Source organism: Cupressus sempervirens, chromosome 3 (genome assembly GCF_028749045.1).
Source record: "Cupressus sempervirens isolate cs-2001-9-10 chromosome 3, ASM2874904v1, whole genome shotgun sequence".
NCBI classification, from domain to species: Eukaryota; Viridiplantae; Streptophyta; class Pinopsida; order Cupressales; family Cupressaceae; genus Cupressus; species Cupressus sempervirens.
The window spans coordinates 171,006,597-171,078,685 of NC_143120.1; the positions used below are offsets into that span (position 1 = coordinate 171,006,597).

The 72,089-nt window shown below is 35.8% G+C and overlaps 2 protein-coding genes and 1 pseudogene across 2 annotated transcripts; all 3 read right to left on the minus strand.

Annotated features, from left to right (window-relative positions):
- Window positions 1-8,842: 8,842 nt before the first annotated feature.
- PRPL28 (Ribosomal L28 family) lies at window positions 8,843-59,847 on the minus strand. The gene is made up of 2 exons (XM_089818842.1): window positions 59,525-59,847; window positions 8,843-9,174 (listed from the first exon to the last, which is right to left on the minus strand). The coding sequence occupies exons 1-2, from the start codon at window positions 59,715-59,717 to the stop codon at window positions 8,942-8,944; spliced, it is 426 nt and encodes a 141-aa protein (XP_089674968.1). The 5' UTR covers window positions 59,718-59,847; the 3' UTR covers window positions 8,843-8,941.
- On the minus strand, window positions 38,641-39,270 carry LOC149565319 (UBP1-associated protein 2C-like; annotated as a pseudogene).
- Window positions 43,912-44,671, minus strand: LOC149565320 (UBP1-associated protein 2C-like). The gene is made up of 3 exons (XM_089823343.1): window positions 44,654-44,671; window positions 44,388-44,566; window positions 43,912-44,302 (listed from the first exon to the last, which is right to left on the minus strand). The coding sequence occupies exons 1-3, from the start codon at window positions 44,669-44,671 to the stop codon at window positions 43,912-43,914; spliced, it is 588 nt and encodes a 195-aa protein (XP_089679469.1).
- Window positions 59,848-72,089: the final 12,242 nt, after the last annotated feature.

Genomic DNA, 72,089 nt, shown 5'->3' on the forward strand with positions numbered 1-72,089 from the left:
CCTCAATATCCTCTCCTTAGTTTTTGACCCTGGCACTAAGAAGATCATGTTCTTGTAATAAATCAATTCATCAACAACCTTGTACCTGTTATCATCCACTAACTTATCCAAAATCTTGGTGGCAAATGAATCTTTAGCATACTCTAAAATTATGGAGACTTTCCAATCAATAGAGATAGATGATAAGGAACACAAAGTGGGCTTTCGTGAGAGAGCATCAGCAACCACATTATTCTTTCCTTTCATGTATTCAATATCAAAATCATAAGCTTGCAATTTGCTTACCCATTTTTGTTGACGATCATTCAAATCCCTTTGGTTCAAGAAGAACCTGAGGCTATTATGGTCTGTCTTTACAATGAATCTCCCACATACCAAATATTGTCTAAACTTATGAAGTGCATGCATGATTGCCAACATTTCCTTATCATAGATGGAGTACCCTTTCTCTGATTGATTTAATTTTCGACTCTCAAATGCTATTGGATGTCCCCTTTGAGTTAGGACAGCCCCTATACCTTCTCCCGAAGCATCACATTCAACAACAAAAGGTAAAGAGAAATCTGGAATTGCAAGCACAGGGCATGAACTCATTACCTCCTTAAGCTTATCAAATGTTTTTTGTGCCTCTTCTGTCCAAACAAAAGCTCCTTTCTTTGTCAAATCAGTCAAGGGGGCAGCAAGCTGAGAAAATCCCTTGGAAAATCTCCTATAGTAGCTACACAACCCGAAGAAACCTCTCAACTGTGTAAGATTAGTGGGTGGAGGCCAATCCAAAATTGCCTGGATTTTTTGTTGATCAACCTGTACTCCTTTAAAGCTTATAATATGTCCCAAATATAGGATCTCTGTCAAACCAAACTCACATTTAGATAGCTTAGCATAGAAGGATTGCTGCTCCAAGATTCCCAAAACAGTGTCTATGTGCTTTAGATGCTCTTCCCATGTTTTACTGTATATCAAGATATCATCAAAAAATACCAAAACAAATTTTCGAAGATGCTGACTGAATACCTTATTCATACAAGATTGGAATGTTGCAGGTGCATTAATGAGTCCAAATGGCATAACAAGAAATTCAAAGTGCCCATAGTGACATCTGAAAGGAGTCTTTTCCACATCTTCACTCCTCATTCGGATTTGATGGTAGCCTGATATTAAGTCAATTTTTGAGAAGTATACAGCACCATGCAACTCATCAATGAGTTCATCTATGCGTGGTATGGGATACCTATTTTTTATGGTCTTCTTGTTTAGAGCCCTGTAGTCTATACACATTCTCATTGTACCATCCTTTTTCTTGACAAGTACCACAGATGATGCAAATGGACTAGAGCTAGGCCTTATGAATCCCATGTCCAGGAGTTCTTTAATAGTTTTTTCAATTTCTTCCTTATAACCTCTTGGATGGTGGTATGGGGTTGTTATAACTGGTTTGGCACCCTGTTCTAACTCTATAACATGCTCAAAACCTCTATCTGGTGGTAATCCTGGAGGCAAATCATTGAAAACTATACTATGCTTATCAAGAATATTTTGAATTTCAAAATGGAAATTACCTTGATTCTTTGGAGAGCTTGTTGGTTGGATTATGACTCCTGCTGCCCATGTTACTTGTCCTCTTCGAAAAGTCCTCTCCATCCTCTTTGCAGAGACCGCCTTAGGTGCTCCATTCGATAACCCTCTCAATATGACTTATTTCCCATTGGAATGAAATTTAAACTCCATAGTTTGATGGTTCATGTAATAGCCTCCAATTGAGTGCAACCATTGAACACCCAATACAAGATCTGTCTCCCCAATACCAACCACATAGAAGTCATCACATAACTCATAATCTCCTAAGGTCATCTTGAGTTGTTTCACCACCCGTGTGCAAGGCATAGTGAATCCATCAGCTACAGTAACATTGAATCCCTCAAAATCTTATGCTTTAAGCCCTCTTTTCATGACAAATCCCTCATCAATAAAATTGTGAGTTGCCCCACTATCAAGAAGAACAGTCAACCTTTGCCCTGCTAGTACCCCTCAAATTCGGAAGGGATGGTATCTTGGGACTCCTGATAATGCTGCTAAAGTGCCATCCTTGCTGATTTCTTTTACTTTCTCTTCTTCTACCTCCTCCTTAGTATCATGAAATTCCTCATGCTCATCTGAATCAGATTCTGAAGCAACTTCAATATAGTGCACTTGACCTTTCCCCAAACATCTGTGTCCTGGAACCCATGGTTCTCTACAAGTAAAACAAAGCTTTTTCCTTCGTAATTCACTTCTAGTCTCTTCATCTACCTTCTTTTTTGCCACATTTGTCACATCTTTTGGTGGTAGTGTTGGGAAAATATTTTTCTGAAAATTTCCCTTATGTTGCCAAAGATTTGGGGGTTTTTGATTAGTGATTGATTTCATAGGCACGCAAGTTTCAAGTTGCAAGCTTCTTTTGATAGCTTCCTGTAAGGTTGAGGGTGAGAAAGCCTTAACCAAACCCTTAACAGAATCTTCTAAACCATCAAGAAAAAGATAAACGATCCCCTTTTCACTCATATCAGGTACCATAACAGCCACTTTTTGAAATTCTTCTATATACTCATTAACTGATTTGGTTTGCTTCAACTTTGACAATTCTTTAAAGTACTCTTCATCATCCTTGAGGTCAAATCTATCTATCACCCTTTGACTGAAATCTTCAAATGTAGTTACCTGATCGTGACCTTGAGTAGTCATTCCATGATACCACCAATCATAGGCTGCATCTTCCAAGTGTAGACTTGCAAATTGAATAGCATCACTTCTTTCATGGGGTTAAGTGTGAAGAAAGTTTTTAATTTTTGTAGCCATGCTCTAGCTGAAATTTTATTTGTTCCATCAAAAGTAGGTGCTGTAAACTTGCTTATTTTATTTTTGAGCTCTCTTCCACTTGTGTCATGCCCCCTCCTGTTCTCTTTCTTGGGCATCAAAGCGTTCATCATATCCACATATTCTCTAAAAGGAACTGAACTACGAAAGTCATCATCTAAGCCATTGTAAGTAGCTCTTAATGTAATCAAATTACCTGTAACCTCTTCCACTGGATTAATGGCTGGATTTGGTACTGGTGGCTCATCTGCAGGCAAGAAAATAGATTTGGTCGATTTAGATGGTGTGGATCTCCCATTTCTCGGCTCCTCTGAAGTGCTCCCTTTCTCATTAATAGATGCAATTCCTTGTAATTTTTCTGTCAATATTCGCAAAGCCTCTCTAGTTTCCGCCAAACCATCCACTGTTTGCTTCTAAGTATTTTGGATGTCTTGGAAGAATTTCTTTGCCATCTCATCTGGATCAGCCATACTTTTTTCTTCCTTGGATTTTGTACTTTTGCTTTCAACTGGGGGTTTGATCAAAAAAATTTTATTCTTTTCTCGCTGCAAATATCGTTTTTCTCTTTCACTTAGTTGCATGCAATCATAAAATATGACATGCAAGATCTGGGTAGTTATCAAAACTTGACATGCAAGATCTGGGTAGTTGTTAAAACTGACATGCAACTTCTACAAACCCTCAGGCTGGCAAGATCACGGCTCTGATACCACTGAAATGTCTCTTTACCGATTTTTATTAATATTTCCAGCCTCAAATCAGAACTTTAAAATCAAACAACCAATATTACAAAGATCTGCCAATTTCCCAATAAACCCAAATCGGGTATGTCCAAATTAGTGCCAAAAACTTCACAACTTCACAAATTATTAATAAATCTGAAAATGGACATTTTTACAGAAATTTCAGCAGCATAACAGCCTAAAAAATGATATTTCCAGATTTGTATAGCCTTTACACAACAGCTCACAAATGTAGGGCAAAACTATGCTCAATCAGGCTCCCGAAATTAACACAAAAATGCCCGAAAACACCACAAAACACTCATAAACTATCTCAGAAGTTTAATCACGACCCAATACATATATTCAGCTCTATTTTAACATCATAAAGTCTAAAATACAGCAGCAAACCAAACTGATATGAAACACTCAACTGAAAACCCAAACTCAAACCAAAAACAACCCCGAAAACACCCAAATCGGCACTATCAAGCACAAAGGCAAACTCTATATGAGCATGCACATGGAATGGCTTCAAACTCCCGTCCTTAGCCTTCCTGGAAACCTGCAAACTCCCGTTCTTGGGTCTCTTTCTCCACAGGTTTGGCAGCCTCTGAAGAACAAGAAGAAAATTAGCAAGAATCAAGTGTAGAATGGGCCCAAAATGCCTCCAAACCCCTTTTAAAGAGGGCATAACCCTAACTCACGTCCAAGAGGGGTTAATAAAATATAATTTAATAATAATTTTTATTTATTAGTCCATTGGTTTCCAAAGATCAACCCCTTTTTCCGAAATTTCACCTTTTTGGAGCCTGCCTGCCTTAACAAAGTTTTTTTTTTTTAATTATTTGAATAGGGGACATGACAACAAGAAAGATATAACAATGAGAATCTTAAAACAACTGTGAAAAACCACCTGACAAACTAGAGGGACACACTAATGTTCCCAGCATGAGGGCAAACAACCCAAGTCAAACATAGACCATCAAGATTTACATTTTAGTCCCTTCTTTTGAGACCGTAAAGCCATATCAAATGAAGGTTTGGAGGACTTTCATTTTTTCCCTTTAACTGCAGTCCAATCATCCTCTACCTTCCCCGCAACTTTCTGCCAATCCCCACTAACCCCCAGCTAAAGAGTCAGCAACAATGTTCTGGAAAGAGTCAACGGCAAAAGGGACAACAACAAAATTTTGTCTCAAAGCAGGCAAAGGGTCTGAAACCGCAAAGTCAGCAGGGGACAGAACATCAACAACACTTTGAGTCAAAACCGTGGAAGGTACAACATGTGCAACATCAAAGACATTCACAAAATCCTCATCCAAAGTTAGATCAGTTTGCAAAGAACTATCCAACCCATCCACAACCAAAGAAACTTTCTAAACTGTATAATGATCATCTGAAACCCCCAACCACCAAGAAGGTGATTTCTTCGATCTGACTTTATCAAAGGAGCATCGAGCAGGAAGATGACCAGTATTATGACACTTCCTACATATGAAGGGAATACCTTCATAATCAAAAAACTGAATCTAGGAACCACTTGAAGAAGCCAACTTAATCATAGCAAGGAGCCCTTTAGAGATATCCATCTCCACAAGGATGCAAGCATACATTGTCCTAAAGATATTGGAGGAAACCAAATCAACCATTAAGAAATCCCCAAGGCCATCCCCCACAGCCTCCAAGACTGAGTCCTGCCATAGGTGAGGGAGAAGATTCGGCAATCTAACCCAGAGAGGAATCTTATCAAAGGACTCCATAGTTGGGTTAAATGCCAGATACCAAGGTTTGGCAATTAAGGGGAACCATTCCTCCCAAGAGAAACCACGGCATAGGATTGAATCACTATCATCACCATTAGCAAATTTTACAATAAAAAAACCCCTTGCCACAGGGTAGATTTGAACTAAATCTGAAATGATCGATTCCCAAAATTTAGAGATCCAAGCATGAAGATTTGAGAAAGGGGGCCAAAAACCCCTAAAACGAAAGATAGCAACAATAGCGAAGAAATCATCCACATATGTATTAATCTCATCAACAATGTCAAATTCAAGCTTAAGCAAAAGCGGCTTACATATGAGAATAGGCACAGCTTCACGGCTAGCCACAGCCAAATGAGACCCTTTCCTCAAAGCCGAAGCAATACCTGCTTCAAAAGTTGCCACATCTGGATAAGAGATAGCAGGTCAACCTCCAACCACGCGAGAAACAGTAGGAGAGGTGACCACAGTAGGAACAGCAACATCAAATCCAGCAGCAACCATAGCAAGAGGGGGCCCAAGAACCCTGACAAAGGAAGCCGTAACAACATTTGTTACAAGGAGCCTAGCCACAACAAAGGAAGCCACCACGCCACGCACACCATCACAAGAACAGCGAGCAAGAGTTGAAGCATCATAGGCGGGAGGCAAATTTTCAAAAACGTCACGAGCGAGAGCCATTTTGTCAAATTATCATTTGTTGTTAATAGAATATTGTATAACTATATGAAATGTAACATATATATGTAAATTAAATGGACCAAATAGTTATTATTAATCATAAATATTTGTTATATATAACTTTTACATATAACAAAAAAGGACAAATACTTCAACAACAACAAAATTATTTGTTATATTGCTATTAGGATAGCAAAATCCTCATAGCAATATCACAATTTGACTTGTGGAAATTATCTCCTACTTATCAAAATTATTTGTTGTTATAAAAATAAAACATTATTATATAAAATACAACCTATAACCAACAGAAAGATACCATTAGTTGAACACTTGAAGTTTTTGACAATCTCACACATTTCATAAGAAAATACAAGACATTTATTAATATTCACCTTTTATATTTGTGATGAGACATATATTATTGATATGATTTACTCTGCATATACATTGTTACCCCAATAGTTGTGCACATAAGAGTAGTATTTGTACACTAAGATATCAATGTTTATTTAATTGAGCATATTATGTTTTGAGTGACACACATATATGAAATAGCTATGATATTTTATTTGAGACAAAAAGTTATTTATTTCACTCATTAATGAATTCATATATTTATTTTTTCTATAACATTTATAAGTTTTCATGTGTTCAAGTATTGGTATTTTTTTTTATCAATGTTTAAATTTTTTTTCATTTACAAATAGATCAATTAATTGCAATATATAGTAAAAATGTGTTGGAAGATTGGACTCTATGTTCACGATAGGGTGATCAACTATTGGAACCTTCTCAATTGTTGGGTCCTCTCCCCTAACTCCATAGGATTACTTAATTTATAAACATGAGTTCCATGGGATTATTTAATTGGAAAACCTTCATTTTATGATCAATTTATATATACATATGGGAAGAGTTAGGTTTCGTGGTTGTAAGGTTGAAGCACGTGTGAAATTTCATTTGAAGAAAAGGAGTGTAAGCTCCATTGAAGCTCCAATCAGCACAAAATGTGTTGTAATAGTAGTAAAGATGCTTGAGATAATGAATTAATGAAAAGTCTTCTAACATAATCACTGCTAGAGTGGTTCACCTTATTAGAGTTTTCTCGAAAGCAAACTTGCCTCCGCATAATTTTTAGTATATTAAATCCCTATTTTTCATTAATCCACATTGTCGCTAGTTGTTGAAAATGTTAAAAACTATATTTTGCCTATCACCAAGATGTCAAATAGAAGATTGCAATAAGGGTTGACATGGGAGTTATTTTGCAAGCACTAAGGCATGTATTCTATGTCATCTACATTAAATAGACTATCATGAGCATGTTGCATTTTATACATGGGATGCAGTCATGACAGAGAACACAAGTTGAAGTATATTGACAATGTCTGGTCTCACAGTTTTGAGCCCACATGTTATTGGAAGCCACTTGTTTTCAGTTTGCCTTGTTTCTATAAATCAAGTGCTTGGGTTAGTGTTTGGACATTGTTTGCATGATAAGCCTAGATTAAGAAAATTGGAACAAATACAGAGAATTTAAGAGACCTCAACATAAATAAAATCCTCATTATATGGTAATCACTTTTGTTGGTACTATACTCAATGATGCTCTGCTCTTGCTGGATTATTTTTTAGGATGGTTTTTCAAGATAAATTGGTGTAGTTTGTCTGAATGTATTGTCTATTTTGTTGTTATTTTGGATTTGAACTATTTAGCACATCCCACTCTTGGATTATCAATACTCTATTTCCCTTCAGTTACCCGATTAACTCACTTAGTCCCTAGCTTAGACATAGTTTACATATTTTACCTTCTATTTAATCCCAGAACTGTCCCTTAATTACTAATCTTCATTTTGGTCTATTAATTTAGCTACATCCCTCTATTGTCATTTTCCTGTGTCCAATTTAGCCTATTTAGTTGAGTAGATTGTGGTTGTTGGTTGTCCACTGAAAGAGGTCTCCTACCTTTTATCCCTTGTGATTACAGCTCCCAAGTTTGATCACCATTCCCATTTCCTCTCTATTTCCATGTTCAGGTAGTTAACACAAAACTCCATGCCGCATCCATCTCTTGCATAGATTTGTATCTGTCAAAAAAAATTCTGTATTTTATTTTTATTTAAAATGTTTTTTAAAGTATGTTTCCTAATTTTATGTCAAATCTCTCAATTGCTGTTTCTAAACTCGAGACATTTGAGCTTGTAGTTAACATAAGGCAACAACGTGTCTAAGTTTGATGATGACGTCCAAAAAAGAAGATGGAAATCACTAAATCCAAAATCCTTGAAGCGATCATACAACTTGTAGAAAACCCTACAATCCAATGCATTCATTTACAAGTTACAACATGGGGTACACATGCTTAAAAAAAACATTAATTGATGTGCATATCAACCATTGATGACAAATGTAAATGCATTCAAGTTTGCAACAATAAATTAAGCATGCCAACAAAAATAGACGGAAAAATTAAAACTTTACTAATGACAAATTTGCAATAGCAGAGAATTAAATGCACCTATTAATATAGCATCTAAATCTAATGGAACAAGACTAATGCTAAATCTATAATACATTTTCATCAGACAGCCTAATGTATCACCAAATGATAATTCTTGGAACATCGTATATTCCAACCATGCTGAGATTGGAAAAGAGTTAAGGTGCTTCAGACAATCATGAATGCACTAATAATTTAAAGAATTGCATCAACTGTCACACCTGATAAAAGTGCCATGAATATCCAGACAACTAGAAAGAATATGTTAAGATAAGGTATTAATTCACAGAAACATAGATCTTCAAGAACTGAAATTCCTCAAAATCTGAGTCTATATTTTAATAAGCTTCTCTCTTTCTCAAAAAATACATGCATGAAGCATTACTTCGAAGTTTGATGCAGCAGCACAAAAATCACATTTTATTCAAGTTTATACCAGCCTTCTTGGCTGTGGCATCCAGCCCATTCTTTTCAATTGTCCTGATTGCCTTGGTTGATAATCTCAATTTAACAAATCGTTTACCTGTTTCCCACCAGTATCTCTTGTACTGTAGATTGACTTTCTGTAGTTTTTTAGTCTTCTTATTAGAAAAGGATACCTTGTTTGCGTTATTTGACCTCTTGCCAGTAACAGGGCAGACTCGACCTGAAAGAACAAACACACAACTCATATCATATCAATCAACATCCAAAAGAATGTCAATAAAATGCCATAAAACCAACCAAATACAATAAAAAAATGAGTACTATATTTGTCCACAATGGACACATAACCTCACCAAATATTGGCCTTGATCAAACCCACTAATATAACATTACCAAGCATAAACAATGGTTGCAGTTGAGATTCTCTCCCCACTATGGAACACACATTCCTATACATGATTTCTGCAAAAACAGATCCTGGTGATCTCCTCAAGAAACATGATGAGTAATTATCAGATGCCTACACTGGCTAGTTATGTCAGAAAACCAATAAAAAGACCAAACAGATCACTCTGGAATTGTCTGAAGTTGAAACTTAACCAGAACCTCAATTTCCCAGAAGACGGAGGAGACTGCATTTTGATAATCCAAGCTAAGCAAAAGAAAAATATTTCTAGCTGGAAGTTGCAGTGCAGTATCTTTCTGTCTTTCACTTTCTTCAAAGACTCCGCAGTCTTTATTTAAAGCCCTGCTTTAGAGAATCAGTGCATCAGCAGACCTCTCATCAAACTTGCATTAGCTCCTGAGGACCAGTTATACGATCTAATGTTTGAATGTAGGTCCCTTCTAACAATCTAACTATACAATAGGAGAATATTTCTAAGCTGGAAGTTACACAGCATTATTGTTGACTTGTTCCACTTTCTTGCTGGCCTAACAGTACTTGTTTAAAGCATTGCTTCAGACAAATTAATGCATCAGTAGGCTTCCTATCAAACTTGCATTAGTCCTTAAGGGTAGTTATATGATCGCATGTGAGAAGGTGACTCCCTATGATGTTCCAAGCTGCATGAAAGGAGAAAACTTTTCTTGCTGGAACTTACACAGCATTATTCCTGAGGTCTTTCACTTTCTTCCTGGCACACATCAGTAGATTTTTTATGTTACTTTGAACTTGAATTATCCCATATGAAAAGTTATATGATCATATGTGAGCTTTGCAATAACTGGGAAGGGCTTGGAGCATGTAATTATTGAAGATCTCACACTCAACAAGTATATATTGGTAAAAATTTTGACAAAGTGTTTGCAAACTATACAAAATAAGGCAAAAGAAGGCAACACTGATGTTCGTTTTCTACCTTCCAAGCCAGTTGACAAACAAACGACACTTGCCCATCTATTATGCAGTACTTCCACTTAGAGGTGTTAGAAGAATCATTGAAGAATGAAATAGCTCACTTTTTGCATTGCTTGCATCATGAACTTGAAATTCGGTGAGGTTCTCTATTGTGTTCATCAAAGGTTTCTGTCCATAAAAGACTTTTGGTACTTAATACAATAGCATACGCAGAACAAGACCATCGGAGATTAGGATAGGCCAAGTACCAGATATAGAAAGGGCATTTGCTTATTTGAATATGGCAGTAACCCATGGTACTTCCTAATAGCATAGAACTACCACGAAGTGATCCATGAGGAAGAGTTTTAAATTAAGTATTGAAATTATTGTTGCTATGCAAGAGCTTCCATAAGTACCTCAAAATTAAAAATTGATAAACCTAGGAAGATTTGACCACCATTCCACATGCATAAGAGCAAAGCAACTGTTAAGTATGATACCTGGTCAACAAACTGACTCCCTCTTAATGTCTGGCCTTCACTCTTGCAGTCATAAACAGATACTGTGAGGAAAGGCAACACGTAAGTCTTCTTTGAAACTAAAATCAAATAGGCTTGGCGAGTGCATGTGATGTTTTATCTTCACAGAGAGAATGTGTGTGATCAGCAGAGAACTATTGCTAGTTAGTATTTATAACAAAGACAAAATGCTGTTTGGTTTTCAAACAAGATGTGAATGTTTTAGATGGATGATATAGTCCCGAGTCCTGACACATTGTAAAGTGACTTGCAGAATTCACTCATCAGGATATACAACATCCACGTCAAAGGATGCCAAGCACACCGAGGAAGCGCCCACAAATTTGCAGTTCCCATTCTTTCCAGTCAGTGACACTGAGTCCGTTTGGTTCGTGGAATTTAAAAAACCCAGATTTCTACAAACCTTGGTTTAGCCAAAACAAGGTTTTGTATATCTTCATTCCGATTTTTGGGATTTTACTGAAACTGTTTGTTTCACTCGGAAGATGCGTGTGAAGACACATTTTTATGCGTAAGCTTGGAGTTGAAGGCAAATTTCAAAAAGTAGCCCAATCTATTGTTTTTACACTCTTTAAAAAACAAAACCAGGTTTTGATTTTCAATTCCTACTTTTTTTAGGAAGTTGGAAAACATGGTTTTGAGGCAAAATTGGAAGTCCTGTATGCTAATTCCATTTTGCAAATTTTGAAACAAATGCACAAATTTTCAAATCCAGGTTTTGAAAAAGCCAATTCCTGTCATCTTCCAAGAACCAAACGGACCCTGAATGTATCTATGGTCCATAGCATCTGGGACAATGACAGCAGTCGACAGTACTTCAAGCAAGCATATATATATATATATAGAGAGAGAGAGAGAGAGCAGTTCGAGGACAAGAGAAGTAGCGGTGATGGAGCCCTCATTTTTTGCAAGAATTAGGGCCTCCAGTCATAAAAGATTATGAGTGGGCCAATTTTACCAATGCACTTTTCAGAGGGTGCGCTATTTGTCCATCTGAATTTATAGATGATGATTTAGCAATGCAATATTGGTAACATTACTCTACCTCGATAGAGTTGAGTTTGGGGAGGACACAAAGCTTTTGATCCTCAGATCAGGATATATTCTAGCAGCGTGTGGCAATGCTGAAGCAAATGAACTTCTAGTTGGATTATTTGGCAAACCACTAGATCCTAGCATCATCCATTGTGACAAACCAGAGTTGCATAGAACTCTCCTTGAATACAGTATTTCATAACAGATCTAAACACGTTGAGATACATGGTGGAGAAGAACATAGTCAAGCTGCAGTAATGCCAGTCCAGATAACCAGACAGGAGACATTCTCACCAAACCTCTTGCAAAAAAAAAGGTAGAACACTTCAGAGATAAACTTGGTATGGTTGTAATTATTGAGATTGAGTCTCAGCATCTTTAATTATTGTACTAATACTATTTATCATGAGTGTTATTTCATGATTCCTTGGGCCCTATGTACATCATGAAGAAGTGACAACTTCTAAATGATTATCACTTGTATTTCTAGTAGTTATTGCAAGGTGACGATCTATAATAACTTGATCTTCTATCATGATAGTTACCATATGATTGATATCTATATAGATCATGATAGATTATATCTTGTAAATCAATATCAACTGAGAGATAGATATCTATGAGTTGTATTGTATAGATACATCATGGGGGATTAATATCCATTAACAAACCATGATTATAATGTTCCTATGGTAAGTATAATATGGGTGCTACGTGTGCACATACCTATGGACATCTTGAGTAATTGGTAAATATCATGAGACTTGATATTTGTAGGCCATTAGTCCTAATATCATGAGATGATATCATTATGGTGGATATCTTCTAAACTGAGATGATATCATTATGGTGGATATCTTCTAAACTAAGTTACCACATTTGCCTCTATAACTCCAAAGTCGAGATGCAGTTGGCTCTAAATTCGAAGTCGGTTTGAATTCGATGCAAAGTCGATATTTAATGGAGACATTCATAACTAATTCTGCTAACAGAACCCTGCACGAATTTCCAGCACATTTGGACAACTTAATGCCCGCATAAGCCCAAAGAGAATTTGTAGTGACTTTGGACGAATACGAGGAATGTCTTATGTCCACGATAATAAAGTTTTTAACATTTGTTATATGCAAAATTGAAACCTAAAAGACTACTGTGGTACACAACATTTACTTGTGTTGCACTCACCCTTGCCTCTATCGTGTTTGGCCTCCATTGTCTGTCAGAGATACGTCATTCTTTTCCTTGTTTTTAAGTGACTCAGGCCGCAAGCCCGCTATTCATAATTTGTTGACCAAACAACTTCCGGCAATGGACAGGACAACTCACATATATAAGCTTGCTCCGTGTATTTCCGGCTCAACATCTCTATCAATAGATGCATTACCGTCTAGGATTTTTTTGTGTAATTCGAGAAGAAACAGGATGCTGAAATAATGAGATAAGGATCCGGGCTACTGCACTTAGACCAATAATTCCATTGGTTAAAGCACTCTACGTCAGTTGCAGTTCTGAAAGATAGAATTTACAGACCAAAATAGAATTTTCCTGATGATCCATTTCCTTCTCACTGCGGTCAATATAAACTTGTTCCTTCTTGTATATAATAATGTCCTCCCACCTGTTAAGGTTGTAGCTTTTGTCGGATTGATTTTATCATGAGATATCTTGTTGATGGTAAATCATCTTTAAGATAAATATCTTACTATATTACGATACAATAATATAATAATATAGTACATATATGGTTATTTATATTACTATTAAATATGTTAACTAGTGATGATTAATCATAGAGACATGTCTCCTCTCATATTTATATGAGATCCAAATCTACATTTGGAAATCATCAATCAAATTGGCAATGTTAGTACATTTGCAGAAAATGATCCATGTTGCTTAACATGGTATTAGAGCCAAGCTGCAAATCGAGACTACAAAGACCAATATTCACGTAAAGACCATTATATATGAGGTTGGGACACAAATGACTCTAGCTCCAGATCGAGCATTTATAGTTTTGTTGCTTGAAAGTAAAATAAGAGTGATCGAAGATTGTACCTTGAGGTTTGTAGATGTTGCATGGAGAAAAGGATGGAATTCAACTCGTGAATCTTATAAAATATTATTACCACATACACCACCATAGTGAAAAGGTTTGCGTGAGAGACAAGGTTAAAAGCAACTTAGGAAGACACACGGAGTGATACCTACATGGATTGGTCCATAATACACTAAAAATAATACTACGTCGTGGAGTTAAAAGCCAGTGATAGGGTTCTATGTTATCAAAGCTGGCAAACCCATTTATTATTTTCCTTTAGGGTCCGTTTGGTTGCTGGAATATAAATTAAGCATTGGCATTCGGAATGCTGGCTTTGGGATTCTAGAATTTCGAATCCAAATTATGATTAGGGAACTCAATTTGGGACTGTTTGGTTGACGAATAATTCATTGTGAGAATACAGATTTCCTCCTTTTGGTTGCACATTATGGAATTGGAATACTAGCCAAATAAGCATTATCTTTTTTAATTCAGTTTTTTAACATGAATACTAGCCAAAGCAATCACAAAAACGTGATGAAGTTACTGGACTACTGCCTCGAAACCAATTTTATGCATTTTAAGCTTCACAAGAAAGAAAGAGCATCATTGCTACGATTCATATTAGAGAAGCTAATAGGTAAAAGTTTAGAAGTTAAAAATGAGAAGATATACATTCAGATTCTTCAAAACAATTAATTGCCAGAGAAATAAAGCATTCTTATTGTTTATGTGTAATTACAACAAAACTAATTTGCTTCCTCTATAACAATTATAAAGAGTGTTTTAGCAGGCAAAACGGAAGAGCAGGTGCCTTGGATATATTAAACCTACTAGTAATGAAATCCTTAAAATTGTGCTCAATAGAACCCAAAAATACTTATTATGATTGACGCAAAACAAGGCATCATGCAAAGGATTGCTTCTAGAAAAATCATTTCATGTTGAAGAACACTTATATAAGCAAGCTCAAAAAAACAGCTATGGCAACAATAAAGAATGTGAGGTTCCAAATTATGTTAACCTGCACAACAACAAGATGAGAATAATTCCCAACCGCTCTGCCATTACTCCAATTGTTCGATGGTCCTCTCAGCAATGAGCATGGAGTGCTCCTCATAATTCTTAAGTTGCTTCTGCTGAATTGTCATTTCCCAACAGCAAGCTAGTGTCCATCGCCATGTCCGAGGCTGAATTTGTCCATGTTTTGCTCGATTTGGAAAAAAATAGTGAATTTGTTTACTCAACGTACCTGTGCAGAGCAACTCCAAATGCCTGTGCAAAGCAACTTGAGACACGACGAAAATTCCAAGCAAAGCAATGTGAGCGGGAAATAAAATAGGTCATGCGAACCTAAACAAAACTTCATTTTTATTTATTCTGTAATTCTTGTTTTGGCCAACTTGGAATTAAAATGAGAATTACATCAATTCCACCTATTTAGGTGGAATACCAAATCAAGGTTTTTGGGGTTAAATGGGCATACGGAATTCTATTTTTTTACAATTCCAATTCGATTTGGCCGACCCAAACAACGGATTAATTTCTTTTCGGAATTTGGAATGCCAATTATAATCAAATTCTGGCAACCAAACAGGCCCTTAATACAGCAGAATGAACCATGTTCAAATATTAAGCTCAGGTCAAAACACACGTACAACAAGCACACTCTTCTGGCTAGCACACTCTTCTGACTACCATCATTAACACTGGATATCAAAGGAAGGGTATATTGAATCAATGGTGTCCACGATGGATGGAAAGGCAAAAGGTATATGTTTTTGTAGTATTGTCCACGTTGCTCTCAAGATTGCCTTATAAAAACACGTGAATGGAAAACTCGACAGATACAATTTGAGAAATACAGCAAAAAATCAATAAGGTGAATATAGGCAAATGAATGGCATCTATCCAACGTAGCATCCACACAACACAAAGGACATCCCAGAAAGCAGTATAGCGAATGCTGAAAGACATAAGGCCCATGTGAAACCTAGAAACTCAGCTATGCATTAAAGAAGGCATTGGGGCTATAAACGAACACACCAGATATAAGTAGGCGAACCCTAAAAGGAAATAATATATGTCCCGTGTAATACGTTGATGGCAGAAAGGATAAGTGCCAAACCAATTTTTGGTGAAGCTATGATATATTTTGTGTTTTATTCCAATGCTATAAATCAATTAATTCATATTATATAAATATATGATAGATGTTATGAATTAATTATTATTTAGTATTATGTTATGAATAAAAATTAAGAATTATGTTATCTTGATTTTATTATTGAAAATATAAAATAAAGAATTATGTTATAATAATTTATGTTGTTAGTAATAGATACGAGATAAATTTACTAACATCCTAATCAATATTTGTATTGGTATTTCTATATGTTAAAATATAGATCATAGTATATATATATAGAAAATGGAAGATATGCTTAATGTTCAGAGTATACACATTTATCTATATTAAATTGGGATGATCTTATATAATTTTGTAAAATTATTTATTATCCTCGAGTATTATCTCTTATTTCTATACCAGCTATGTGCCTTGATCTTTTCCTCTGAGAATGTTACTACAGGAAGATGGAGATTGAGATTTAGAGGGAGCCTGACATTTCATTAGAGGCAACCTTGAAAGAGAGGGAGCAGATAGAGGATATGATCCAGTCAATCTTCGGTGATCTCAATCATATTGATTCAGAGAGGTAACCATGTTGTGATGGAATCTTCAATGATCGATAAATTGTAACAGTCAAGAGGACTATAATTCATGCAACTATGCGATCCTAATGGGCCTACCCTTTGTGTACATTATATGAAAGTGGTGACTTCAATTGAACCATCTACGGTAAATGATAAACAATGTTCTATTCTGACTTGAACCATCTTTAAAGGGAAGATGTTCCATTCATGTGGAGATAAGTATTTGTTGTCTTTGAGTATTACATTGATCTACTCATTGTATTATCTCTTATTTGTAATTTCTATACATACTATACAGGTTATTTGCCTTCATCTTTTCCTTTATGATTGAGGATGTTCTGACAGGAAAAAGAAGTTGGTATTTTACACATGCTACCAGATATTGTGTAGACTAAACCTAATGATAGTAACTCAAAAGACCCTGATGATCAAGATGGATAAAATAAGGCTTTCATCTTTGATGATTGAGATTGTGAGATTCTTCTACATTAAGAGGGAGTATGACACTGCTTCAAAAGCAACGCAGGAGCTTAGAAGATTGACACTCAGAGGGAGTTTAAAAATACATGTGGGTAACTGCATGATGTTGATGGATCTACTCCTATGTATATCATGAGGGAGTGATGAGTTCGATAGGCATCCTTGGTTAAAGAGAGTTTCTGAGGAAGTAACTAGAGGACTTGACTTCCCAAGATCGATGTTCAAAGAGAGAAATTATGAAATGCAATCCTTTGTGAATGATATCTTCTCTATGAGAAGAAGTTCTAAGTGAAATTCCTTGTACTGCATTTTTCTCTATGAGAGAAAATTGAGGTGAAAGCCTTTGCACCACCCTCTAACTTGGTTCATGGTGGTTACTATTTCACATATGATATGTAATGAAAGGTGATGATCTTTCATTGACATATATAAACAAAAGGTAACCATTATAAGATGACGATCTTATAAATGGTAGACCTGTTATCATGGTTCTTTGGGCTGGATTTTACTGAACACCATGATAACGAACAGTCAGAAGGTAATCATTGTAAGGCGACGATCTTACAAATGGTAGACCTGTTATCATGGTTCTTTGGGCCGAATTTTGCTCGACACCATGATAACGAACTTTTTATGGTTCTTTGGCCAGATCTTGCCAAACACCATAGTTGCTACTATAGACCACACTTAAGGTGGTGTTTTTTAAAGTACTGAAAATTGCTTCAATTGTGTGTTATGAAAGATGAGAAATTTAGTCTCATAGTGAATTGAATATCATACTAAGATAATATTTCTTCTTTTTCTTGAGAGCATAATGTGTTCTCTAAATCCTCCCTAGCTAAGAGGGAGTGTTAAGGTTGTAGCTTTTGTCACATTGATTTTATCGTGAGATACCTTATTGATGGTAAATCATCTTTAAGATAAATATCTTATATATATGTAATATAATATATATTATATATTATATATTATATATTTTAATATATTATATAATAATATATTACATATATGGTTATTTATATTACTATTAAATATGTTAACTAGTGATGATTAATCATAGAGACATGTCTCCTCCTCTCATATTTATATGAGATACAAATCTGCATTTGGAAATCATTGATCAAATTGGCAATGTTAGTACATTTGCAGCAAAAGATCTATGTTACTTAACACCACCGAATAATTAACAAGGTTTACAATTAAAATTAAAATATATGTATTGGTATATCAACTAATATTAAACAATAATAATTTATTATGATTAATTAAATAATGACAGTTTACTATGATTAACTAAATAATATTAGTTTAGAAGACATTTAACTAACATTAAATAATTAATATGATTAACTAATGTTATATAAATAAACTAATGTTTATACATTATATATAATAACATTAGTTTATATATATATATATATTTATTTATTTATTTATTTATTTTAAAAAAATCTTTTAAAGAGAAACCCAAAACGAACCCGAACCCAAGCCAAAAGGAATGGACGAATTTCAAACCGGAATCTTGAACCCGCATCTGTACCAGAAACCGAACCCGCAACTTAGCTTCTAAACAAGATATTCATGATCAAACCTAATGTTACACTTAAGATGGTATCTCTTTGTGTTGATACACCTTTTTATCTTCCCTAGCTAAGAGGGAGTGTTGATGATTTGTAGCTTCAGTCAGATAAATACATGTGTTAAATTACTATTTAAATAGATATATATGAGAATATAAATATGTAATATATTAAAAAATGATGCCTTAACTCATATATAAAATATTTAAATAGAGAAATTTAACCCTGGAGAAATTAATATAAAATAATAATACTGCAATATATATGTGTATGTATCATGATTATTATGCAGTGTATTAATTTGTTTAACCGATGATATTACAAACTTAATTGAGACCGATTCGTATCAGTGTGTTTGTGCAGTTTAAATGGGCATCGACCATGACTGATGACGTGGAGACATGTCCATGAAAAAACATGTCTCCAAGTACCATGGAGTCATGTTCATTTGTGGGCATTACTCCCAACTGTTTGCTGCCCTACTGATATATGCAGACTGTGACATATCGTTACAATGAACACATAAAAAAATACAAGTCTTCAAGTATCAGTTTTCTTCTGCATTTAAATCAATCATATTGTAAGATACAGTCTGCAGTCAGATATATATTTAAATGAATAACAAGGATTCAGAAATTATTATTTCTGATATATATTATCAATAAATTATAAAAATATAAGATTCGCCTTATACAAATCTGATCTACATTTAACAGGTATATTTTTAGCTGACTTAATCAGTGTGCCTATTCTTGGTTGTTAGGCATTTGAACAAGAATCCTTGGGTAAACCACTCAACGCTAATATTTGGCATACTTCACACAGTACATCACCTGTTAGATCACTGGTCACCTTTTAGAAAACGGCAACATGTATGCTAAGGCTGCCACCATAATCAAGAACGGTAACATTTGTCATACTCCATACAATACATCACCTGTTAGATCACTGGTCAACTTTAGAAAATGAAAACATGTATGCTAAGACTGCCACCATAATCAAGACAGAACAGATGACATAAGGAATCGGGGAATCTATATTCCTGGAGAATAGTTTTCAAAGAACAGAAATTCCTTCAGACCTCCTACAATGAATTGAAATTCTAACAGCCCTTGTGATTACCTGGAAAGGATTCAGTTGAGACATGTCTCAAATTTTGTATGTATACTTACTTATCACTAAACAATAATGCCAGTCAGAGATTAGACCACTTCCTTCAGCTACCTTAGACATATTATGGTCAATTTTAAGATGTCAAATTACCCAGAAAAACTAACTGCATATCTGAAATTAGAGGACTTTTCTTCAGATGCGAGTCAGATTTCTTTGACCAGTGCAGACAACACAATGGATAATGATATTTTTATTCTTTGGATATTGACATATTACTAATGCTATGTTTGTCTAACTAAGAAAAAAAAGTTCCATGATATAGAATATTTACAACTTTCTTTCCTTCAAGGGATCAATCCCTACTAAAGCCCAGTTCAAAGGGTCTACCATTAGCCAGTAGTAATGATATATGTCTTAGGCATTGAGCCGGTTGCTCTCAACAAAATAGCCTGATAATAGTGATTTGAATTTGTAATAATATGGATAAAGAATGTAATTAGCATGCATTACCTACCCATATATTTATGGAAACCATATTTCTTTCTTTTGATAATTCTATCCAAAAGAATACAACTTTGGACCCATTGAACAATAGAGACATCAAAACAAGGTGGCAACCAATAGCCAAAGGAAAAATGAACCTGGAAAAATGGTTGTTGCTAAAACTAAAATGGAAGCCATCTCAATGACTCAAGAGTCAAGACTGACACTAATAGCAATTGAATGTTACAATCATAAGTATTTTGAAAAAAGCAACCTGGTCTAGTTGCAAGGAAAGAGAAAAAGTAAGAATGTGATCCCAAGATGCCTATCAATATCAGCAAAAAAAATATTCCTTTGCATGGAATATTTGTAGCTAACAAATTTAACAAATTTGATTTCTCTTGTAAATATCAAAACTAAACTCTGCAACTTAAATATAACTGCATATGACAAATCAATGGGGATCCTATTTACACCCATCCTGTTAGTCTTTTGCAGTGACGCATCCTACTTTTTAAGACAAATTATTAATATTAAATAATAACTAAGTGAATGCCCACAATAATTAATAACGATTTGACAATTGTCAATCAAGAATCACAGTATTGAAATAAAATAGGGGGATTTATGCTCAACATCACAGAAGAACACCTATGATAATGAGCCCACCATTGAAAATCGGCAGGTTCTTGTATGGTTCAACAAGACTGTGGAATGCTCAAGACCATGAAAAGTGAAGTTTCAACAACCATAGGCTGTCGCAAGAAAGGTGATCAAAGCAACATACTAATTAGTCATTACACATAAATATTTTTATAAAAATATAACTTACCTTTTATGTCCAGTAGGCAATATGCATAAAAAGGCTTTGAGAGTTTGTTGCTCATCTTACGGTTCATAAAATCCATATAATCATCAAGTTCAGTTCTGAAAATTAACCAAAATACACTTCAAAATATTAAACTTTCTAATCAAAATTAGCCTATATTTGTATTGGCAATTTGGTTGTGTCAATCCTTTTCAATAAGCCGAGCTGATTCTCCATCATCTATGAGTACCACTAAATTAAATTACCTAAGAACCAAAAACACTTGGAGCATGATTAGGTATCATATATTCATACAAGCGTTTGCTAGTGGCCAATCCAATTAGTGTTGAAAAATAGTCTGCAAATCAACTTCCAATATATAGTGGGCTTATCAAGCACATTTTTTTAGTGTCCAAACAACAAGCATGCTCGTTAGATGTCCAATAGAGATACTTTCTCATCAGCATTTCTCAATATTTCAGGACTGGGTTGTGAATACAAAAACAAAACCAGATTTTGTGGAGTTAAAATAATTGAAAGAGACACTTCTTTAAACAATATGCATAAGAGCTGCAGGGAGTTAAAATAATTGAAAGTATCAGTTCTTTAAACAATATGCATAAGATATGGAATTTATACAAAATTTTACAATTTGACAATCAGTTGATACAAATATTTATATTAATATCAAGTTTAAGCCTTAAGGTACAAAGTACAATGGCTAATCTAATACATTGTTTAAAACTAATTTTATGGGATATTCCTCGTCATTGGAGCTGCTATACTAATCTAAGTCCTGAAATTGGACCCCAAACAACTCTGTGTGCAGAATCTAATCACTATCAATCAAGCTCTTCTAGCTCTACATCCCAATACATTGCTCGACTATCATTCTCAAATCATCTTACAATCTATAATGATGAGACACGAGAGACTATCTACAACCCCATGCTTTTATACACTCGTATCAGTTAATTTGTTCATATTAGTTGATTGGAAGAAACTGCGTCTAGACTAGTTCTCTCAGCAACAAAGTGACTGCATAACTGTAATATTCCCAAATAAAATATTTTGCAAATATAGGCACACACCGCAAGCATCTGAAACTAGAATTGAACTTCAAGCTTCTTTCAGATCTGTTAATGTTATAAATCTGTCCGATAAATTATATTATATATATGAGATATATAAATAATATATGGCAAATATTATATATGGAATAAATATGTGTGTTAAGAGTGTGTGTGTATATATATATATATATATATATATATTGTTATATAACCATTATAATATATTGAGGATATATTACTTGTGTTATAACTATAACTAATGTAAGTTAATATATATTAAAGATACATGTCTCTTTAAGAGACATGCCTCTTTATATCACATATATATTCATTCATTCGTATAGTAACTTGGAAAACACATAAAATATCCACAAGTGATATTACAAGTTGCAGAACAGATTAATGGATCCTATCATTAACATGGTATCAGAGCAGGTTTCAATATTAGGGAAGAAATTTGACTGTAGAGTTCAGATATGTGCATTCACCATATTTGCACTCACCATATCTCCAGCAGTCCTTCAGACTGACCAATAAATAATGATTGAAGTCATGAAGCCTAATCTGACTTTAATTGAATTGACTACAACATTGTTTCTTTACAAATTGTGGATGCTCATCAACGGTCTTACACTGAAGCCTATGATCTAATACGTAGTCCTGTTCCACTCTCGTCGAACCCTCCAACCACCCTTTGGTGATTCATCATGGCAGATTCAACACAGATCCGAGAGCAGAGAACACCCAACACTGCAGGAAATCTACAACAACGTTGACATTGAGCAAGTTGGGAATTTTGCTGTGGGGGAACTTACAACCAAAATATAACTACCTCACCTGCTACGACTATCCACATGGACACGGCATGATAGGGAAGAATCACTAGTGTATGCATCCCAAAGTCACCAGCCTTAATTATGCATCAACTGGATGAAACAAAAATGAAGGCAATATATTATTAACAAATAAGAAAAGACATAAACATGCAAAGTTAAGACCACCATTTGTTATATGGACCATTGATACATATTAAATATGGACGAGGCATATGGATACAAGAGGTAGAGGCATCAGGCACTAAGTATAGAGGCATGTTGCATTATTTACGATGTGATTCTCAGGTGGGAATGAATGTCTCTGTTGGAAAATGTCTATTCCCAGGCGAGACCATTTATTATGAGGCTTAGAACTTCGTACAACAAATAGATATTAAAGTTTCTTGCAGCATACAGTACCATCTTCGATGACAATACAAATATATAGAACATGAAAAGGATCACACGGAAAGGTTGCTAAGGTCTATGAATCATCGACAATCACCATATATTCCATCTTGAGCAACATTCAAAGGAGAATACACAAGAAAGGAATTACTGGTGATCAATATACTTTTCAAGTGTTGTGAGTGGTATTTCAGCATCAAAACTTTAGGGACTACAACCCCTTGCATAGATGAATATCACTAGAGTTGGAGTGATTCATCAAAGGGTTGTTGATTATTAACGTCGTATCTCTTACTGGGCATCAAGAAACCTATCTATTAATTTTATTGGTTCAATCTGCATATCCCGTGAATGCTATCTCAGCAGTTCTTTGGTGATAGATAAGTTTCTCCAGGTCCTAAATTTAACTTTTTACTGGATGCGCAAATTACTGTGCACAAATGAGAGAACTGATAAACCTACTGTGCGAATGGTGAGATGCTTGAAGACTCCTAAATGTTCATATCCAGAGAAAATTTATTGGTTCGTATTTAGGAGATGGTATGTCATGCGAGTGAGAAGGGTGAAAACTTGTCGCATTGAGAGTGTGTTTAAGGAACATAGCATGAAAATCATATGAATAGGCCCACGCCAAACTGATGTCTTAGAAATGGAAGTTTCTGGTGGTGTCACGTCATCGAATCTATAGAGCTTTGACTAAAATCAAAAGAGCTCAAGACTGCATGTACGTTGCACTATACAATGTTGTTGTGCTTAGCATTACTTGAATTTGTTATTGAAACTTAAAGTAGCGATGACTCCTGAAAATTCAGAAGATCAAAAGAAGGAAATTATATGAAGTGAAGGGTTTAGATAGGGTATAATAACATAATATATACTACCAGCCACAATTACAAGAGGGATGATATTAGAAAAGCTCACACAGCAAAGGTAGATACGATTGAACAAGGAATGAACAATAGTTTAGATTAATATACAATCTACTATTACTAGAATGGGAAAAGCATGAAGATTAAATTACAATCTACTATTCTGAATAACCATTGAAAGCTCTTAGTGCCATCGAAGATTATAGAGAAGATAACAGGTGACAATATAATGGAGCATTTTTTATAGAGCAGCTAGTGAGCATGTAGATGAAATTCAACCATTAGAGATACACAAAGATATAGCCAATGGTCTCCTTGCTATAGAGGACAATGAGGAAATTATTTAGACGATGGTTTATAAAGCCTCCTCAAGGCACAATGTACAACTATGTAAATCGGACTTAAGGAAGCAACAAATCATTGATCAAACATAATAGAGAAGAAAATTGTAACACATTCGATGTACCAGAGGTTAGAATACATTCTCCTAGATTACTGGTCGATAGCAGCATACACATTGTTTTAAGTTAATTAGACCAAGAAGATGCATTTAAAAGAGTGTCATTCCATATTAACTAATCAAGCTAAAATCAACCCAGAAGGACGGATAGAATACCTTGTATGTTTATCATTGGTATATCCGTGTGGGATAGTTAGTTAAACTATTTGAAATCTCTCTGAAATGCCTTTAAGATGGATCGAGAAGCATAAGAGATTGCATTAAAGAAAGAACTTGAAAATTTCTACCATGAGACTTGAGTTGATAACTAACATAGTTAGAAGGTGATATCATTCATACATGACTGTCTCTCATTGAACTTGATAGTGACTAGCAAATGGAGAAAATGAGAATTTTACATTTTAGGGGAGAATATAACCAATGTAGCCTTCCCATTGTTTGACAAATTCTTATATGAAGGCATTTTCTTATTGGAGAAACTTGTATCAAGGAAGTTGATGTGTAAGCTAAGTATTTGTATCCTTGAGTATTGGAGAAACCTGTATCAAGGAAGTTGATGTGTAAGCTAAGTATTTTATATCCTTGAGTATTACTTTAGTCTCTATCTTATTTGTATTCCTATATGTACGATAAGAAGCTATTTGCCTTGATCTTTTTTGTTTTCTCTTGGATGTTCTTGCAGGAAAAGAAGATTGAAGCATTGGTCATTTAATGATCATGCTAGATAAAGTGAGGCTCCCTGAAGTGAATATATTTGATTATTGAGATTATGAGTAACCTTCTATATCAAGAGGAAGTTTTAGCAATTTGTTAGAGGCAATCTTGGACAAAGAGTGGGAGTAGATAGAAAGTATGCTTCAGTCAGAAGACCTTATGCTATCAGGATACCTCTTGAACTAGGGAAGCATGACATGATTTGTTGCTAGACGGTTAGAAGGATGATAACATATTCAAAGGAAGTCTGAAAAGTTGATATGAGGGGTCATAAGGTTAATATTTCTTCGTGAAGAAGTTCCAAGTGCAATCCCTTGTAATACATTCTTATCTATGAGAGATAAGTTTGAGGTTAAAACCTTAATCTCTGATATGGTTCATGTTGGATGTTATGACAACACCACATGATAATATCTGTGGTGACTTCATGTGAACTTTTCTTATAATGTGTGTATGGACCTGTCCCCTATGTACATCATGAGGAAGTGACGACTTTCAAATGATGTCACTTGTATTTGGAGAAGTTATTGAAAGGTGACGACCTTACAATAACTTGTATCATGATATACATTTTGTGTAAATGTTGAAATAAATCATGAAAGGCTTTATCTTATAAATCAACAACTAGGTGTTAGATGTCATTAATTTGACTATCTACAAGTTGTTTGTATAGATATATTTTAGGTACTTGGTGAATATCTTGCCTTGATATTCTGATAGCCCATTACCACATTGAGTACTTGGTGAATATCATTTAGTTGATGTTCTAATAGGCCATTACTCAGAGTACTTGGTGAATATCATTTGATTAATGTTCTGATAGGCCAATGCTCATGTTACCTAATATGATATCAAATAGTAATTGGTGAATATCATGTGTTAATATTCTGATAGGTCGATACTTATATGATATCATATTCTAAAAATCTTCTAATCAAAGATTTCCTATATGTATTATTCTTGAAATATTACTTATGGTGTAATATCTATATGTTTTATCCTTCTTAATTAAGAGGGAGTGTTAATGTTATAATTCTGTTGGATAAATTATATTATATATATGAGCTATATAAATAATATATGGGAAATATTATATATGAAATAAATATTTCTGTTAAGAGTGTGTGTGTGTGTGTGTGTGTGTGTGTGTGTGTGTGTGTGTGTGTGTGTATTGAGGATATATTACTTGTGTTATAACTAATGTAAGTTAATATATATTAAAGATACATGTCTCTTCAAGAGACATGCCTCTTTATATCACATATATATTCATTCGTATAGTAACTTGGAAAACACATAAAATATCCATAAGTGCTATTACAAGTTGCAGAACAGATTAATGGATCCTATCATTAACAAAATCAGATTTACAAGATTTCATGAATACCCACAAAGATTAGTCAATTAGACACTAAAACCAAGTACCCGCTTTGATGAATCTTGCACCCAAACTCCTGAGTCTTATTATATTAATAAAGTCAAATAATATATGTTACTGTTGAACACACTAGTAAACAAAATACATCAGCACTGATGAAATCGAGAACATTCAACCCAAATGCACAATACCAGATTTGCATGGAAAACCCAACAAGGGAAGAAATAAAGTGAGCAAGCTGCTTGAAGCTACTGTCCAAATTTAGCCTCACATGTATAAACTTTACGGGCTGAAACTCCCTTCACTTCTACAGCAACAACCAAAGGAAGTTAACTACTTCCTACAAGATATAACACTTACAGAAAAGAGGATGCAACCTCAGAACACAAATAATGATCAACAATCAACACAATGCTTTTGCATGATGATGTCAGCTAGTTTTGACTCGCTGCCTCTACCACTCTTCCTTGCAATGTCACTGCCTTCAGCTCACTGCCTCTTAGCATACTTCAAAACGATACTCTACAGTTACAGTTCTTCTACTTCACACACATTTGCAACAGGTTCGAGCCCATATATATCCTCCACAAGCATCAATAGTTTCTCCTAGTCAGGCAAGGAGAAATGTGTGACATGATACATGCATCGAAAAGGTTGACCCCACAAACCACTGCGGAGGAAGAAAAATAATTGTTGTTCAAACCAAAGGCTAGACAAGACCCAATCTTTTATGGCATGCATCTCAATGCTGGCCCAGTAATCAGTGTTAGTGGACAATATTCCAGGACAGCCCAAGGACCGCTTATCCTTCCAAACATTTACTGTTAGACAACAAACTGTACTAGAGGGACTCAAAACATATTTATGAAGCACCAACAAGTATAACATGACTTTAAAGAACTAAAGTCACAGGGAGACGGCGAGACTTGGAGGTCTCTGGTACTGGTACTGGTACCGGTATGGCAATTTTCCAAAAATAGGAGAGAGGGGTACTTGGAGACGGCAATTTTTTTTTAATAGTTAAAGAGTCTAATACTAGATACAAATTTTGAAAATAGTAATATTGTAAAACTAAAAGACTAAAGTAAATAATAATAGTCATGTCACATTAATATAGAGTCAAATATTTCAAAAGTCAAATAATCACAATATTGTATCTCATTGGTCTTAATTTTTGCATTAAAAACATTAAAATGAGGGCTAAAATATATAAAATTATTTAATATTATATTTTATCAGGAGACTTCGGGGAGACTTCACCTTTTGGATTAGGAGACTGGGAGACTTTAGGAGATTTTCTCATGAAGTCTCCAACCTTTTTTGAGGTCTCCGGAGATGCGAAAAGTCTCCAAGACATGTCTCAGTCTCCGAGACGTGACTTTTAGGGGGGAGACAGGTCTCCCCGTAACCATGTAAACAACATTTTGATATACCTCTTGTAACCAAACACACTAAAGAGAACTAGTGCAGGCAAATGGACACTAAACTTAGCATCACAGACAAACCATAAGTACACAGGCCTGAGACAGAAGATTAAACTTCACACTTACAGTACACTTCAACACCAGAAACTTGAGGAGACAATATAAAAAACAAGGTAAACAAAGCACCAAAGCTCAGGGAAAAAAAATTGTTCATGTAGAAAGACATAAGACATTCCACTGACCCATTCTGACAGGAAACAGAGCAATCTTCTCTACAGGAAGCCCTGGAGACACCTGTGATGGAACAAATCTCATGTAGTGGAAATATGCATATATGATATATCAGATCTTCCTCTGTCTTACATCCATACTGTGAGACGATGTCCTCGAATGCCAAGCAATGTGGCACATTCTACCCCTGCTTTATCATTACTTATCCACTACAAATGAGCTTCAGAAGTTAAGTTTCAGCTGATATTTTCTCTTTCATCAGCACTTCTGAGCTGTTGACATTAATGACAATATATGCTAAAGCTACTATAGCAGCAAAAACACCAACCAACATGCACAACAGAAAATAAAATCTAGAAATTAGTCAAAAGAAATTACCGTCCAACTGAAACTGCAAAACATTGATCTGCTTCAAAACTAAAGATGAATCTCTCCGCCTAAGGCTGAAAACTATACTCTTTTACAATAGAAACTCACATGTCCACAACAAAAAAATGCACTCCTACAGCAGCAACTACAACACACACAAAACTAAAAGAAAAACAATAGCAACTATGCACTCCAACATTGCTTTAGAAAACATTACCAAACTGCATCAAAATATTCTTGTGAAAGCTACAGCCAATATGTATTGTCTTGGGCTCTGAATTTCCAACCAAACGTATAGCATCTCTAGCAAGCACCTTCAGCAAAACAAAAAAATAACTGAAAACCAGAACACACCAAAAGAAACAGAAAGTGCTATCCATTGAAGCTCTATTGCACTCCTTCAATGATAATGCCTTCTAGAATCAAAGACTTTTTGTCCTTTAACTCTTCAATTGATGAGCTTTCATCCACAAGCTAGAATACTCCATGGGTTTTCCTCCACAGAAGAAACTGAAGAAGACTGGTTTACCATAGTTGAAAAACTCAGACTTAAAAATGACTCGGCTGCCCAGAATTTTTAAAATCTTGGGGTTCGCCACAAAACTCAAGAAAAAATTGGCAACTCAGCAACATTTAAAAATATATTTTTTAAAATATTATCAGAAAACACAAACACCAAATTTTTAGAACATTTTACTGAATTCCATCAAATAAAATTAGAGTTTGAGTTAAATGCATACCATAGACCAAAAAACAAGTGCAACCTTGAATAGATTTTAAGTTCAACATATATCATAGACCATAAATTAAAAATCAAATTTATCCTAAAAATTTACAAATAGTCGAAGATCGCATAACCTCTGTTCCAATTTCCAAAAGAACAATAGTTGATATTACTAAATAACATATGAAGTATTTTATTTATAGAAATATAAATTATTATAAAATATTAGATAATTAGAATTAGAATTTATATTATTATCTGGACTAGATAAATATGTACTATTTAGATATTTATATAATATCTCTCATCTATGTATCTACATATATTTGGTTGAAAATAAAGAATGGTGATAAAAATAGATATTACATGGAATAGAAATCAAATATTTAAAGTTTTAAACTACAAAGATACCTATCAACAGGATGTAAAATATTTAATTTTGGAGGATATCATTAAATTGTCTGTCATTTAAAGTTTACTTTGCAGTCATTGTATTCGATCTTAAATTTGATAGCCAGTGTGAATTTCTGTGGCATGGTGAGTTTTGATCAAAGTTTATCAAAACTTGTGCCTGTCGTCTGTTGCTGCATGCCCTTTGCATGCAAAAAAAACAAAAGTAAAACACTCACAATGAAGTGCATTCACAGGACGATTCATTAGCATTAAAACTGGCAAGTTTCTGCTACTTTTCGATCTAAAATCAGTGTGAGCGACATAAAAAATCGATGCTGAGTATATGTGTGAGTGACTTACCCAAGGATTTGTGTCATAAGTACTTGCAAGTTCTGTGAGTATTCACAGAGGTTTGCATCCACGGATTTACAATGCTGGAATGAGAAGTTGAAATGGCCAAAAGATACCAGAAGCTTCTTAACTTATATAAAAGTTGGGGCGCAAATCCCAATGTACCAAAAGGCCGAATAAACATTAGTTACAAATATTTTCAAATATTCCCTCTTGAATTAGGCCCCATCATCTGATTCTTGCATAAAAGTACTCAATAACTCTCCTCTTACTATCTGTCATAAAATAAACTATTCTTAGGAAATTATCATAGAATCTATTATAATTTATAACCATAATAAAATCTCCTAAATTCATTCTTTGGAGTTGCATTTACACTTAATTAAACCCCATGCCCCTATTTATGCCATAAAATAATATTATTTAATATTTAATTGACCTTGAAAATATTAAATCCTTAGATTGCAGGATTAGAATTAAAATATCAGATTCTCTTTTGATAAATGTAAGCCCATAGGAAAATAGGAATGGGCTAATAATCTCATTGTGGGACCACAATTAAAATATTATCTCTTTTGATTTATATTAGCCCATAGGAAAATAGGAATGGGCTAGTAATATCACCAAAGTAAATTTATTAGAAAGGGGCCATGACAATAACTATGATAAGAGTTGAAATTTTGAATGGATAGTTTGTCTATCAATCATGAAGGCCCATACCCCATACTATCACCATCAACTCACCAAGTCCTCTTGTGTCAAAATCCAACTATTTTTGTCAAACAACGATAGTTGCAATCTATTACTTATAAAAACAAAATAAGAAGCTGAAACTTACAAAAAGTTTTTAAAATGGGAATCAATAGATCCAAATATCTAAATTATTCATCAAGTATAAGATACAAAGAACAACAGCCAATCCAATTCATTAATGGATGCAAATATTGAACGTGCTGCTCATTGTTGGAACTCATCTAAGCCTGCATCTGACCCTAATCCAAAATATATGCACAACTTGATTATCATCAACCTATGTTGGCTCTTCTTGCTCTGCATCCCAGCATGCCATAGTGTGCCACAAGCTTCTACACACTCCTACAAAAGTTTAAAAATGTGTTCCTCTTGATAGAGGAGGAAATTGTACAGAAACAGGTCCTCTCGAGTCTCAACTATGATAGGAAAATTGGCCATATACTTGGTTACGTCATTGCAACTCGCAGGTTTTCTTATTTGACAAGCAGAGTTGAACTCATGAGCCACATCAAGGGAAAGTCAATCAAAGTACTCTCTGAGTTTTTGTTGGGACTATTGAACTCACAAGTTGATTTTGAAAAGTCGCCTCATACTGGGTTAAAACTAAAACCCTCAAGATTTTTAGATTTTCAACTCATTTTTGACCAGTCTTATTTTGTGACCAACGGAGGATCCACGTAACAAAACACATTGAGCGAAAGGACTGAAAGGAGATTTAAGGTGCCTGCAAGGACTGAAAAACCAATATGTATCTTTTTGTTTTCTTTTGGAATTTAGAAAAAATTTCCCGTAAGTATTCAACTACAACAAGAAATGAGTAGAATAGGACTATCAACCTTTTAGTGGCTTTTAATAGCACGATTGTGTTCTTTAAGTCCATAGAAGCCTCACAAAAATGCAAAAATATTAAGACAATATTTGCAATCTTTGAACAGGATGATTAAGAAGTTGAAGTTGAGAATGTTGCCCATATTATCACAAACAAGGCAACAACATATGTATCTCCTGTGAGACATATTATGGAAGAGTAGCCTACCATTTTCTTAAATTCTTTGCATGGAAAATTTGCAAGATTTGATGCTAACGACATTGGTAAGATTGGAGGGATTGAAAGTGTGGTTGAAGACACTAGACATGTCACCAAATTTATCCACAACCATACTTAGGTCCTTTTTTGACAAGAAAGCACACAAATAGCAAGGGTCATGCAATTGGGAGTGACACCATTTGCTAACCACTTCCTCACTTTGCAAAGCATTGTTGCTACAATTCCTTCTCTCGAGAAAATGTTTGTGTTCACCTAAATGGGTCTCTTTATTCCAAAGAACCCAAGGGAAGAAGGCTACACAAACAATTTTTTATGACCTATTAATCAAAAATGCAAAGTAAATGAAGGTAAGTAACCTATACAAATATAAACTTTATATGGAATTATATTTGCAATGTTTTCAGTTAATCTTGCAATAATTCATACTTGTTTTCATTTTTTTTGAGACAAAACCACTGATCAAGCTTCTTTGTTTGATGGATGTGAATGGCATGTGAACCCATGAGTAAGGCTGAAAACATCATTTTGCATTACAATGGTACAAACAAACAAAAAACAAAATCATTTGGTGTGCATCATTGATTGTAAATGGACTAAGCAACACCGCCAGCAAATACATACCTTAGCCTACTGCCTAAACCCAAAGTTCCACTCATCAAATACATTAGGATTGATGATGAGGTCATGGCATGCATCGACTCATGCATTAATAAAAAGATGATAGAAAATACGATGAGTGTTAAAGTTCTTAGTGATTTGGCAGTCCACGAGTGTGCAAAGAGGGGCACGCCTTATCTTCAGCACAAGCAATTCAAAGGAGGAAATAACAACAACTAAGTAAAAATTTAATCCTTTCACCTTTTTACTTGATCTAGAAACATGCAATTTTGAACAAGCCATAACCTTTTTACTTATATTTTTAAAATATTTTCTTTGTGGATCCATTGTTGGAGAGTTATGATATTGGCACACTAAATCTTGAGGCTAGCTATCTGAATTTTGTCCCAGCCCTATCGTACTTCTGGTTTTTGATGCAACTGTGTACAATTTGAGAGAATTCACATTACGAAGAGAAACAAGTTGAACAGGCAGCACCTCAATGACCTTGTCTTTACCTACTAATCAAGATCTTGTCGAATTGAAGAGAAGAGCCAAAAAAGCAATGAAGTAGAAAGCAATGGAAGGAAATACAGACATTGTTAATGAAACAATCAACCATCATTTTGATACTGGCTTAACTTCAGTTTGAGGCCCAAAACAATTACACTAGTGGTGGGAAGAAGAAGATCAGGATTATAATTGGTTGTTTTTTGGCACATGGAAAGAAGAAAATCTAGATTTTATTTGGTCTGTTTTGAGTTATTATTGTATGTAATTAGTTGTAGTGTTGTTATACTTTATTATTTTTAATCTTCTTTTATTAAAGTGAATTGTTCACCTTTGAGACTTGGAAATTTCAAATATAAAGAGTTTGAAGGTCATATGCCAAATATAATGTTTGAACTTTGAGATATGACAAATTGATAATCAAATTAGAATTGTGTATACCCTAAATGCCTTATTTATTTTTGTGTGCAATTTGTTTTGAATTGTTTATGCTCTAAATGTCTTATTCATTTTTTGTGCGCAATTATGGTTTTTTTTGTCGTTATTTGTCAAGTCTTGATTCCAAGTCAGATTTTTAACTAATGAATCCTTGTTTTAAAATTAAGCTCTCAACAAACCAAGGTTCTACAAATCTATGATAAGAGTTGAATGACTAGTGTACGTATTAAATTACAAATGGTAAAGACCCAAAAAACCATCACCAGCTCAATGAGTTCACTTATGCCAAAGTTTCCACTATTTATCTTGCCAAACTCATGCAAACCCTAATTTGAGTAAATCTAATCCACTTGTGTCAAACCAATGCACCTTCCTATGTAGTACTTATTGTATAACATCACAACAGCATTCATTAAGCCTCCATTCACATCCCCATCATCTTTAGAGGCAAATCTACAAGGTCTGCTAAAAGACAAAATGGATTTAATCCATACGTAGCCTATGTAAAGGAGTGTTGGGTCTCTCTATCAAACAACCTTTGGCAAGTGACTAATGTTCACTAATACAATTATTTGGGTCTACATGCAACTTCCTTTATTCTAATAATGTCTATACTCTTGAGCTCAATCTAAAAAGTATTTGGCACCAATGATATATGACAATTAAACTGTGTACTTAATTATGATCTTTCTGATGCATCAAAGTTCGTACACATTCTCCACTCTTCACCCTTCTTCAATGCAAGTGTTAGAAACGGCACACAAGGGCTCAAACTACCTTGGATAAACCCTCATTCAAGCGGGTCTTTAACTATCTATTCAATTTGTCAATCATGTCAAGGCTCATCCTATGTGGCACTTTGTTAATAGACTAGAACTCAAAAATCAGATTCATGCAATGAGATATGTTGTAAACAAGTGACTATCCTTCTAGCATCCCTTCTTCCATTACATCCAAAAATTCTTGGAGCAACACTTAAGACTTTAGGATAGTTACAGTTGTGCAGCTCACTGTTTAGATTTTCCTTCTACATAGGGTTGATTGCTAGCACATTAAAATCCTACAACTTCCGCAACTCCTTGAGAAACTCCTTTGCCTTCTACAACACTTTTCCTTGAACACTCTTCTACCTTTATTGACATCAATTCAAACTTCCCCCCATCCAACATGATGATGAAGGTGTTCTTTCTTCTGTTATTAATTGTATATCGACCATATTGTCAAGATCTACCAAACAGCACATGGTATGCATCCACCAAAATCACACTGAAACATACTACATTTGCATAAACACTAACATGAAACGCAACTGAACACTATTCTCTCATCGTGATTTGTGTTTTTTGTAGGAAGATACTCTATTAGAAACACTTAGTACAAACCATAGTTTTCCTCAACCATAGTTCTTTTTCATTGGGCATAGGTTTAAAAAAACTTTGTGCATCATCGAATTCCTTGAGCCTCCATAGAGGTGATTTTTAAATCACATCTTAACACACATTCACATCCTTGTGCAAAATGTATGCATTTCTCTACATAATCTTACATGGCATCTAGACATTAGAATGCCCTATCGCCTTATTAACCACATCTAGTCTCACTAAAGCCTTAATCACAACCTCTTCTTACTCCCCACCTTCCTTAGATATTTGATCATCCTTTCACATATGCACAACACTAATAAACCTAGCAACCTCTTGCATGTAGGTTTATCTTCCACTTACTCTTTCTATCTTTCCCTTTATTGGATGATCCACATTAGCAACAAGATAAATCTTTTACATACAACAACAAGCCAGTAGACTTCGTCTATGAAATAAGTTTTTAGTAAAACAAATCTCATCAAATAGAAGCATCAAAACAGTCACATAACTCGAGAGTTTCGTCCTGTAAAGCTCTCCATGTGTCATGTGAATATTGGGTCAACAAAACTCCTCTATGCATTCCTTCATTGACATCTTTCATTGGTGCAAATTCTAGAGTTTCTAAACAAGTCCAACAAATAGTTGATGGGTAAAGCCTTCCTTTCAACTTCTAGACCACACAATCCCAATTGGCAATCTTGTTTCCTTTTGCATGTGGTCTTTTTTAACTAGATCCCACCACAGAGTAGCATGCCCTTTCAAACTTGAGGTGGTATGCTTCACATAGTTTGGATCATCCATGGGTTCCAATACAAATTTCTTTTCTAACTTATTGATCCAATCCAACAAATCTTTCAGAAAGGTTCATACCTTTGTCAACACCAAGGAAAATTTCTATGTAGATAGTTCCTCCTATACACTTGATGCACTATCTTTATGACTCATCATCACTGACATCCAAAGAATCATTCCTAACCTCTATGACATCTAAATATTTTGAGCCTCGACCAACAACACACTATTAATGTTTTGAACCATAATACAAGAACACTATGCAGAAATGCAATAACAGAAGACACAAATATTTACCAAAGGAAACCCCTTCTACTCAAGGGAAAAACCCAGCCACACCCAAGAAATAGATCCCTTTATTTAATGCTAAAGCAAATATAGATATCTCAGGCTTTTGATTGTCAACACTTAACAATCTAAAAATCAGCCTTATACAGAGATCTATCACTTTAACAATGACTTGACACATAAGTCTTTAGTTCTCAGATCATACACAAAAAATACTGAACTACAAAAATACCGACTTGTATCTGAGATACGAGCATAACAAAGCTTTACTCAAAACATCATGGGCATTATAGAGAATAATCATATTCTCCCATACATCTGAAGACGTTCTAAATATTCAACAACCATCATATAGGCTTCTCCTTTTTGAAATACAAAAGGTCATTGTCATTGCCCAGCATGAATAGACGGCAGTTACAAAGAATAAACAAAATGAATCCTCCAACAATGCTACATAACATAGTCACAAAGGGAAGACTGAAAATCATGAACAACAATTTTGATGAGCTCGATGATTAATGACACTATGATAAATTCAGAACCACAATTGTTACTAAGCAAGGAACCAACACGTATATGATGCCAACTGTACACAACACTTTAACATGAAGATTCTTCGCTGATATTACACAAGCGTGCTTCCTTGAACCGACAGTAAGGTAAACTGATGCCAAGATATCCATCTTGGTGCCAAGTCATCCATTATCCATTCTAACTCTGCAATGACAAATAGGGAAGGAAGTCGCAGATATAATAAAAACTTCAATCAGGGAAAGCAATGATCAGAAATCTCTCTCGCAGCTACCAATAAATTAACACTTCCTCTTAGCAAGAGAGAGATCAGTCAAATGTCATAGTGTATCTTAACCTGACAGGCACAATGAAGCTGCAACAAAAAAATGTCATTAACAAAACCTCATCACAGATTTTTCTAATATAAGATTGTTATCTTGGCATAACAATATTCGCCATTGCTACTCCCAGAGGGTAAAACAGAAAACTAAGTAATTGAATCACACGACTTCCACCATGGCTACTCCAAGAGGATGGAACATGGACTTTCACTCAAACTTCTTCCGTAAAGAAGAGTGCATCAACAAGGGATTTCACATCGAATTTCTCTCACAAAGGACTCATTAACAAGGGATTTCACTTCAAACTTCTCTCATAGAGAACAACTCATTAAAAAGGGATTTTACCTTGAATGTCTCTCTCTTAGAAAAGAACTCATTAACAAGGAATTGTACCTCAAACTTCTCCCTCACAAAGAACTCATTAAAACAAATAAAATATCATTTGAATGTTGAGACTCTCTCTCAAGAGGTGCAACAAACTCACAGTTTGAATAACACAATAAATTAATTGACTCCAATGTTTGACCAAGCAAGGAGCTTTTGCATTCTCTCCCTACTACACAAGCTCCCTCTGAATATCATTTCTTCCTTTTCAAAGTAACTAATCATAATATAACATGTATAGGATCTTCCTCTTTAATGAAGTTGCATGTCACCATTTCAGTCCCATGGCTGCAATCAGCATCCCCATGTTCATTTCTATAGCCTACATGACTTTGCATGTAATCTCTCATCATCTCATTGCTTCTCGATCCATCCTACAACCAAGAGAGATTAATAATAATTCATAGAATCAACCTAACATGAAGATAAATATATAGACAAATGCTAAAAGCATACACTATTCCCACTGCTATAACAAAAATTCACGATCAATATTCAAAGGTATAATATAGAATGCTTATGTTTTTGTTGTCTAATCTTCCTCAATGATCTCAGCACACACACAGATATAATACATAGCTATCTCTTTTTAAAATGTTGACCAATAAAGATAAACCAGCACTCATACGATGATCATAGCACTGCATACATACTATCTCGCACAATTAATACCAAAAAACATCTCCTTAAAGAATACGTCTCAAAAACATGAACCAAGAAGACCTGTCCATAACTTGTGATGGTCCAGTAATATTCACCCTAAATAGAATATCTCAAGGATTAAGAGTTATGGTTTTAGATCTTTTCTTTAGACCCGCTCAGACAACATGTTAATGTTTTGAACCAGAATAAAAGAACACAATATGCAGAAATACAATAAAAGAAGACACAAATATTTACCCTAGGAAAGCCCTCCTACTCATGGCAAAAACCCAGCCACACCCAAAAATAGATCCCTTTATTCAAGGCTAAAGAAAATTCAGATAACTCAGGGTTTTGATTGTAAACACTCAACAATCTAATGATCAGCCTTACACAGATATTTAACACTTTGATGTCTCACAGATAATATATGAAATAATCCCGACAAGATTATTGCTTTCTCCAGCACCAAAAAAAAAACTAAAAATTCAAAGGTTTGACATTTCGTCAAACAGTATGCACAGGAGAGTATCTCAGATAATAGATGTACAAGCAGTAGATAATAATGCCAATGGTGTCCACAAAACAAATCAATGTTTCATAATCCAATAATCAACAATGAACCAGACTATATAGGAATAAAAACCTGAGGTTGCCGGCTCCATCAATGATTATGAAGGGCTTTTGTTAGAATATGGTGTCGGTTGAACAGCATATGCAGATAGACCTGGAGGATATGTCGAGTAACCAATTGATAGGGGTGCAGAAGCTGGTGCCTGTGGTACTGACCTATGATATGACATCATACTTGGATACTCAGCTGCATAACCTGTCTAAATTTGTGGAAGTGGCTGTGCTTGTGGAGATGCTGTAGGTTGTGGTGCCGGTTTCTCCTTCTGACCCTCGGCTGCAAGTTTTGCATTAACCCCTCTACCATCAATGGTTTTGTTTGGTTCCTTCAGAGCCCGCTTTGCAGCTTCCACAGTCTTAAAAGTCACAAATGCAAATCCCCTGGATTTGTTTGTACTCTTATCATATGCAACTGAACCTTCCTCAATCTCTCCATACTTTGAAAATACTTCCAGCAGTTTGTCAGTAGTTGTGTCAGATGAAAGACCACCAATATAAAGCTTCCTCTGTGAGAGATCACCAGTTTGACCAGGACTTGAATTTGCTGCTGCCGCTAAATTGGATATAGTATTCCGACCCTCACATTTCTCAATACTGAGATACCGATCACAGTGAATGCACCCCCAGCGTTTGCGAAACCAAGGTTGCCCTGAATCCGACTGTTGACTGTCTTAACCACTAGTCCAAGGTGAATCGCTCTTGTTTGTAATCCGCAGAATGGCGCTCGCCTAATATCCGGGTCATGGCAAATCGCGCAGTCGTCTTGAACTCCCTTCCTGATCGGGATCTTGTTATTGTCATTAAATTGCTGCCGAAGACAGAGGGTTTCCGGACTGCCAATCTTCTTGCGGTACCACGCTGGTCTTAATGTTATAATGAGGGAGGCCGCCCTGCCGGATGTCAAAGCTCTCACATGCTTTGCAACTGAATTGGATTATTAATCACCTTCGAATCTTCCTACATGTATACGAAAATGCTGGCTGGGAGGATTGTCTAGGAAACTTGCCTTCTTCCCTATTCTGTCCAATACTGCCACTGATCCTGTGAACCTTGTAAATAGATTATATCTTCGAATCTCAATACTCAAAGTGATCCTCAAAACTCAATCTTCCAAATTTGGCCCTAAGCCACAAATAGTCGCCCTGATGAAATGACTGAATGTCACCTCCAATCTGCAATAATTCAGATGATATTTCACACCCTCAAAATTGCGTACCGATTGAGAGTTATCGTTCTCAATGGCCAACTGTGACAATTGCAGAAACCCTAGGTTCCACAATGCACCCGTGATTGAATCACAATCTGAAACACAAAGAGAGATAATCAACTGCCTGATTCGAATGGAGCCCCGGGGTGTCTATTTATTCTTTTCCCTCCATCCTCTCCAGAGACTTCTAGAACCTTTTTGATCTTATCCCTCAAGTGACTTTATTAAATATTTTCCAAGTCACTTTATTAAATACAAGGTTATCTTTTAATATTATTTATTTAATTAAAATAACTAATTAGTCGTCCTTGGACAACCATTAATTAAATTAATTAAATCGAACTGTCACCAAAAATTGGGGACATGACAGTCCGCCCTTCCTGAAATTGCTTGTCCCCAAGCAATGGCTGAACCATGAACCAATCAGTCTGCCTGGATCCCAAATGTAAACCTGTGTATCATCCCAATCCGCATCATACTCCCGTGGAGAAATCATCAATACCTGTAGCTGAGAAACTGTACTCATCATCCAAACAACTGACAACTCTGATGAAATCATCTGAAAACCAACTGTAGATGCTGGTAGAAGAAAACATTCTGCGGAACTCAAGCCAACTGAAACATCAACTCTATCAAAACTCAAGCCCCTGTCAAAAAGACACTTGCACCCAACTACACTGTAGATATGACAACAGCTATAGGTACCTGAATTACTGCCAGCAAATTCAATCTCTGAAAAACTGCTCCGGGTGTGGCGATGCTACAGGCTGAGTAACTTGCTACTACCAATTTTATTTTCAAAAGATGGTGCCAATCTGTCCCCTAATGGATGGTAAGAAACTGGAGCCAATCTACATTTGCGTGAAATAAAATCTTCTATCTCTGTGTCAAAAGAAATATGATGAGCGTACCCTACCATATAATGCCGGTAAGAACCTCCAAATTCTACTGCTAGCTCATCATCACTGAACTAGTAATCAACATATGGCTCCAATCGCTGACTCTGAGTGACTGTAGGTCGTATAGGTCCCTGTGCATTCTGCTCAACAAACCCCTCCTCGAGATCCCTGTGAGGTAGCATAGTAGAAAGGACCCCTATAATCTTTTCAACCAATCTGCAAATAACACTAGTATCATGGATGAGAACACCTTCTGTCACTTTATACGGGTCCAAATGAACACATGCACTATCCAGCAAATGTTCCATGAACGGTTCAGTGCAGTAAAAATTATATGAGGAAACATTAACATACTCCCCTTTACACCACAATTGGTCCTCCTGTAAGGGTGGCATACTCAGCTGTACCACACTATCAACTATCTGAGAAGAATCAATCTGGAAACTTGACTCTACCGGTATCCCAAACTCATTAAGACCAACTTCTTCCAAACCCTGAACATGTGTGTCAGTCTCAACAATAAGCTCCTCAAAAACAACTGTAGGAGTGTACTTACCGTCATCTACCTCAATAGACAAATGAACTGGGTCTGGAGCTGGTTTTGACCGCAAATGCTCCAACTCCACGGTCACCTCCTTCAATTGAAACTGCGACTTCTGTAGATCTCGCTGTGTGTCCTCTAACGCCTCAGTAGTCGCTATGAGCTCTTGGGAAAGCTCACTCACCTCCTCTTCACGATCCAAGAGTGCCTCATATGCTGTACTCCCCCACTCAACCAAGTGATCACGGTCGGCTACCAATCGTAAATAATCCTGCTTTAATATCCGAACAGCTTCACGCAAGGCATGAATCTCTGCCAAAGAAAAGTAACCACCGTTGGACTCATCTGTCATAGAAGAACCCCAACCAGTAACAGCCAACAACTGACGAGCAGTATCAAAATGCTCACAAGCGATAGCAATGTCTCGCTCACTAACTTTCAACTGGCTAACCACATGATGGCTCTGGCTAGACTGTCTTCTATAAACTCCTTCTGACACATTGTCTGGAGAAATGTCTCCAAAGATACTGGTCTCTAGATTATTACCATCTATATTTTTCGAATCAACTTCAAAACTCATATCAACTTCCAGAGTGTCAAAATCTGTAGTCCTGCTATCAAGCTCTTCTGTACCTAAAGAAACTGTCAAGGAAGCTGAATCTTCAAAACTGTTCACTTCATTCTCCCGGATGTCATCAAGGTCAAAACAATCCTGGGACTCATCTATACATGCTTCCAAATATGAAAAATCTTCAACACCCTTCAGCAAGAATGGTCGTCTACATATATAAACCAGACCTAATACCGGTGTATAAAAACTAATACCAACATTGGACAAACTGCTGGCACAAGGAAAGACAACACCGTGTATTCTGCTAATCAAATCCATGATAGCACTCAAACAAACATCGCTACCATTAAGTGTTCTCCAGTCAATGGAATCCCAGACGTTGCTGAAACATTCTTGAGTCCATATTCGTAAACAAGGAACAGCTAGTAACTCAAGCAAACTCCTTACCTGAGTAATGTGACCAATACCAACTAACTTCACATACCTATCTGCCATTGTCCTTGTATCCTGGATGTGAATGCTAGATGAATGCGCAACATTATCAGCAACCACATATGAACATCCTACTGCAGGAAACTGAGTGTCAGACGTGCCAGATGAAATTAAGCTTAGCTCCATGCCATGCTCATTCCCATGTTTCTCCCAGTCCAGTAATGCCAACGTTGCTCGAGTGTCCTCAAGCTCGCAAGAAAGCTTGACGACTTCCTCCTCCTTCCTCCTCAAGGCATCTGAATAATCTTTGGTAAGGCTAAGAAGATGATCACGGTCTGATAGAAGATGCAAATAGCTCAGCTTCGTCGTCCCCATTCCTTCACCAGTTGCATGTAAGTCACAGCAGGAAGAATTTGCCTGAACTCCCTTATATCTTCCTCGTAACTGAATCATCTGGATGTGCTCTTCTAACATCTCCCGCATCCTGTCATGATGAGATAAAGAAGCCACAATACTATCTTTGCTTACCTTCAGCTGGCTGGACAAATCATGTGAAGTACTGCCATTCTCATCCTCATGTGACGAAGCATCTAACTAAGCCTGGTACTCTCTGTCAGCAAAATCATAAATGCTCGATGTCTACTCATTTTCGCCAGGTATCTCATCACCATGCACAATGACATCTTCATCATCTGAACTCACTTCACTGTAATAATTGACTGTCGAAACCAAACTACCTTGAGTACCTGAGACATCACCCTTGGAAAGCTCGTATTCAATTGTCTCAACTTGAGTGTCAAGTTGACAGTTACTATCCATCAGCGTAATGTCCTTCACCGCTTCTTCTTGTGACCGAACTGAAGCCTCTGACCGGTTGCACACTTGTTCCTCGAATTCCTCATTAAGGTTCCTAGTAGCATCTCTCATTGTATCTGTCAACGCTTTGTGAGAAGATTTGTCAAAACGAAATCCAGTTGATTTATTCACCTTAGCTGGGACGGACAGCCTGTCAAGCATACGGTGGTGTTTAACCAACAGTTCAGACATGTTATGTTTGATTTTTCTGAGCTCATCCTGAATGCCTGAATAGTCCTCCTTTCCACAATTCCGACTCTGAATACTCTGTCTATTACTTGTCCGAGATTGTGTCCTTGGAGACTTTGTGTTGTACCTGTCCATCTTATTTGAAGTAAAGCGCTGATCACCCATGTAATTCGGTTCTCACCCCACAGGATGGCAAGAAAACTGCTCTGATACCACTGAAATAATCCCGACAAGATTATTGCTTTCTCCAGCACCAAAAAAAAAACTAAAAATTCAAAGGTTTGACATTTCGTCAAACAGTATGCACAGGAGAGTATCTCAGATAATAGATGTACAAGCAGTAGATAATAATGCCAATGGTGTCCAGAAAACAAATCAATGTTTCATAATCCAATAATCAACAATGAACCAGACTATATAGGAATAAAAACCTGAGGTTGCCGGCTCCATCAATGATTATGAAGGGCTTTTGTTAGAATATGGTGTCGGCTGAACAGCATATGCAGATAGACCTGGAGGATATGTCGAGTAACCAATTGATAGGGGTGCAGAAGCTAGTGCCTGTGGTACTGACCTATGATATGACATCATACTTGGATACTCAGCTGCATAACCTGTCTAAATTTGTGGAAGTGGCTGTGCTTGTGGAGATGCCATAGGTTGTGGTGTCGGTTTCTCCTTCTGACCCTCGGCTGCAAGTTTTGCATTAACCCCTCTACCATCAATGGTTTTGTTTGGTTCCTTCAGAGCCCGCTTTGCAGCTTCCACAGTCTTAAAAGTCACAAATGCAAATCCCCTAGATTTGTTTGTACTCTTATCATATGCAACTGAACCTTCCTCAATCTCTCCATACTTTGAAAATACTTCCAGCAGTTTGTCAGTAGTTGTGTCATATGAAAGACCACCAATATAAAGCTTCCTCTGTGAGAGATCACCAGTTTGACCAGGACTTGAATTTGCTGCTGCAGCTAAATTGGATATAGTATTCCGACCCTCACATTTCTCAATACTGAGATATCGATCACAGTGAATGCACCCCCAGCGTTTGCGGAACCAAGGTTGCCCTGAATCCGACTGTTGACTGTCTTAACCACTAGTCCAAGGTGAATCGCTCTTGTTTGTAATCCGCAGAATGGCGCTCGCCTAATATCCGGGTCATGGCAAATCGCGCAATCGTCTTGAACTCCCTTCCTGATCGGGATCTTGTTATTGTCATTAAATTGCTGCCGAAGACAGAGGGTTTTCGGACTGCCAATCTTCTTGCGGTACCACGCTGGTCTTAATGTTATAATGAGGGAGGCAGCCCTGCCGGATGTCAAAGCTCTCACATGCTTTGCAACTGAATTGGATTATTAATCACCTTCGAATCTTCCTCCATGTATACGGAAATGCTGGCTGGGAGGATTGTCTAGGAAACTTGCCTTCTTCCCTATTCTGTCCAATACTGCCACTGATCCTGTGAACCTTGTAAATAGATTATATCTTCGAATCTCAATACTCAAAGTGATCCTCAAAACTCAATCTTCCAAATTTGGCCCTAAGCCACAAATAGTCGCCCTGATGAAATGACTGAATGTCACCTCCAATCTGCAATAATTCAGATGATATTTCACACCCTCAAAATTGCGTACCGATTGAGAGTTATCGTTCTCAATGGCCAACTGTGACAATTGCAGAAACCCTAGGTTCCACAATGCACCCGTGATTGAATCACAATCTGAAACACAAAGAGAGATAATCAACTGCCTGATTCGAATGGAGCCCCGGGGTGTCTATTTATTCTTTTCCCTCCATCCTCTCCAGAGACTTCTAGAACCTTTTTGATCTTATCCCTCAAGTGACTTTATTAAATATTTTCCAAGTCACTTTATTAAATACAAGGTTATCTTTTAATATTATTTATTTAATTAAAATAACTAATTAGTCGTCCTTGGACAACCATTAATTAAATTAATTAAATCGAACTGTCACCAAAAATTGGGGACATGACAATATACTCAATAAGAAAGACATGACACATATGTCTTTAGTTCTCAAATCATATACAAAAAATACTGAGCTCGGTAAATGCTCTGACTTGTATCCCAGATACGAGCATAACATATCTTTACTCAAAACGCCACTGACAATACACAGAATAATCATATTGTCCCATATATAGTTCAATATCTCGTTCTCTGCCACTTATCAACGAGGAAAAAAAAAATTCTCGGCAAATATCAGAGATAAATCAGTAACTTCTCGGGAAAATACTAGTACTTTAAAAAATGACTTAAATAAGAAATGCAGGTTTTTGCAAAATTCAATAAGGATATGTGTCTAACAAGTCAGTAAATGAGTAAACAAACCAAACAAGTTGATTTAGATATATATAAATGTAATATGTAACAAAATTGCATCCTCATGTGGAATGTCAATGGCTGGCAGCCATATTCAAAGACTTTGAAATCTAAAGGATACTAGAAGTAGTACATCGTCTTTGTAAAAAAATAAGCAAATACAAATGTCAAGTACGATATGAAATTTATCTACATAATCCTCTTCCCCTTCCCACTAAGAAGAAATTTTTTTTAGAAAATTTACTTGTGAATGCAGATTTCCTTGAAAAATCTCTTTGAATTTGCTTCAAATCCACTTGTAATCAATCTCCAAGGCTGCCAAAGACTATTTCTCTCCACCAAATCACCTCTCCTCTCCTCTGAACACTTAAAATTGCAAAATATACAATGAATGGGCAAGTCGTTTGGCGTCCCAATTTTACTGGTGCTGCAAGTAGTTAAATTATCGTGAGAAGTTTGCAATTTATCGCAAAGAAGTCGCCAACTTATCGGCGAGAATTTAAGGTCTTCTTTGTTTGAATTTCTTGCCAAAAAACCTTAAGTTTTCTCGTTTTGCAAAAGTTCTCGTGAGAAGTTGAGATATTTGCCACTTCCCGGAGAGATTTTAATCTATGGTCACATACATCTGAAGACGTTGTTCTAAATATTCAACAACCATCACATAGGCTTCTCCTTGTTGAAATACAAAAGGTCATTGCCATTACCCAGCATGAGACAGCAGATACAAAGAATAAACAAAAGGAATCCTCCAGCAATGCTACATAATGTAGTCACAAAAGGGCAGACTGCAAGTCATGAGCAACAATTCTGATGAACTCGATGATTACTGAAACAATGGTAAAAACATAACCACAGTCATTATTAAGCAAGGAATCAACACAGATAGGATGCCAGATGTATGTGACACTATATTATGAAGATTCTTTACTGATATTACACAGACATGCTTCCTTGAACCGACAGCAAGGCAATCGGTGCCAAGACATCTGTCTCAGTGCCAAGTCATCCGATATCGATACTAGTTGGGCAGTGATAAATAGAGAAGAGAGTCGCAGATTCAATCAGGAAAAGCAAGGACCAAAAATCTCTCTCGCAGCTACCAATACATTAACAGCCTCAACACGTTAACCAAGCAGCCAAGCAATGTTCTAGCATTTCTATCTGTGCAACATGTTTCAAGTTTTCATTCATTCACTTCTGTTTCTAGTTCAAATTCCTCAATTTCTAATTCCTCATTTGAAATTATCTCTATATAATGTGCATTTCCTTTTCCAAGGCATCTATGTCCTAGTACAGGTACCCATGGCTCCTTGCATCACAAACACAATTTCTTATTAAGCTCATTCTCGATTTCTTCATCCTTGCTTGTTTTTTAAGGTATTTCTTTATGAAGAGTATTCTTTTAAAATGTTTGCTTCTATTATCCCACTAGTAGTGCCTTAAGAGTAAAATTTGCTCTCGGGAACCAATGTTTCCAAAGTTAATGCCCTCAGAATGGCTTCCTACAAATATGATGGATCAAAAGGCTTCACTTAACCCTCAAAGAGGACTGATTAACCGCTTCATAAAAAGAAAAATATCTATTATTTTGCAGACATTAGGAATCATCACTAATAACATCTAAAATTGCTACATAATTGTCTTGTTACATCCCAATTCTTTTCCCAATTTAAAATGTTCATATAGCCTTTGAGGTTTCACATGAAGTCAGATGACAGTTAAAATTTGTTATGATTATGTGAAATGGTAAGATGGTTAATCGTTATAATTTCATATGAAGATGACATGTTAGTTAATCATTATGATTGATAGGCCAACACTGAGGCAAATAATAAGACAAAATTAACAATTTATTATGGAATTCAGCTTGGTCTATACATGTCAATCCGAAAGTGTAAGCTTGCGAAAGGTGTCTGAGCAATATGCCATCAAGGGATGCTGGCTGCAAGATGAGGGATTATGAATGCAGCTACAACACGCAAAGGAAAATCTATGAAAAACCAAATAAATCCCAGCGACAAGAACTGTCACTTCCTAGTGACAAAAACATCAGAAAAAAAAATAAACATTAATCTCTTAAATATTAAAAATAATAATTTATGTAATAAATAATGATAGCATTAATAGTTATAGGAATAATACATTTAGATCTAATTTAACTAATCTCAATATTACTAAATGGATACAAACATGAACATTTATATTAACAAAATCAAATTCCTAAATAATACATAAAATAAACACAGCAAACATAATTACAAAAATCACCAGCATACAAACTAAAATAATTCACAATATTAACGACCTCACCAAACATTCGAAGAGCGGGTCCTTTCTCTCGTCTGCAAGGTAAGTAAAGAAACTTTGCCTTTCTACGTTGGTTTGATCAGCAGAACGAATATTTTATTGATCAAGTGAAAAATGGAGAATAATAATAATACATTTCAATCTGCACTGTGTTGCTTATATATACGCAGCCTCAATGATTTTTGTAACTCCTTTGATATGCACTCTATATAAAGAATGGCGATTACATAACAAACAGAAATCTACGATTTGCAAAGAATAGATGATTTGTTCCAACAGAATTGGGTTGACGGGTTTTCTGTCCACATGATACTCAGAAATGAATCCCAACTGCAATATCTTCTCTTGCAATTCCTTACACCAACCGCATACATTGTTTTCATGTACAACCATCAAACTAAATAATAGAATGGTCCATAAACCCTTCATCGCTGTCCATAGAGCAGAGAGAAATTTGTTACAACTTGAGAAATAGGTAAGGTGACAATTTCCTTTGCAGAGAACGTTTCCCATTATTATTCCATGCATATGCAATAAGTATTGTAGTCAAAATATTTTCATAATAGAAATAAAAACTATGCAACTGGAAAATGCAATCTCCACAAGTCTTCAATGTCTTCTCCTTGTGTGCATGTAGTGTGGATGATATTTACATCAAATGTGTTTTTATGCCAACAAGAAACAATAAGGTTTGCGGCCTGCCTCTTCATTATAATCATCACCAACTAATGTTGTCTCAGAAGTAAGCGAAATACATTTCAAAGTTGATGGAGCTTTGTATTAGTGAAGTAGCTACAAGAAGATGCATAGTAGGTGACAAGAAGAGCCATAACTCATAATCAAAATGTTAGATAAATACAATCACATCTATTTATTCTAATATTTTATCCAATAACTAGATTAAATATCACTCATATATCGTATCATATGCAAACATAGAAGGAGAAAATGGAATCTTAAAATCGGTATTGAAATGAGCATGAAGGCTAAAATATGACATAATTTGGGACATAAATAGCTCTCATCAATGATGCTATTATATTGTTATCTTGAAATCTTAGAAAGTTGGTTATTCATCATGGGAAGTAGAATGGTGGTTAGCCGTTATGATGGTTTATGAATAATAACTGGTTATGGTAACTTATTATTATATTGAGGAATCTGATATAATCGTGAAGAATTCCCTTGCAAGAACATGTCAAAGGGGGGAAGCATTGCCAAAAAGGAGTTGGGCACGAGGGGTACCACCATCACTGAGCAAATAGGTATGAACCCTGAACCACCATGACTAAGGATAAACGACTAGGCAAGAAAGAGTGCACGTTGGACGACCATGAGCTAGCCTGTTGAATTACATATCATTTAATAGTAAAAGAGATCACTAAGCACGAATTGAAATTTGAGCAAGTTTGTACCTTTGTAATTGTGTTGTTGGTTGGAGCCTCCTGATGTATAAGCATGTCTTATCATATCGACATCAGGATACCTACATATCTATATGTGTACATACATGTATATGTGTACATACGTAAACCAATTTTATATATGTAAGGATGTATACGCATACTTGATATTTGGCATATACGTAAGAAATATATGGTTGGGGTTTACACATGTACACATATATGCATACATACATATATAGGCATCTGTAGATTCCATGATGTTATATACTAAGACAATCTCATTATTTCTTTCACCTTGGCTATGGTTTAATACTATTTCATGTGTGGCCACCTTTCATATTTCTATATTTTTCTATCGGGCCTTATAGTTTGCGATGGCCATTTTAATATTTGTGCCAATGACTTCTTGTGTGCATTGTAACTCCTCCACCGCCACCCTCTTCTTGTAATGGAGATAAGGTGCGAGTGATTTATTTATTACTCTCCCCGCTGCCTGGGAGGCATTCCTTCTCTTCTTGCAGTTGTTTCTGAGTTCATATTTTCTTGCAAGCACTCTTTCTCATGGGCTCAAGCCGAATGCAATCTTCCTTAGAATAGAATATCGTGAATTCTTGCATTTTATAGGGGATATCAAAGGCATAGAATCATATCAATGATGCTGCCAATAGGCCCAAATAACAACCATCGCAATGCAACCCATTGTTCTTGAGTTGTGCTAGACAAAGTACTAATTTAACTACAGGTCATGCAATTGTTACTCATGATTTATTGCCATATTTTCTCTGTTCTCGAATGTTGAAGAATCAAAGACGTAAATTAATTGTTGTATTATCATTATCCATCCTTGATCATGAATGAAGCAGCAATGTCATAAATAAGCCACGTAATGTTGTTAAAGGAGTTATTAGAAATTTCTAAATATCTTTTATTACCCTGCTTGTCAGGTGTTACTAGTAATATAGACCCGCAACTATAAATTGCTGTCACTCTTAATGATAAGCAATCACATTGCTAATGGCATATTTTGTGCATGATTATTTGAAGCAAGCATCGATGTATATTACTTTACATAAGGCATTGATCTGATTTGTACAGAGATATTAGCCAAATACCTCTGAGACAAGATCGGTTCTAATGGAAACAAATCTGAATTGCTAAAATGATACTTGAATTATACATGGTTCAAAATCTCCTAGGACACACCCAAGGCCGGAAGGGTCAAGCAATTATGGGTGGGGAGAAGAAAACCCTGCAAGAACAAATATATCTCAATAAATGAAAGCAATAAAATGATGAAATTGTATATACCGAGTTAGCTCATGGTTGAACAATGTTTTAGATCTCGGTGCCTAGTCAAGTGGTGGAATTGATACTCTAGTACCCGGTTGCTCAGTGGATGGACAAGGTGTTCCATGTCTATTTATGAATAGGGAGGGCCTTTCTCGATTGAGATTGTGTGGGGGTATTCAAGGGTTTGCGGTTGGGAGTTAAAGCCCCTAACAATGCTTCCCCTCTCCACTAGATGCCAAGACATGCACAAGACAGTGATAAGTTATGCATTTAACATCTTGTGGTAACAGGTATTTTACTTTTATGATATTTGAAATTGCAAGTTGAAGATATGTTAGATTGATTTATATCGTTGAATTAGTTATTTCCTTCAATGAAATCAGTTTTTCTCGTCAATGTAAATGGTAACCGGTTAGATCAGTTGATCCTCCAATTGGACATGAACTATATCTGTATGCTTCAGATAGACCTACTTGATGGAAGCTATAACTGTCCTCCTTTTACGTGAAAAATGAATCGAACGTATCTTTTCACTATATGTTATTGCCATATTTAGCAATAGGAAAGAAAAAGGATGATACAGTGGTATTTGATGCCCTAGATAGTATATGTCATTATGATAGTGGTATAACTATTTGTGCCCTAAGTGGTATATGTGGATTAATTTGGATTTTGCAGATATTGCCCTAGGTGAATTCCGATTTTGGAATTTAGGATATGTAAAACTCAAATTCTTTATTTAGATTTATTGATGATGCTATCAATTGTTAGTTATGAAATTTTCGTTTAACTATTTGTAACCAATAATCTCATTCACATGAACATAATTGTTATAACTATATGTCATTATGATAGCGGTATAACTATTTGTGCCCTAAGTGGTGTATGTGGATTAACCTACATTTTGCAGATGTTGCCCTAGGCGAATTCTGATTTCGGAATTTAGGGTATGTAAAACTCAAATTCTTTATTTGTTTTTATTGATGATGCTATCAATTGTTACTTATGAAATTTCCATTTAACTATTTGTAACCAATAATCTCATTCACATGAACATAACTGTTATAACTGACTTCCTATGAATATCAAGTAGTAACTATAAATCTTTGATATGCTAGTTGTTAGTTAAGACCCAGAAAAAGGGGTTGTTACATGTCCACTATGGTATATTGCCTTAGTTGAGCCAACTCTCATAACCAAATCTAAAGGCTCTTCCTGTCAAACTTGTCAATAAGCCTTTGTCTAAATCCATCATATGAATGAATCAATTAAACCGTGCCTCTAGGTTACGATCCCATGCTACCACTACTTGTAACCAATGTCTTCAAAATGAAGAATAGAAAATTTGATGGTTGCTTCTTCATACGCTGGGTTAAGCAAAACTTATGTATCTATCTTTTAAATCCAAATATGGGTTGTACAAAAGTTTGATCCATCATAAGAAGGAATTGTCAACTTACGTGGTCTGAGTTGTAGGTCTGTATGAGGTTCATTTGTATTTTATATTCTTTTACTCTTCTGTCCATTATTCATTTTTAGATTGTAGAAATCATTTCTGAATGAAGGAGCTAAAATAGGCTGTAAAGTTTTCTCCTCCTAGTTTTTTGGTTCTCTTCTTCAAGTTCTACTAATCTCTACAAAAACTTGGGCCAGAAAGGCATAGATGCAGAAACCACTATCATCCAGAGCAGCGGCAGCACTTTCCTCACCTATAGGGGTTAGGGAAGGTCTTGGAATATATAATATGCTCTATTTGCAACAACTGATGTTACTAAACCATAAGAGTCGTCATCTGTTGTTGATCCTGATTCATATTGATGAGGATATTATACTGAATATCAACCCTTTATTCATCTATTAGAACCTTCTTACTTTTATTCCCCTTTTCTATTTCAAATTATTTCTACAATTTTCTCCACCAGGCTGCATTGAAATTTGTTAACTCCAACCCGGCAGGCTGGCAAGATTACACTCCGATAACATTCTTTTTGGAAATTAAAAAGAAAGAGTGTAAGTAAAACTCGACACAAAAATATATATCTATCCCTTTTTCAAGATAGTATGGCCCACGACTCTGTACAGCAACAACATATAAATTCACAATATGAGTCACACCTTCCTTGCTTGGTACAACAACCAAAAATATGAATGCCTTGGACTCCAATAGTGTAAGTGGCTCTCTTCAAATAAAACAATAATCAAGAAATGATACGACCAAGGATGCCATTGAATTAACAAGTTCCACAGATAGCAAATACCCGATAAGCCTCAACAATTCAAAAATTTCTGAAACCTTCAACAATTAGAAATTTAAACAAGAAACTACAATGGTGGTCTTTTAGCACTGCCAGAATCACCAAGATTGGAGAAGAGGGTTTTTATCCTCAAATCTAAAATGAAAAATGAATGGTTTTTTGTCTTTCAGATTTCTACACCAAAGGGTTTTGGTCCTCACATGTGGAGATGAACAAACACTTAAGCTCTAAAAAGGGTTTTAATAAAAATATTAACGGATGTCCTTCTTCGTGCCAAAACTTTCTTCCATGTTCAGATTTCTAATCTAGTTTGTATCCCAAAAAGCATTTCCTCAAAAGGTGTCCAACTAAAATTTGATAAAATATTTCAGTAAGCCCACTTAAAAAAATTACACGTGAGCCATCTTTTTCATAACATTAAGAACTAAATTTCTTTGAGATAATGTGATATATTATTATTAAATTAATTCCCTAACTTTATGCTTTGGCATGTGGAAAATAAGAAATAGATGTGAGGTCCCCCAAGTATATTTATTTGGAAACGGGGAAGCAACAACTGCCTTTCACACCAGTAGAATTGACTTGCACAACTACAATCTGCTTGCATAACAAGCAAGTTCTCTTATGTAACATTTAAGAGATAATCAGTGTCAACAAAGTTTGTAGATAAAAGACTTGTTATATGAATAGAAAACCCAACATTCTCCAACTTGATACTCACACAAGAACACAAGGCGGTAGATAAAACTGGGTTCGCCACAAAAAGCCTATGCATCTTCAATCAATGGTGAAGATCAATCTTCAAAGAAGCATTATGACCCATCTGCCAGAAATAGATGTACATGGACTCCAACAATGTAGGCCTATAGATTTATGACAAATAAATGGTACCAGATCACCTTATGCCACTATATTACAGTGTACACAGACTTGGGGGACATTAGGACGCGTTTCTGGGATAGGAAAAAAAAGGCTTCAATTGAGGAAAGTGGGGGTACGACGGCAGGGGAGGCGGGGATTGGAGCTGCTGTAATATCCTATACATTATTCTTTCAAATGCTATCTTGAAGTTTTGTAGCTTCTGCCAGATAAATCCTGTGAGACTAAACAATAGAAGATATATATATATACCTAATGTGAGTTATAATATATAAATATATATTGATATATATCTAAAACACTATTAGGAGAAGATATGAGTTCTCGTTGTGTAGACGCTGGTTCAAATCCTAAGATGGACATCTTTGTGGAATTCTAAGTTGTGACTCTTGGTCTTATATTGGTTGTATTTCTCATTGTAAAAAGTGGATTCTAAGTTGTGACTCTTGGTCTTCCAAATGTTGTTTTTAGTGTGGTTGCTCAAAAGGAGCTTGAATAAGTTTGTAATTCTCAAGTTGTTGCTTGAATAAGCACAAGATTTGTAAACGATTTCAATATATATATAAAATACTATTAGGAGAAATTAATATAATAATGATTCAAAGATGTATGTATGTATGTATAATCAATTGTCATTATATTAATCTCATAATAATGAATAGACATGTCCCATGAAGGGACATGTCTCTCCTTGCCTTATTCTCAATATAAATGCAAGAGAGATCGCTGCAATTGAAAAACACATAAAAATACAGGCAGTGTCATTACATTTGCAGCGATCCTAAAACTAACATGCTAGTTGTGAAATAATGTATAAAAGTCAAGGTTGCACGGCTATGGCGGTACTTGGGTACTTTGGGCATGAATATGACTATTTTTCAAAACAAGGGTCAAAATAAGGGACCGGGGTACATGGTTATAGAAAATTTGATAATATGATGCATGAGTCAAGGCATTAAGCTTTCAAAAAATGAAATCTGAAAATATAAGTCACGAGTCATAATATATATGTCGAATGTTTAAACTTTGGAGCATAACAAAGAAGGCAATCTTTTTTTATGAACAAGAAGACCGTAAATCATATAATGACATATTGCAAAAGCTAAACTTCTAGTTCTAACTTGAACCGTGAAAACCAGAAAAAGTTTAGTAGTTTACCGTTAATCAATATGTATCAATGTTTCAAATTGATTGCATATTGAATTAAGCTTGATAAACAGCAAGCTGATACACAAACTAAAAACTGAAACAAAAATCAGACATCTTAATCTACATGGCAAATTTTTTAACATTTTGCAAGGGGCAAAAATTTGTGAGCTGACATGGCATTTCCAGCTACAAGGTATGTACCTAGGCACCCAATACAATATACATGTATTGGAACCTGGTCTGGTCATGCATACCTGTGCAACCTTGATAATGGTATAAGAAGTAATAAATTATAATACAAAATAGTAAAATACTTGAACATAGTGAAATTGCAATATGAATATCATAAATATCATAAAGATGATCATACTGAGTAGCATCATATCAAAACAAGTACAAAATCATGTATATAAATTCATAAATATGCATATGTAGTGTGTGTGTGTGTATGACAATGACCTTTACGGCAGCCAGAAAACCCCCTTTCTATCACAAGTGTTACAGCTGCAACTTTCGCTTAAAGAAACCCCCAATGGTGAGATGGTGGCAGGAAGGCAGTGATGGGGGGAGTTGAGAATTCCAAGTTCTCAACATAGGAATCCCCGACCCGGATGCATACGGGTTTTGTTTTGGGGGGGTGGGGAGACAAGTCCCCTTGTTACACTGCTACATTCCTACCTGCAAATGTACAACACATTGGCTACATACTCAAAGTGATCGTGAAATAGAAATATAGAATGGAAAATCTATCTACAATCCATAAAAATATGTAACCAACAATATATACCTAGAACCCCACTTCCAATTCTAAAGTTGAAAAACAAGGCATTGTAATCCTTATCCTCCAAATCACTAATCTCCCATCCCTATACAAAACAGACCACTCCCTGCCAACACAACTCTACAAGCTTGCACTAAAAGAGTTCACTAATGAAAACTAATCATTGTACTACAAGTAAAACAAAATGCTAAAATCTATACCAAGGCTCTCACTAAAAAGCCAATGCAAATTCCTAGAACTCAAAAAATGGCAACTTGATTTTAAATCTCCATTCTAGGAAGTACACCTATCTCTAAGTGTAATAGATACAAACCTAATACCTCCATGCTAATACAACTCCACATGCAAATTTTTATCAGGCAACTTTACCCAAGCTATAACCACCAGAATCATGGATAAGGTTAATGTAACGATATTTCCACAATCCATTAGAATTACAAATAATAGTTAGTGGATTTGATTGTGTAGTAGTTTTTAGCATCAACATTTCAGATCAGACTCTATGATCCATCGTCAAGATGAAGAAGAGTGCAAGAAACCTTAGATGCAAAAACATTAAAAACTCAATCACGACCACATGATCTCACATTGATTTAGAACCAAAAAATGACAACCACCCTAACAAATCATGACAATAATCCAAATACTATCTAACATCATCATATGACATCAACAAATAGCAACACCTCAAAACAACGATCAACTTACAACCAATAGCTTCAATTACCCAACAACGCTCATCATGTTCCAAAGTTGTCAACAGCTTCACTAAACCTGGACTTGAAATATTCTCTACTAATACACCATAGCATTATCGCAACTTGTGACAACAATAACCAAAAGTTATTCTATACTAACATCAATTAACAAGAAATTCATATCCGCACCTACATTCCCATTAAAAGTTAAACTTGAGAAAACCAAGGCATCAGGATACATTATGTATCTCCTAAAATCCGAAGATCACACATGGTCCTAACAAAATCAAAGAACTCCAAATGCTACTTACCAAGAGCTCCAAACAGAAAATTCAAACCACAATCTTCAAAATCAAGAAGAGCAAAAAATCAACTTTCTGCATAAAACTCCCACAAAACCTATGATCAGATGCTTCTCATGCTAATATTCTATATCTATCAAAAGTAACCCACAAACAAAGAAAGAAAATGACCTATGGTCAGAAGCTTCATAAAACGCCCACAACAACCTATGATGAGAGGCTTCTCAAACACCACAACAACCTATGATGAGAGGCTCCTCAAACACCATAAATATCTACCAAATATGTATAAATCTGCTTCCTTCATCCTGATCAATATTATTCTCACTTGTTTCTCATAGATATTCTTCTTCCTAGTGATTTATATAGTGGTCCTAGGTTACAGGTCCGATAGAGTTGGCATTTTCTGCTCACAATTGATCTTCCCTTGGTCTGTAATTGTGTTCTTTGTATTGGTTGCTGCAGATACTTCAATCTGTCTTCTTCGATTGACTTCCTTCATGATTTGATGCCCCTTCTTCAATGAAGTTCTTGTCTTTTATATCTCCTTTGAGTGTAGGAAGTCACACTCTTTCATTTGTCAATGCCCTTATGAAAGGGTCGCACCCTCCAGTTATGAAAAGATACAGTTGTTTGACAACAACTGCAAACCCTTTCCTTCTTATTTAATCTTCACCTATCTCTCACTTCTCAAATCTGTCCTTTCTGCTTTCCAAATTTGTATATATCCCATTTAAGATCTGCATATCTTCTTTCCTTCATAATTTGTACTTTTGCTCTAAATTTTCTCCAGATCACCTCTACTCCTGTTTTCCATTCCATTTGAACCTTCTTCCCCCTTTATATCTTTGATGAGGAAGGTAAATGCCTCTTCCATTGTCTTCTCTTCTCAATGGTCGCACCCTTCCACAATTACCAATCTCTGAAAGGATTACACTCTTTCATCATTGCTGCCCCTCTGGAAGTTATTTCCTCATTTTCTTCATCTTCCTTATTCTTCTTCCTTTCTTAATTCCTATGCTCAATTTTATGCAGATCAAAATTGACATATTTTTCTTAACAGATCCCATCTTTAATGCCTTCAACAAATGACTTTCCCTTCTACTTACATCGTCATGATGGGAGACTCGCAACCTTCCATTATTACAACCTTTCAAGAGGATCACAACCTTTTATCTTTTATGCCCCTTGAAAGAATTGCAACCTTCCATAATTACCACCTTTTGAAAGAGTCACAATCCTTTGTCATTCATTACCTTTTGAAAGAGTCACAATCTTTCTTAACTCGCACCTTTTGAGACAGTCTCAACCCTTCATTCATTCTTCCCTTTCCAATCTTCTTCCATTTCTCCTTCCTTGGATCCCCTGCTACCTTCTATTTTGTTTCCTTCTCCCCTTCAAAATGAAATTCTTCTCTCCCTTATTCATCTCATGTTTGATAAAGTCACACATTTTTATTTCATCCATTCATTTAAATTTAAATTTAATTATATTTTAATTTGATTCTTTTATATTTTAATTCAATTTTTATTTCATATTCTTTTAATATTTTAATATTATTATTTATCATTAGATCCTATTTCAGAGAGGAAACATTACAAAATTATCTTTAATATTAGCATGTGACCGTATTTTCCTTTATCTTCCTTACAACATTGAAGATTTCATCTTGGAAATTCTCTTAAGATTTCTACTGGAAATCCGAAATACAGATAACTCAACAAGCAGAAGAACTCACGCTTATGCCTTTCTCAAAATCGTAGCAGGTTTGTCTAATATTTGGTAAGATTATAGCCTGCCAGTTCACCTGTTCTTATGGGAGATCGCATGCAGTTTCTCACTTAATTTGTGTGAAGATGCAGAGATTGATGCAGTGAAGGCAACACTCTACTATGGAAATTTGAGTACAATGTCTGTCCTCGGCAATAATAGCTACTATATCCTGCTATATCAATCCTTCAATAATATTTTTTGTACATCTTTGCAATCTACATAGATCGTAGTTGTTTCCATTTATCTTGCAAAAATGGCACCGTTCCACATGGTTTGAGAAAAAATAGATTGGGCATAGCCTTGAGTACATGGTTTTACTATTCATTGAGCCGCTCAACTTTGGGCAGTGATTGTGAGATTTGAGCTCCTAGCCAGTGAATAGCTATCGCTAATGGGATACAATTCATTTTTACACTACTAATCCTGAACTAAAATAATGATTTTCAGAAACTAACATGTTTAGCGCCATGTATACTGAAGTCGGTTACTGCCAAGGTTTGAAACCAATGCATTAATAATAAACCTATCTTTCTTTTCCTATAGAAATTATATATGCTTGCGAGTTATCAGAAAGAAACTCTTACAAAAGCCCAAAAATATTGTAAAGTACGAAGCTTTGGGTGCTGATGAAAAAAAAATTGAAGCCAGCCAATAATTCAGGAAACTATATGTTTTTCTAACTAGAAATTACCTAACTAAAAAATTTCTATAAATGTATCAAATATTGGACCCTGTACATCCTATGTCTTCGCATGAAATTGTATACACCTACTATATCCCACTATGAATTTCTTCTGAAAAGGAAAAAAATTTACATTCTAAATTTCAATGCATTGATTATAAACTGCGAAACCGCTGCGTAAATCAATAAACCCATTTTATTTGCATTATTCGCACTTATAAAAGCAGAAAAGCTGAACCGAATGCATAAATTCATAGCGCCTCTAAATTCGGTCTGGAAACTATACCCACTCGTCAAATTTCTGCGTTAAATCCAACAAAAACAAAAAGGTAATGATAAACATGGATAATGGGTGTACTATCCTACTCACTTGCAACAATCTGAATGACGGGGGTTTTTTTGACCACAAGCTTGGTAGCGGTGAACGGAGAGCGGCATGACATCTTAAGCGTGGAGCCTTCCAAAAACTGAGAATTGTTGAAACTCAGAGCATTTGTTTTCGCATTTTGTATTCTTGCTGGGCGTATGCTCTGTGACAGATTACCTAAAACAGTTGTCGCCATGTCTACTGCTACCAATCCAAACTTCAAATTCCCCGAATCGTTTGCTTCTTCTGTTTAAATGATGTCCAAAGCATGTAATGACCTGGTATTTCTTATCCACTTGAATTGAATTGGAATATATTATGGTGGCTGTTTTTTCAATCTTAAAGTGCAATCGTGTAAATGTGAGAATTTTGAGGTAAAACGTCGTCGTGGCTGAATTTAAATTAAATTGTATCATTTTTGTAACAATAATGATTATTAAACAATTTAACTATTGATAATTACGGGATAATTTTCACAGCAAGTCAAATTATTATATTTTTATCAGATTTAACTAGTGTTTATGTCAAACTCACTGACCCTGTTTTATGAATAGTGATTCGACATGAATCTATTTGTCATGAGAATAAATGGAACACTTAGCACTCACATAGGTGAAGCACTGGGACTTCCCGGGAGGTCACCCATCCCAGTACTACTCTAGCTTGAGCGTGCTTAACTACAAAGTTGAGAATAAATGGAACACTTAGCACTCATTAGATCTAGGTGATGCTCACAGAGGTGAAGCATCGGGACTTCCGGGAGGTCACCCATCTATCGTTAAGCACGCTCAAGCTGGAGTAGTACTGGGATGGTTGACCTCCTGGGAAGTCTCGGTGCTTCACCTCTATGAACATCACCTATATTCAATAAGTGCTAAGTGTTCGATTTATTCTCATGAGAGATGGATTCCATATCGAATCATTACGCATGATTTACACAATCTTGATAACAATATCATAATCTTAAACTATTATTAAATTATTAGATATTTTTACATTTGGTTGTGTAAGAGATTTTATTAGATTATAGTTACTGTTTTATCATTCACATGATAAATAGGTTTTGGGAAAAAATTGTTGATTTATTTTTACATATTGTTTTAATATATTTTTAGTGCATGAATACTTCTTCTTTTTTAATGAATAGTCCTTTTCAATTAATAAAATTTACTAAGATTACAATTCACAAAAAAAGGGTCGGGGGATACAAGATCACCCCACAAATGAGTTCACATGGCCAAAGCCAAAAAAAGACAACATGGCCTCAGCCAGAAACTATTAACTATTCATCAAAAAAAAAAATTAACAACCTCAGGCTGCCAAGGCAGTACCAACAGAGGGAGGATCGTCTTTATCAGGAAATCCCCACGCATCAGTGCGATTGTGGGGCAGACTGGGAACAATCCAGTCGTCAGCAGCATCAGCAGGATCTGGGGTAGTCGCAGTCTCTACATCCTTCTTGTCTGGCTGTGGAGGAGAAATTGCCAAGGCTAGCCGAGGAAACTTGCCAGAGTGCGCCCTTCTAGGGGGAGGAGCCGGGGACCGGCCAGAAGCCCGCCCAAGGGGAGGAGCCGGGGACCAGCCAGAACCACCACGCAATGGGGAAGCAGAGCGGCGCCTCCAACCGCCATGTCCACCGTTGGGAGAGCAGTGGCGGGGACCCTGGGAGCGCGGCGTGTGTGAATAGAGGCCAGAGGACTTGCGTCAGGAACGGCGACCGCGGGATGAAGAGGCATCGGCCGAGGCATCCAGAGGCACTCTGGCAATGGTGCATGGAGCATTGCCCAAATGATTTAACAATTCCTGTAAGTGCGCAACTTCCAGGGCAACTTTATTAGCTTGCACTTGTATCTGCATAATGACATTGTTACAAATGCATGCCTTAGTGTACATTGCAATGTTAACATCCAAAAAATTGTGAGTGAATAAAACTACATTCCTATCTTTCCACAAAGAAAACAAAATTTCCATCCTAAAGGTATGCCAAATCTGGAAGAACTTCTGAGGAATTCTGGGGGAATCACCCAGCAGGATCATGTGCCATGAAAAAGGTTCGGGTCTGAAAGGCTTGAAAAAATCATGAATCCAGTGCCAATAATTCTGAGCACGCTTGCAAAACCAAAAAAATGCAAAAAGGACTCAGGTTGACCACAGAAGGGGCATCTAGGATCAGGAACCCCAATGTGCTTGAGCTGAGGCCCCAGGGGAAGACCTTGGAAGGCAAGGCACCAAGCAAAGTGGGCAATCTTAGGTTCTGTAATGGCACTCCAAATGGTGTCAAAACGTTTTCCCATTGAGAAAGCGAAGATTGCAAATGCCACCATTGATTAAGCGTGTCCACCATTGGAAGGTGGGGCGAAAGCCATCTATACCCCATATTAGGCTTATAATTGGTAAATGGAGTGGCAGGATACCACTTCCAATCATGCCACCAAGGACGAACAGACTGAATCCCCACTTTATGAACTAAGTGCACAGGGATGGAAGACAACATAAGGTCATAAGTCTAGCGATCAAAACTAAAAAGGCGGTACTGAACTTGTATATCCTCCCATGACCTGAAATTCATGGTGACTCTTGAAAAAATATCTTTGGTATTGTGGATGCCACGTTTAAAGAAATGCAGAGCACTGGCACCTTGAGTCTTGGCAAGAGGAGTACCCTGGATGGCAAATAGGGGAGACCACCAAATGTTTTGTTGATTTAAGGATAGCCCATTGCGAAACTCATCACCAGCCCAACGAAGCCAAGGTTTAATAGCTTCCCGGGCTTTCCAAATGCTCTTTATAACAAAAGAGCCCCATATGACCACTGGTTCACGCATATTGAGAAGGGTTTGAAAACCAATCCCCTTCCATGCCGGTTTGTTAACAGGGAAGCCGGAAGAAATGCAATGCCTTACTAGTATCTTCCAGGCTTCATCTCCAGAAATAGCTCTGATAATCCATTTAGCACAGAGCGCAAGGCCCTGCTTCCGGGTGGAAAGTAGGCCAAGATCCCCAGATTCCCTTGGGAGACAACAAAAATCCCAAGCAACTCTGTGAAAACCATGATGGTCAGAACTAGAGGCCCAAAGAAAATCTCTGAGCAAACGTTCTAGTTTGAGATAGGAAGCTTTGGAGGGAGCCCAACAAGAAGAATAGTACACATGGGTGGCAGCCAGAATCTTAGAACAAATCTGGAATTTACCAGCAAGAGAAAGCGGCTTAGTGATCCAATAATCAAGCTTTTTGCTAATCTTTGCAAGCACAGCATTCCAAAGTTCCACAGGGGAAGCCTGGAAAGCAAAGGGAATGCCAAGAAAGTGGAAGATTTCTCCATGAGTAACCCATTTCCATTGAAACTGGCTGAGCCAAGGTGGAGCTGGCAAGAAAGACTAGCAGTAACAGAGTGTTTTATGCCATTGAATGGCAAAGCCAGAGGCTTGACAAAAAGTGTCCAGACAATTTAAAACATTTTTTATGTTTTCTTCATCTTCAAGAAGAGTAAGAAAAGAATCATCAGCAAAATGACCATTGACTAATTGGGAGGAAGAATCAAGCAAGGAAATGCCACGGACCAGTCCTAAAGACACAAAGTGTGCAAGTAAATAACCAAAACCTTCAGCAATAAGGACATAAAGCGCTGGAGCTAGCGAACAACCTTGCCTGATGGAGCGAAAAAGTCTAAAAGCTTCAGATTGCGAATTATTGATGGTGATGCAAGCATTAGGGTCACCAAAGAGCATTTCCACGGACTGAAGGAAATTGGGACCAAAACCCAGAGCCTGAAGCATAGCCAAAATGAAAGGCCATTCAATGCGATCATAGGCTTTAGCAAAATCTATCTTTAAAAAGATAGCCCGTTGCTTGGACTTACGGGCCCATTCCATACCTTCCTAGACAGCAATGATGTTGTCAAGAATATATATGGATTTGATGAAGCCAATTTGTTCAGGTTGCACAATTAAAGGTAGCATATGGCAGATTTTGAGAGAGAGCGCCTTGGCAATGATCTTATAAGACACATTCAGGAGGGTGATGGGCCTCCAGTTGCAAATGTCCTCAGGATCACCAGCTTTAGGTATGAATTTAATATTGCATTTATTTATGATTGCTCCTAAGCTTTTAGAATGATATGCTTCAAGGCAGACTTGGTGCATATCAGGACCAATTTGCTTCCAAAGATGTTTGTAAAATTCACAGGGAAATCCATCACACCCAGGGGATTTGTCATCCGCCATGGAGTAAACTACCTCTTTAAAGTCTCGAAGGGAAAGAAGTTGCTCACAGAAAGCGCGTTGCTCAACCGCGAGGCAGTTTGCAGTAACAACGATACACTTTCTGAGAGCCTCCTCCTGAGCAAACAAATTGCCCTACGAAGCAAAGACGTTCTCATAGTGAAGAACAAATGCTTGCAGGATGTCGGGCAGACTGGAAAGAACATCAGTTCCCTGTTTTATCTTTTTAATCCCAACATTGGTATGACGGGCTCGGAGAGCCTAGAAGAACTCCTTCAAGGCTTTGTCGCCAACCTCCAACCAGTGGAGACGGGCTTTGATTTGGGGTCCTCGGGCAGCATAGTTATCAACAATTTGCTTATCATGGCGAAGCTTGGCAAGTTGAATTTGTAAATCCACATCAAAGGGATTGAAGGTGAGAGCTTTAGAGGCTTTTTTGAGGGCAAGGGTGTTGGCTTCATAAGATCATTTTCTAAAGATTGCCAGCTGACACCCGTAGATACGCAAAAAATTAGCAGTTCTGGTAATGGCATCATTCCACCATTGAATCCAACCTCGATGGGAATGCAGACGTGGATCCAAATTCCAGACATGTTGGATGTGGGAGATGGTGGAAGCATGCAACAGCATAGATGTGTTGAGGAAGAATTGAGACTTGGCCACCTTGGGGACAGTTGTTTGCCAAGAAATGCCAAAATAAATGGGATAGTGGTCTGACAATGTCACATTTGTCAAGGGAATGACAGGTAAATCACGATCTTCAGAGAAGGAGAAAAAAGATTGCGCCGAGATCATAGTATGATCAAGACGTTTCAAAATGCAGTCAGGACCGGCTCGAAAATTGGACCAAGTGTGCCAGGCCCCACGACCATGGTGGCGGTTTGTATTGGGATCAAAAAGGCCCAATTTATTTCGCATGTAAAACCAGGCTTCTCTTTCCCCAGCTGTCCAACGGAAAGGCAGAATGTCATCTTTGTCAGAGGCCACTTCAACCATATTGAAGTCCCCACACAGGACCTAAGTAGCTAGCGGCAAGTTGTTAGCAAGCGAAACCCACATTTGTGCCCTTTCCACAACATCATTGGAGGCATAAACATTAATGACTCCAAAAGAATGATTGTTAATGGAAAGCAAAAGCCAAATAATATAGTGTGTGGGGTCAGAACCGTGCGAGATAATAGCAGAATGAAGGCGAGGTGACAGGAGAGTAACTACACCACCTCGGCCAGCTTCATGCTAAGAAGAAAACATAATGCTATCCTGCCAAATGACGCGGCATGTAGCAGAAAGCATGAAACCAGAAATCTTAACTTCTTGTAGGCAAAGAAAATCTAAATTCCCAAGTCTATGACGGGTATCCTGGACATAGAACTTGCTAGGGAGGTCTGTAAGACCTCGAACATTCCATGAGAGGAAGTTCATGAGAACTCTTCCATATCATCCTCGTCCTCCAGAGAGGAGTAGTTATTCTACAAAAAGGTAGAAACCGGGTGGAAGTCAGACGGAAAATCCTCTAGACTTACAGCCTGCCATTTTACCCCTAATATCTCTGCATGTCCAGGAGGACTACGAGAACGCCTTGTTGCTGGTGGTACTATGGAAGAAATTGCAAGAGGAGTGCGAGCCCCATCCAAGGGTGAGGCCCTGGCGGCCGCCTTGATCCCCTGCGAACTAGCAGGGTTTGAAACCTGCAAAACCCCCAGAACAAGTGCAATGGAAGCCGCTGGCGTCTCACGCTAGCAGGCGTCGACACTTCTATGGAAGTAGGAGGAATCGCGGTAACCGCCGCATAGGATGGCTTAGGGGTCAAGTGATTCAAGGCAGGCTTGCCCTTGCGCCTAACAGTAACCCATTCTTCTTTTTTTCCTTTGGCCTGTTTGATAGGCGCCGCTTTAGGCTGGGGTTTGACCCTCGGCGTAGCCAAAGGGCAATCCCTAATCTTGTGTTCCACAGATTGGCACCTATAATAGGTGTTAGGTAGGTTCAAGTAAAGCACCTTCTGTGAGAAGGTTTGAGTTCCAATCTGGATTTTCACAGAATCCTTGAGATCTTTGGAAAGATCAACTTCAACGCAAACACGCCGCTGAGGGCGAGCATTAAAAAATTTCTCAGGCTCCTTGGTAACAACTTTGCTAAGGGCTTGGGCAATAGACTCAATGAAAGGCCAGTAGGGCAAGGGTAAACCTAGGAATTTGACCCATACAGGAACCCTAATCTTTTTATCATCCAAGACAGTGAAGTCTCGGGACCATTTCTGAAAAACAAGCAGAGAGGAACGCACAGACCAAGGGCCATTGTTAAAGACCGTGACTGCTTGCGACGGGTTAGCAAAGCGAAATAAAAAGAAACTTTTGGTAAGGTTTTGTACAACATCTAAGCGGACTCCATGAGGAGTCCAACATTTGTTGACCCATTCTCTAAGCATAGCTTCAGGAGGAGTCCTACCAACAAAATACCCTATCAAGGTATGTTGCTCTAACTAGTCACATGCAGCATCAAATTCTTGAAAAGGAAGGATAATATCAAGATTACCTCGTGAAAAACCTTTGGGACAAACTTGCGCGAGCGTTTGTTCGGTGGCGGCGCCATGGCAGTCCGAAGCAACAGCGTGAACACCAGAAACAACTGGTTCATCGTTGGTCGGAGCCATTATATCCTAACCTAAAGCTCCCGTAGTAAATGCGATATGACAAGTGCCAACAGAAGGGGAGTGCAGGCAAAGGGTCGTACGCAAAAAAAAATTGAAAGTTCGCATGTAGCAAGAAAACCCTAGCAAAGCGAATTCACCAAAAAGTTGAGTCGATCCAAAACAGTCTCTTGTGAGGTAATTTATTCGTCCATGAATACTTTTTTTCTATTAGTTCTTTCAAAAAATAGTATAAACATTAAATTTTGTTGCAATATATTTAGTATCTTAGTGCTTTAAAAATTGAATTGGTTGTTTTTTTACTTTAATTTTTTATTTGATATGTTATTTTGTAGAATAATAGAGAAAAATAGCTAATCAATGGTATAGTTTGTGAGAAGAAATGAAACCTTATTCTAACTTCTATGTGACTAGTATCAAAACTCAATTAACTTCATTTTCTATCAAATGAAAAAAATCAAATTCTATGTAGGAATTATTTCTTTAATATAGTTTGAATCATTAATGCTTATGACAGAGATATTTTATGAGAATGAATTGCTTCCTAGCAAAAAGGGGAACTATCTTACAAAGACATGTCTTAATTATGCTTAACATGTCTATAAGTTCTAGATGACCCTTAATTAAAACTCAAAAGAATGCAAATGATGGAAGTTGTAAATCTACTTAATATCAAATAGTTAATGCTTTGTTGCTCTACTTTTAAAATATCTCACCCGAAACAAACTAACTTAGAAAATACTACTTTTAAAAGGGGAAAGTAACAATTGATATATGACAATGAACTACCCCTTTTTGTTTGCTAAATTTATCATTCAATAATTTTATTTCCATCCTAGTATTAGCAGTTGTAGAGATTTGTTAGAGAAAAAAAAATTCATTTTTTTTAGATTGTCTAGTGAAATATCTCTAATAAATTCATTTGCAAAATTGTTGCAATTAACTCGCCAACAACAATCGATTATATATAGTTCCCTTTATAATGTCCATGGCTCCTCAATAACCTAGTTACTAAGATATTTTTCAAGTTTATGTCTGATTATGCTATCATGATCATGGATAATATATGGTTATCCTTCCCTTAATCATCTTTTCATTGTAGCATTGATAATCTTTACCCTTGGATGATCAAACATCTAAAGGATTGCTTCAAGATAAAAGATGTTAAGGCTGCAAGGATTCAAGGATTAGGGGAAGGCTACAATATTTCATTGTTGTTTCATTCTAATTTTCAAAACCTACCATTGGTATTATTCATTACTTAAATCATCACCTTCTTTACAAGAGCATAATATTACTTTACTCTTGGATATGAACATTGTATGGTCTTAGTTGGCAAAGGAAGTGCTCTATCTTGCAAGAAGTTGAGATCGTACCATGAGCATCAGCTAAATGGATTGAAATAAAGCTACATCCAATTATATAATAATGTTAATTTTACATGTAAGCCTAAATTACCAAGATTAGTGATGTTGTGAGCAGTTAAAATTTATATTTTACAATATGGGCATGTATTTTGAAATTCACTAGTATGGGACAAAGACCTATTGTAATTTTGTATTCAAGTCTGAATAAGTCTTGAGCTACACTGGAGGTTTTCTTTCCCCATTCTTTTTCTCCCTATCTGCATTCGAAAAGGATGTAAAAAAAATATTTTATTATTATTATTAATAAATATTATTGAGGTTAGGGCCTATTATCAATTTTTTTTTAAATGATTTGTGAAGAAAAAAAAATCTTCTTTTTTTCTTTCCAATAAATTAGTTATTTCTTACTTGTTATTTAATGCATGTAGATGATATTCATAGGGGCAAAATATTTGGAAATAATAATATAAGGCATCTTAATTATACGTGTGATCAAGGAGATGTAATCATAGAATTTCCTACAAAGTCAAGCTCATATAACATGTTATTCTATTTTGAAACCATCTACAAGTGTTGTACCTTGTAAATCATTTATTATACAATGTATATAGCAATTTTCATGTTTTTAGTCCTTACCTATTAATGTATTCCTTGTGATTAATGTGTTTGTATAGATAATTGGGCATTCGAGACAAAGTGTAATCTATCAATTGTAGTAATTTCCTCAAATATAAAATTAGTTGTTTTTATAAATTGTAGAGATTTTTTGTAGATGAGACATTTAAGAAAGATACTATAATTTTTAAATAATTTGAACTTTCACAACCATTTTAATCATTCTAAAACCTATTTGAATAATATATTATATTGCAATCAATTGTTGTGTAGGCTTCTTAAAGTATATGTGACATGTTTTTTATGATCTACATCTCCCTAGATTACATTTCATATAGTTCAAATTGTTTTTTCTCGTTATTTTACTTTGGATGACCTCAATTATACATTTATAGTAAACTTTCATGGCTTCTTTAGCTTTTATTTACATTGTACTTGAAATGATATAATCATCAATTTTCATTTAAGAAGTGTTCAAGCTTTGGTTGGAATATACTTATAGTAAATGCTCAACTTACATATGGGTTAAGTGATCCATTAGAGTCTACTCCATAGATTCTATAAGATGGCCCTTTTGTCGACAAGTCATCCAGTCCATAAGATTCTTGAGTGATAGATCACAAATAGATCATTTAGATGTTTAAGTTATGCAATCTAAAATAACCACAATGAAGAATATTTTTGGAATTTTATATTTGGATATAATGAGGTATATTGTTACAAACAAAGATGTTTCTTTACTTTTCTAACTTGGTAAATAGAAATCAGGAAAAAAATTTATAGTCTTCCTATTATGTAAATATAATAAATCATGTCATGATGTATATTAAGCTCATTTGCACTAAAAAATGAAAGGTTGTAATGCCCTGCTAGGGAACCCAAAAAGAAGTTAACCTATAGTTTTACTAAGTTTGACAGACATTTTTTTTTAAGATAAAGATACAACAACAGTAAAAGAATAGCAGAAGCAATCAACATACACTCATACATCAACAACACATAAACAGTTTACAACTCTTAAGGTCCCATGACGATGAATCACATTTAATTTTAATTAATACTAAAACCAATATATCCATATTAAAGAATATCTACAAGTACAAATTCTATTTAAATAATATACTATTATATATGATGCTACTTGGCAATAAATAGAATGCACAATCATCCACTATACAGGTCACAAGGTATGAAAGGCTAAAATAATATACATCATGAAATAGATAACATCATCTCGTAAAATCTATGAAATCAAATACAATACACTAGGTATAACCATCCATCATAGAAATACAGGAATAGATAGAAAGGAACATCTACACAAACACATCCAACAATGACATTCGATGGTCGAATCTCAATGGTATAAGAAAAAACACTACCACCTGACCTCGTGGAACCCAAAAAGGTCCACTCCCACCACGCTGAGGAGATAAACTCAAGTCCCAAACAGGATAACAAACTCAAAAGTCAAAACCAACATCTAGATCCAAGGAATCACCTGAAGACAAACTATCTCAAAGGGTATCAAGCCACAAGTATCAACTAAACCCAAAGTCAAACACAAACACGTAGGAAATCTATTATGCATATGGGCAAGTGTCATCGCATGAGCCAACTCTAAGGTTACCCTGGCAGTCTCTCTGAACTCTGGCCCCCTAGTGACTTTCTGTGGTACCAATATCAAATTAATTCATTTTAAACTCATTTAATGAAATGTCGTCACTTATTAAAACAACCTACAATGGGTTACCCAGGCAACCTCTTTAGGGCTCCAGCCTCCATTGCAAGCCACTTCCCAACATGACATATAGATAACCTACCCTAAGCTCAGTATAATCAAAAGATCACAAAATACCACATACCATACATTAGTTCTTAAACAAGCAACTGACAAGTACTAAAAAACATTGATCATAATCATAAATTCGACCAATACGATCATCCTAACAAGACTAATCTCAAAATCAAGTATACATAGACCAATCCACGTCATAACATGACATCACCAAGAACAAATCATAGAAACACCTTAGTCCTATACAAGCGATTGAAAAGAAATCCAAATACCACTGATCGAAGGCTCAAAGGTTATATCAGATAGATCATACCCTTCACCTCAGTTTCACACAAGAACACTGGAAAGCAATAACAATCAATAGATCAAAACACCTCATAGAGCATACAAGACACATTACCATGGTTGAGTATAAAAGATCATGATCAAAACATCATCATAACATCACAAAACATAACTCCTGAGCCTCTGGTAAACATCCTGATTTGGTCAAAGCTAAGTCAACCCTAAAACCCAACATTAATAAAATCACACGTCACATAAGATACAAAAGTCATTCTCATAATTCATTCTGTTTTGAAAACACATAAGTTTAATGTACTATACGTTTTCAAGTTTTCATTTCCAAATATTATAGTTGATAATGTTTTCGATCTCAATTAGGGTTTCAATTTTCATTTTCTCAAAGTGCTGTAATTACTAAGGTTTTCGAATAATAAAATTTCCCTAGTATTACAAATCATTTTTATATATCTGAACCATATAAACACATCCAAGTTTATAAAAGAAAACATTAATTCTCCCAATTAATTTCTTTGATTTTTAATTTACTTAAGAATTATATTTAAATTATAAAGTAATAAATCAAATTTTCAAATAATTAAATTTAAAATGTTAACAACACTTATTAAAATTATTAATAATAATAATTATCAATTATTACCATAATAATTTTAAATTTATTAAACTTTGGAAAAACTTTCCCAAAAAGGAAACCTGCTAAAAATAGATTTTCCTAAAATAGAAACCTGCTAAAAATAGAGACTTTTTTGAAATGGAAACCTACTAAAAATATAAACTTTCCCAAAATAGAAACCAACTAAATATAGAGACTTTCTTGAAATGGAAACCTACTAAAAAGGAAACTTTCCTGAAATAGAAATTGCTAAAAATAGAAACTTTCCTGAAATAGAAACCTACTAAAAATAGAGGCTTTTTCAAAATGGAAACCTGCTAAAAATAGAAACTTTTCTGAAATAGAAGCCTGCTAAAAAATCTAAACTTTCCCAAAAATAAAAGCTTACTAAAAACAAAAACTTTCCAAAAATAGAAACTCTCTAAAAATGCAAGCTTACTAAAAGTAAAAACTTTCCAAAAATGGAAACATACTAAAAATAAAAACTTTCTAAAAATGGAAACTTACTAAAAATGAAAACTTTCAAAAAATATAAACTTTCCAAACCCTATCTCGAAAACACAGATTTCTTAATTGATTCAAACTATGAATTATCAAATTAATTAAACGAGGGTTTCTATATTCACCCTACTCATATACAGATAATCTGATAACAAAGATCAATTAAAATATACGACAAGGGTTTCAATTTCCTTAATTCGTTCACAGACGTAATCAAGAATGTAAAATAATAAATTTCAATCACGAGGGTTTCAAACAATACTAAAAGTTCTGAAAATAGATTTAACCAGATACAAAGAAGATAGGAAATTTGAAGAATAGAAATCTACTGTGCAAATTAACCACAAGATTTTGCCTAAATTTGATGCTAATTCGACAACACACGAAGCACACAAGAATTTCTCTTTCTTTTTGAAAACCTCCTCTCTGAAATTGCTCCTCCAAAACATGTGTAATTGTAAAATGAGTTATATATCTCTGATAAAGAGTTCTCCCCTAATTTGGG

What these genes read in the sequence shown, in the direction of transcription:
- LOC149565320 (XM_089823343.1), bottom strand. An exon ending in GAGCGATTCACCTTGGACTA is followed by an intron (nt 44,303 to 44,387) that starts GTGGTTAAGACA and finishes TCGATATCTCAG; the next exon opens with TATTGAGAAATGTGAGGGTC.
- PRPL28 (XM_089818842.1), bottom strand. Translation starts at nt 59,717, where the DNA reads ATGGCGACAACTGTTTTAGGTAATCTGTCACAGAGCATACGCCCAGCA. An exon ending in CGTCATTCAGATTGTTGCAA is followed by an intron (nt 9,175 to 59,524) that starts GTGAGTAGGATA and finishes TTGTTCTTTCAG; the next exon opens with GTCGAGTCTGCCCTGTTACT.